This window comes from Nerophis ophidion, linkage group LG04 (assembly GCF_033978795.1).
Source record: "Nerophis ophidion isolate RoL-2023_Sa linkage group LG04, RoL_Noph_v1.0, whole genome shotgun sequence".
NCBI lineage: Eukaryota > Metazoa > Chordata > Actinopteri > Syngnathiformes > Syngnathidae > Nerophis > Nerophis ophidion.
The window spans coordinates 79,623,731-79,695,819 of record NC_084614.1 but is presented as its reverse complement, the minus strand read 5'-3'; the positions used below and the strand labels follow the sequence as shown (position 1 = coordinate 79,695,819).

At 42.3% G+C, this 72,089-nt stretch overlaps 3 protein-coding genes across 3 annotated transcripts in view; all 3 read left to right on the top strand.

Moving 5' to 3' along the window:
• The first annotated feature begins 17,164 nt into the window (after positions 1–17,164).
• Positions 17,165–23,043, top strand: mrps17 (mitochondrial ribosomal protein S17). Its single transcript, XM_061899198.1, has 3 exons — positions 17,165–17,302; positions 17,813–17,942; positions 22,669–23,043. Exons 2-3 carry the CDS (start codon positions 17,820–17,822, stop codon positions 22,957–22,959), a joined length of 414 nt encoding a protein of 137 aa, XP_061755182.1. The 5' UTR covers positions 17,165–17,302; positions 17,813–17,819; the 3' UTR covers positions 22,960–23,043.
• Positions 23,044–39,436: 16,393 nt separating this feature from the next.
• Positions 39,437–54,542, top strand: LOC133551977 (protein NipSnap homolog 2-like). Its single transcript, XM_061899193.1, has 10 exons — positions 39,437–39,593; positions 43,464–43,588; positions 43,679–43,724; positions 43,804–43,898; positions 49,503–49,573; positions 49,646–49,786; positions 53,384–53,415; positions 53,804–53,898; positions 53,974–54,057; positions 54,129–54,542. The coding sequence occupies exons 1-10, from the start codon at positions 39,502–39,504 to the stop codon at positions 54,191–54,193; spliced, it is 846 nt and encodes a 281-aa protein (XP_061755177.1). The 5' UTR covers positions 39,437–39,501; the 3' UTR covers positions 54,194–54,542.
• An 8,306-nt stretch (positions 54,543–62,848) lies between these two features.
• cct6a (chaperonin containing TCP1, subunit 6A (zeta 1)) overlaps positions 62,849–72,089 on the top strand; it is a 16,147-nt gene continuing 6,906 nt past the window's right edge. Inside the window, exons 1-10 of the mRNA XM_061899184.1 lie at positions 62,849–63,049; positions 66,623–66,686; positions 67,624–67,758; positions 70,423–70,596; positions 70,699–70,802; positions 70,868–71,138; positions 71,383–71,465; positions 71,679–71,775; positions 71,843–71,990; positions 72,071–72,089. The exon at positions 72,071–72,089 is cut by the window's right edge and continues 115 nt beyond it. Of these exons, the coding sequence (XP_061755168.1) occupies positions 62,913–63,049; positions 66,623–66,686; positions 67,624–67,758; positions 70,423–70,596; positions 70,699–70,802; positions 70,868–71,138; positions 71,383–71,465; positions 71,679–71,775; positions 71,843–71,990; positions 72,071–72,089 (1,232 nt within the window). The 5' untranslated portion in view covers positions 62,849–62,912. The remainder of the gene's footprint in view (positions 63,050–66,622; positions 66,687–67,623; positions 67,759–70,422; positions 70,597–70,698; positions 70,803–70,867; positions 71,139–71,382; positions 71,466–71,678; positions 71,776–71,842; positions 71,991–72,070) is intronic.

Genomic DNA, 72,089 nt, shown 5'->3' with positions numbered 1-72,089 from the left:
ACTGTGCAATCTACTAATACAAGTTTCAATCAATCAATCAATCAATCAATGCCTACTGAGCCTATGGTGCTGTTGAGTTATTGTGGCTCAATTTGCCTTAATTTTTTTTATTTTCATGATTTATTATTTAATATATATTATTGTTTTAGTTGCTTAAGAGATATTCCTGGCTATGAATTTGCTCATTGCTATTTTTATGTTTTTGTGCATTACTTGTTGCCGTATTAATTAAACAAACAGGTTACTCATCAGTTACTCAGTACTTGAGTAGTTTATTCACAACATACTTTTTACTTTTACTCAAGTAAGTATTTGGGTGACTACTCCCTTTACTTGAGTAATAAATCTCTAAAGTAACAGTACTCTTACTTGAGTACAATTTCTGGCTACTCTACCCACCTCTGTAGATAATGAATGGCTGGATTTTGTACAGTGTACTTCACAGTACTTGCGGAATTTTGTAGGCTTTTTTTGCGAGTGCTTTTTCGTGGAAATTTTTTCCAAAAGTTGCGATTAGAGACGTCCGATAATGGATTTTTTGCCGATATTCCGATATTGTCCGACTGTTAATTACTGATGCCGATATCAACCGATACCGATATAACACAGTCGTGGATTTTAACACATTATTATGCCTAATTTTGTTGTGATGCCCCGCTGGATGCATTAAACGATGCAACAAGGTTTTCCAAAATAAATCAACTCAAGTCATGGAAAAGTCATGCCATATTTATTATTGAAGTCACTTTTTTTTTTTATTAACATGCCTCAAAATAGCAGCTTGGAATTTGGGACATGCTCTCCCTGACAGAGGTTGCGTTGGGTTTGAGGTGGAGTGTATATTGTAGCGTCCGGGAAGAGTTAGTGCTGCAAGGGATTCTGGATATTTGTTCTGTTGTGTTACGGTGCGGATGTTCACCCGAAATGTGTTTGTCATCCTTGTTTGGTGTGGGTTCCCAGTGTGGCGCGGATTTGTAACAGTGTTAAAGTTGTTTATACGGCCACCCTCAGTGTGACCTGTATGGTTGTTGATCAAGTATGCCTTGCATTCACTCGTGTGTGTGAAAAGCTGTAGATAATATGTGACTGGGACGGCACGCAAAGGCAGTGCCTTAAAGGTTTATTGGCACTCTGTATTTCTACCTACGTCCGTGTACACAGCGGCGTTATAATAAGAGATATATTTTACGTTTTTGAAAACCAATACCGATACTTTTGAAACTGAAAATTTTCGATACTCCATTTTAAAGCATTTATCGGCCACTAATATCTGCAGGCGGGCTTCACGGTGGCAGAGGGGTTAGTGCGTCTGCCTCACAATACGAAGGTCCTGCAGTCCTGGGTTCAAATCCAGGCTCGGGATCTTTCTGTGTGGAGTTTGCATGTTCTCCCCGTGACTGCGTGGGTTCCCTCCGGGTACTCCGGCTTCCTCCCACTTCCAAAGACATGCACCTGGGGATAGGTTGATTGGCAACACTAAATTGGCCCTAGTGTGTGAATGTGAGTGTGAATGTTGTCTGTCTATCTGTGTTGGCCCTGCGATGAGGTGGCGACTTGTCCAGGGTGTACCCCGCCTTCTGCCCGATTGTAGCTGAGATAGGCGCCAGCGCCCCCCGCGACCCCGAAAGGGAATAAGCGGTAGAAAATGGATGGATGGATGGAATATCGGCAGGCCGATACTATCAGACGTCTCTAGTTGCAATGTTTTGAGGCTTAAACGTCTAAATTTGTTACCTTGATTTTTGAGTATACTTAATATAAAACTACGTTACGCCTCCTAAGAGGTGAAAAACTGTCATGTTCAAAGTGCCCTAAGTAAATAAATTAAAAAAAAAACTTTTAACGCTTTAAATTCTTCAACTGCTAGATATAAAGTTTCTTTAATATTTGTAACAAGTTTTTTTATGTTAGAAAAAAATAAATTTTGATGCCTTTTTATTTTTGAAACATTATTTTTTTCCCCAAAACCTCACGTTATCCCTTCCTAGTCAAAAAATGGAAGCGCTCAAAAAAGCGTTATAGGTAAGTCATACATTTTTTTTGTTTTACTTTCAAAACTTTACAGTTTTCAACGGCTTTGGACCCATTAATAAATATAACGTTTTTATATAGTTGTAATGTTTTTTTTGTTTTATTTTTGTTTTGGGAAAAACACAAAATAAACATCCATCTATTTCTACCGCTTATTCCCTTTTGGGGTCGCGGGGGGCGCTGGCGCCTATCTCAGCTACAATCGGGCGGAAGGCGGGGTACACCCTGGACAAGTCGCCACCTCATCGCAGGGCCAACACAGATAGACAGACAACATTCACACTCACATTCACACACTAGGGCCAATTTAGTGTTGCCAATCAACCTATCCCCAGGTGCATGTCTTTGGAAGTGGGAGGAAGCCGGAGTACCCGGAGGGAACCCACGCAGTCACGGGGAGAACATGCAAACTCCACACAGAAAGATCCCGGGCGTGGATTTGAACCCAGGACTGCAGGAACTTCGTATTGTGAGGCAGACGCACTAACCCCTCTGCCACCGTGAAGCCCAAAATAAACAATACATCAAAAATTGAAATTCAAAGTAAATTACTTTGGATTAGACCTGGGCAAATTAAGGCCCATGGTCCACATGTGGCCCTTTAAGCTTTTCAGTCTGGCCCGCCGGACTTTCCCAAATCATTTTTTTGTATCTTTAAGATCAAAACTGTAGCTGCCATTATAATGTGCAGTGATGTTTACAAATGACCGTAAGTCTTGAACTATAAAAATTATTTCATTGGTTGGAATCTGCGCTTTTGCATGATATACTCGTTACTATGGTAATCTAATTAGTTACTATGGTCATCTAATTAGTTACTATGGTAATCTAATTAGTTACTATGGTCATCCAATTAGTTACTATGGTCATCTAAATCACAGTATCTCAGACAAGGCACCAAGCAGTGTGGGTGGGTTGCGTTTCCACAGAGTGTTTCCAGAGCCACCAGCCTGAAATGTGGTTGTCAGGAACAGGCGCGGAAGGACATTTTTACAACACAGTTCTAAAGCTTAGTGATATAAACCAGATATATCAGATTGTAGGTTGGGGTTTTTTTTTACCCTTCGTGTTCATATTTCGCTGTGTTTGTTGCATTTATGTGGCGTTCTGCTTGATTGTAAAATATGTCGATTGAGAGGGCTCCCGTCCAAAGGCAAAACCCAGTAACTCAATTTTGGTCGAAACTGAGCTGATAATAATTTTGGAGTTCCTAGGTGTATGCGTTATTGTAATTTGTTCCGTAAGTAAGCTGTTACGCGCATGGCAGGACCTAGCAACTACCACATAACCGCGTGGATACAACAGAAAAACCTAGTATCTCAAGGGACCAATCGGAGCTTCTTTGTCAGTCGCCTTATTGTCTTTAACGAGACATTTGCAGGAATGGGGGCCGACGGTCAACCTGATTATGTGATATTATGGCACGAGGGGATATTTGGAAGATTGGCCCAGGACGTTGCAAGCACCTTCATTAAATGTATTGTTCTTGATTCTTCCTCCTTGCATACTCGTTTGGGCAGATAACTGTGGAGGTCAAAATAAAAACTGGACGCTGTACACGGCTCTTGCCCGATGTGCAAACGCAGAACGGGGCCCACCCGAGATTGTGATAAAATATCTGGAGAAAGGGCACACGTTCATGAGAGCAGATTCAATCGGCAAGAAAATGAAAGCTCAAGAAAACATCGATACGTGTGATGACTTTGTAGATCTTTGTAAGACAGCATCAAGATAGATTGTTTTTCTTTTGTTTTCTCAAAATCAGCTAGAAGTGAGTTACTAGGTTTTGCCTTTGGACGGGGGAGGGGGTGTGACTTTCAAATGTTGTCAATATTCAGTGTTTTATCGTTCATAGTTAATATTGTAAATCCCACATTCTTTATTTTCATGCACATTCTGGGTGTCTCATTCGGTGAAAAATTAAAAAAAAATCCATTTCGTTTTTTTAAGGCGGTCTGTCATAACGTTTTTAGCATCCAATCAGACATTATTGTAAAGTTTTGTACTATTGTTTCTAAAAATCAGACACACCGGCCCCAGACACATTTTTTTAATAGGTCAATAATTCATAATTCGGCGTGGCGCAGTGGGGAGCGTGGCCGTGCGCAACCCGAGGGTCCCTGGTTCACGTCCGTTGTGTCCTGAGCAAGACACTTCACCCTTGCTCCTGATGGGTGCTGGTTAGCGCCTTGCATGGCAGCTCCCTCCATCAGTGTGTGAATGTGTGTGTGAATGGGTAAATGTGGACGTAGTGTCAAAGCGCTTTGAGTACCTTGAAGGTAGAAAAGCGCTATACAAGTACAACCCATTTACCATTACAACACTGATATTATTTTTCGATACAATGACAATTTTTTCCAAAGACTCATGCAGTCCCCCCTTGCGGAAAAATGAACACACTCATTAAAGTATTATAAGTAAGTCTTATACGATTTTTGTTTTTACTTTAAATGCTTCAAATCATCTGCGATGAGGTGGCAACTTGTCCAGGTTGTGCCCCGCCTACCACCCGAATGTAGCTAGGATAGGCTCCAGCCACACCTCGCAACCCCGAAAGAGACAAGCGGTAGAGAATGGCCTTTTATCGTGGGCAGCCTAAGGCACATCTGTGCAATAATCATGCCGTACAGGTGTGATGGATTATCTCTGCAAAGAAGAAATGCTCACTAACACAGATTTTGACAGATTTGTGAACAATATTTGAGAGGACTAGGTCTTAGGTGTTTATATAAACAGTTTTAGATCTGAGTTCAACTCCTGAAAAATCGGAGCAAAAACAAAAGTGTTATATTTTTGTCCAGTAAACGGAGTGAAAGATGAATGACGACCTCAACATTTGATCCGCACGTAACGCTTCTGACAAACCTGCGGTGATTTATGAGGCTGCAGTTCGGCGGTGATGTCACACCTTGACGTCAGCTCACACACACACACACACACACACCTGGCATACAGGGACGACAACAACAACATATACGCACTAGCGCGCCGACCACAAAATAAACAGCTTGTAATGGTCATCATTAGCCGTGGCGACACATGTTGTTGGAGCCGCTACAACAGCTCTTTGTGTCCACCCTGGGAGGGACTCCCTGTCACGTGACACGAGGTCGCCGTGGCGGCTCGGTTCACTCGCAGTGAGACGGTCGCCAATGCCCGGGGGGTGTGATGCGGTCTGCCTGGGCGGGGAGCAACACAGCATGCATTCTATGTGTGTGTGAGGCGTGGAAGCTCTTAGCATGTTAGCATTTACAGCCACGTTAAAGGGGAACATTATCACAGTTTCAGAAGGGTTAAAACCAATAAAAATCAGTTCCCAGTGGCTTATTTTATTTTTCGAAGTTTTTTTCAAAATTTTACCTGATTTTCGCTATCTTTAAATCCATCGTCCATTTTCCGGTGACGTCATTTAGTAATGACAACATGGCGGATAGCACAGCAAGATATAGCGACATTAGCTCAGATTCAGACTCGGATTTCAGCGGCTTAAAGGGGAACATTATCACAATTTCAAAAGGGTTAAAAACAAAAAAAATCAGTTCCCAGTGGCCTGTTGTATTTTTTTAAGTTTTTTTCAAAATTTTACCGGTCCCAGAATATCCCTAAAAAAAGATATAAAGTGCTTGATTTTCGCTACTTGCGATGCGACTATCCATTTTCCTGTGACGTCACACAGTGCTGCCAATGTAAACAAACAACGGCGAATACCACGGCAAGATATAGCGACATTAGCTCGGATTCAGACTCGGATTTCAGCGACTTAAGCGATTCAACAGATTACGCATGTATTGAAACAGATGGTTGGAGTGTGAAAGTATTGAAGAAGAAACTGAAGCTATTGAGCGAATAGCTACTGACGCTATTCATAGCCATAGCATGTCCGAATAGCTGCGTTAGCATCGCCGGTAAAATGTGCGGACCAAACGATCAGGACTTTCGTATCTTGTGACACTGGAGCAACTTAAATCCTTCAAATGGTAAGTGTTTTTTTCGCATTAAATGTGGGTGGAAGTAAACGTAATATAGTTGCAAATGCATCTACAGGTTATCCATACATCTCTGTGCCATGCCTGCTTTAGCACCGCCGGTAAATAGCATGTTAGCGTCAATTAGCGTAGCATGTTAGCATTGATTAGCTGGTAGTCAATATCAACAAAACTCACCTTTGTGATTTTGTTGACTTTATAGTTGCAAATGCATCTGCAGGTTATCCATACATCTCTGTGCCATGTCTGCCTTAGCACCGCCGGTAAATAGCATGTTAGCGTCGATTAGCATAGCATGTTAGCATCGATTAGCTGGCAGTCACGCCGCAACCAAATATGTCTGATTAGCACATAAGTCAACATCAACAAAACTCACCTTTGTGATTTCGTTGACTTTATCGTTGCAAATGCATCTGCAGGTTATCCATACATCTCTGTGCCATGTCTGTCATCGCCGGTAAAATGTGCAGACACTTTGGCACATTCAATGGGGGTCTGGCGTCAGACACTTTGCAATATTCGGGCCAGTGGTGCAACTTGAATCCCTCCCTGTTAGTGTTGTTACACCCTCCGACAACACACCAACAAAGCATGATGTCTCCAAAGTTCCAAAAAATAGTCGAAAAAACGGAAAATAACCGGTGTTTGTAATGTGTTGAAAATGAAAATGACGGCTGTATTACCTCGGAGATGTCACTTTCTGACGTCATCGCAAAAAGAGCGATGAACAGAAAGGCGTTTAATTCGCCAAAATTCACCCATTTGGAGTTCGGAAATCGGTTAAAAAAATAGATGGTCTTTTTTCTGCACCATCAAGGTATATATTGACACTTACATAGGTCTGCTGATAATGTTCCCCTTTAAGCGTTTCAACAGATTACGCATGTATTGAAACGGATGGTTGGAGTGTGGAGGCAGATAGCGAAAACAAAATTGAAGAAGAAACTGAAGCTATTGAGCGAATGGCTATTAAAGCTTTTCGGCGATCGCCTTCTAACCAACAATTGCATCTTTTGACCACTGGAGCTACTTAAATCCGTCGATTGGTAAGTGTTTGTTTGGCATTAAATGTGTGTTGAGGGGAAAGGCTGGATGCAAATATAGCTACAAATGTACATACAGCTAGCCTAAATAGCATGCTAGCCTCGATTAGCTGGCAGTCATGCCGTGACCAAATATGTCTGATTAGCACATAAGTCAATAACATAAACAAAACTCACCTTTGTGATTTTGTTGACTTTATCGTTGGAAATGCATCTGCTTGGAGTGTCGCAGGACATCCACACATCTCCGTCGTAGCATCGCTATCGTCGTTAAAATGTGCAGAACAAACGGGGGAATTTCGCATCTTTTGACCACTGGTGCAACTTGAATCAGTCGATTGGTATGTGTTTGTTTGGCATTAAATGTGGGTGGAGGGAAAGGCTGGATGCAAATATAGCTACAAATGAGGCATAACGATGCAATATGTACATACAGCTAGCCTAAATAACATGTTAACATCGATGCACACTCCACGTAAGTCAACTTGAATCTGTCCCTGATCGTGTTGTTACACCCTCCGACAACACACCGACGAGGCATGATGTCTCTAAGGTTCCAAAAAATAGTCGAAAAAACGGAAAATAACAGAGCGGATTTGACTTGGCGTGTGTAATGTGTTTGAGAAAATGGCGGATTGCTCCATGTTGTGACGTCACGGGTGAAAGGTCATCGCTCCAACAGCGAACAATTGAAAGGCGTTTAGATCGCCAAATTCACCCTTTTAGAGTTGGGAAATCGGTTAAAAAATATATGGTCTTTTTTCTGCAACATCAAGGTATATATTGACGCTTACATAAGTCTGGGGATAATGTTCTCCTTTAAAACACACGGACAGGTCATCAAGTACACACCTGAAGAAAGTCATGAGTGGAAAAGACCAACTTGTCACTTTTTTTCTACTGGATATGAATGTGATTTTCCGTCCACAGTTTGTCGAGGGTACGTCACATCATCGCCACTTGCTGATGTTTGACTCCGGGGTATCAAGAAGGAGATCAAAGTGGATGCCGGAGCTTGGGTCCCTTTCGGCTCTTTGAGACTTTTGGCCGCGCTTTGATTAGGCCTGCTCTCCATCCGCTGGCAAAACAAACACGTCGGGCGGACACGTTTGTGACCCTATGACTCATACACGCCTCAGGCCACGCCCACGCCTCCTCCAAACAGGAAGCTCGAGTGAGGCGCGTTCGTCCGACTAATCTAAAATCAAACGACTCCAATTAGTAACGGTTCTGCTCATTTCTACTCTGTGAAGAATGTTAAAAGAGCAACAGTGAAACACAATTGAACCACAATTGAAATGTGGGTGGTTGATGAGCCTTTTGTGTACTTGTGGATTGCTATGTCTCTCTAAGGCCATTCAGGAATGCAGCTCTCTGTGGTTTCTTACTTTCTATATATATATATATAGGTGTGGGAAAAATCACAAGACTACTTCATCTCTACAGAACTGTTTCATGAGGGGTTCCCTCAATCATCAGGAGATTTTAATGGAAGCATTCACATACAATGGTTTATATAGAGCACAGAGTGGGTGGGTACAGGCAGGCGTAGGGGCGTGGTGATTGGCTCATGTGTTACCTAGGAGGTGTTTCCGTCTGTGGCGGCATGTTGAAATGATTTTCACTGCGCTTGTTGAGGGATGACAGATCTGGATGATGTATAATAAACAGTTTCTCTTTTAAGCATAGGTTGCATCTTTTATTATATATAATATATCTGGACATTTTCTCTTGAGATTTGAGAAACACCTTGCGGTGCAGCTTGGACACATCATCAGTAAAGAACCCAGGTTCATTGGGTGTTTCGGGTCTTTGATCTCTAGACACCGTCGTCTGGGCGACCCAACCGAGGGTGTCTAAAGATGGGATTAATATATCTGGACATTTTCTCTTGAAATTTGAGAAACACCTTGCGGTGCAGCTTGGACGCATCTTCAGTAAAGAACCGAGGTTCATTGGATGTTTCGAGTCTTAGATCTCTAGACACCCTCGGTTGTGTCGCCGAGGCGAGGGTGTCTAAAGATGGGATTAATATATCTGGACATTTTCTCTTGAGATTTGAGAAACACCTTGCAGTGCAGCTTGGACACATCTTCAGTAAAGAACCAAGGTTCATAGGGTGTTTCGGGTCTTTGATCTCTAGACACCCTCCTCTGGCCGACCCAACCGAGGGTGTCTAAAAATGGGATTAATATATCTGGACATTTTCTCTTGAGATTTGAGAAACACCTTGCGGTGCAGCTTGGACACATCTTCAGTAAAGAACCGAGGTTCATTGGGTTTTTCGGGTCTTTGATCTCTAGACACCCTCGGTTGGGCCGCCCAGGCGAGGGTGTCTAAAGTTGGAATAAATATATCTGGACATTTTCTCTTGAGATTTGAGAAACACCTTGCGGTGCAGCTTGGACACATCTTCAGTAAAGAACCAAGGTTCATTGGATGTTTCGAGTCTTTGATCTCTAGACACCCTCGGTTGTGTCGCCGAGGCGAGGGTGTCTAAAGATGGGATTAATATATCTGGACATTTTCTCTTGAGATTTGAGAAACACCTTGCGGTGCAGCTTGGACGCATCTTCAGTAAAGAACCGAGGTTCATTGGATGTTTCGAGTCTTTGATCTCTAGACACCCTCGGTTGTGTCGCCGAGGCGAGGGTGTCTAAAAATGGGATTAATATATCTGGACATTTTCTCTTGAGATTTGAGAAACACCTTGCAGTGCAGCTTGGACACATCTTCAGTAAAGAACCAAGGTTCATTGGGTGTTTCGGGTCTTTGATCTCTAAACACCCTCGGTTGGGTCGCCCAGGCGAGGGTGTCTTAAAATGGGATTAATATATCAGGACATTTTCTCTTGAGATTTGAGAAACATTTTGCGATGCAGCTTGGTTGCATCTTCAGTAAAGAACCGAGGTTCATTGGGTGTTTCGGGTCTTTGATCTCTAAACACCCTCGGTTGGGTCGCCCAGGCAAGGGTGTCTAGAGATCAAAGACCCGTAACACCCAATGAACCTCGGTTCTTCACTGAAGATGTGTCCAAGCTGCATCGCAAGGTGTTTGTCAAATCTCAAGAGAAAATGTCCAGATATATTACTCGCATCTTTTAAAGACTTTACTAAAGTCAGGGGGAGTTTTCTGCATCTGTTGGTGACTTTCGGGACACGATGACGCAGCTCATGTCTAAAACTTAAGTACTTTCGGGCTCACTTCGCCACTGCTAAAAAAAATAAACATATTTCAGCAAATCAACTGAAAGTAAAACAGTTTTCACAAAATCTAAGTTACATTCCATTTTTTGATGAACTGTTTGTTTTCCTGGGGTCGGACTATCAGCCTTTGGCCCACACATGATCTCTCGCATAACTAATTTCCCAGTGTGTCTGCGATAAGCTTCACATTCTAATCTACGGACAAATACCCCACGCGGGGAGAAAACGAGCGTCGAGGAAAAGCCCACGTGCGATACGGAGCCTGTTGTCATTGAAAACATACAACATTTGACGATTCAAGAGCGATAAGTGCCGTCGGCTCTCCCCTCCGCAAATACTTTCAGCGTTGGTCACGTATGAGATTATGCGCGGATAAACATAAATATTGTAATATGGCCCCTTAAAGCTTTGATAATGCACTGAAGACGGCAGACTATTTTTCCTAGCAAGCAACAGTGCATGACGTGTGCACATGACATGATTACATTAGGTCCAGACCTTTCTGCCGCGCAAAAAGTGAAGTCATTGGAGAAGAAGCATATCAGCACTGCGCTCGCTGCCTTAAATGGGAAACATTTGCCGGACCACAACATGGTTCTGATTAGGAACACACACACACACACACACACTACTCTGCTGGCGTCTGAGGCCGGACCAGCTCGGCCAGACAAACGCTGACAGACGTTGGCAACTGGGATGTTCTTCTCACTGCTTCCTGTCTGTCCTCTCGCTGCTTCCTGTCTTGGTGTGACCATTTGAATATCGCATTAGAACATGGCCCGCCATATTATTTTACGTGGCCCACCACATCATTTATCAATCAATCAATCAATCAATGTTTACTTATATAGCCCTAAATCACTAGTGTCTCAAAGGGCTGCACAAACCACTACGACATCCTCGGTAGGCCCACATAAGGGCAAGGAAAACTCACACCCAGTGGGACGTCGGTGACAATGATGACTATGAGAACCTTGGAGAGGAGGAAAGCACTGGATGTCGAGCGGGTCTAACATGATACTGTGAAAGTTCAATCCATAATGGATCCAACACAGTCGCGAGAGTCCAGTCCAAAGCGGGTCCAACACAGCAGCGAGAGTCCCGTTCACAGCGGAGCCAGCAGGAAACCATCCCAAGTGGAGGCGGATCAGCAGCGCAGAGATTTCCCCAGCCGATACACAGGCAAGCAGTACATGGCCACCGGATCGGACCGGACCCCCTCCACAAGGGAGAGTGGGACATAGGAGAAAAAGAAAAGAAACGGCAGATCAACTGGTCTAAAAAGGGAGTCTATTTAAAGGCTAGAGTATACAAATGAGTTTTAAGGTGAGGCTTAAATGCTTCTACTGTGGTGGCATCTCGAACTTTTACCAGGAGGGCATTCGAAATGAAAACGCTCTATAGCCCGCAGACTTTTTTTGGGCTTTGGGAATCACCAAAAAGCCGGAGTCCTTTGAACGCAGATTTCTTGCCGGGACATATGGTACAATACAATCGGCAAGATAGGATGGAGCTAGACCGTGTAGTATTTTATACGTAAGTAGTAAAACCTTAAGTGCACAGGAAGCCAGTGCAGGTGAGCCAGTACAGGCGTAATGTGATCAAACTTTCTTGTTCTTGTCAAAAGTCTAGCAGCCGCATTTTGTACCAACTGTAATCTTTTAATGCTAGACATGGGGAGACCCGAAAATAGTACGTTACAGTAATCGAGACGAGACGTAACAAACGCATGGATAATGATCTCAGCGTCTTTAGTGGACAGAATGGAGCGAATTTTAGCGATACTACGGAGATGAAAGAAGGCCGTTTTAGTAACGCTTTTAATGTGTGACTCAAAGGAGAGAGTTGGGTCGAAGATAACACCCAGATTCTTTACTGTGTCGCCTTGTTTAATTGTTTGGTTGTCAAATGTTAGAGTTGTATTATTAAATAGAGGTCGGTGTCTAGCAGGACCGATAATCAGCATTTACGTTTTTTTGGCGTTGAGTTGCAAAAAGTTAGCGGACATCCATTGTTTAATTTCATTAAGACACTTTTATTTATGTGATTCCTCGCTTTCTTTTAAAGGGTAAAATTATCACCAGACTTATGTAAGCATCAATTTATATAACAGGGGTCGGGAACCTTTTTGGCTGAGAGAGCCAAAAAGCCAAATATTTTAAAATGTATTTCCGTAAGAGCCATATAATTTTTTATAACACTGAACACAACAAAAAGCATGCATTTTTAGGTAAGATCAGCATTTCTAGAGTATAATAGGTCTCTTATTCTTTGTAATAACATTGTTATTCTGAAGCTAACTGTGGAGGGGTCGTGGCCTGCGGGCCTGCAGCGACAGGTGCGTAGACGGCCCACCTGGGCCTTGTTATCTAATCACCTGTCGCTCTCTTATAAGCAGCAGCCAGGAGGAGAGATGGGTTTGGAGCAGGAAATACAATTGCTGGAAAACAACTGAGAGACTTATTGAAAAATAAAACAATATTGTAACCCTGAAACAGGCTCTCATGTCGGTGCTTGGGGGTCTGAAAGACCCCCAGGAGGGCAAGCCCCACACTAACCAATAATAACTAAATAACTTCTTACCCTTAACGCAACTTCTTGAACGGATGGATGGGTGAAAAATGCATGACAATGTTTTATATTTTGAACATTATTTTTAACACTGTGATTACAAGTGAAATTATTCATTACTTATCGTTTTAAGCAACATCAGCTCAGATTTATCCGAAAGCCAGATGCAGTCATCTGGCTCTAGAGCCATAGGTTCCCTACCCCTGATATATACCTTGATGTTGCAGAAAAAAGACCATATATTTTTTAAACCGATTTCCGAACTCTAAATGGTGAATTTGGGCGAATTAAACGCCTTTCTATTTATCGCTCTCGGAGCGATGACGTCAGGACGTGACGTCACCTAGGTAGTCAACGCCATTTTCTCCACCACATTACTCGCAGCAAGTCAAATCAGCTCCGTTATTTTCCGTTTTTTCGACTGTTTTCCGATACCTTGGAGACATCATGCCTCGTCGGTGTGTTGTCGGAGGGTGTAACAACACAATCAGGGATGGATTCAAGTTGATTTACGTAGAATGTGCTAACATGCTATTTAGGCTAGCTGTATGTACATATTGCATCGTTATGCCTCATTTGTAGCTATATTTGCATCCAGCCTTTCCCTCCACCCACATTTAATGCCAAACAAACACATACCAATCGACGGATAGGTATGTGTCAAGAGCTGCGAAAGTCCCTCGTTTGGTTTTTACCGGCGATGCTACGACAGAGATGGCACAGAGATGGCAAGAATGTCTGGATACCCTGCGACACTCAAAGCAGATGCATTCCCAACGATAAAGTCAACGAAATCACAAAGGTGAGTTTTTTTATGTTATTGACTTATGCGCTAATCAGATATATTTGGTCGCGGCATGACTGCCAGCTAATCAATGCTAACATGCTATTTAGGATAGCTGTATGTACATTTGTAGCTGTATTTGCATCCAGCGTTTCCTTCCACCCACATTCAATGCCAAACAAACACTTACCAATCGACAGATTTAAGTTGCTCCAGTGTCAAGAGCTGCGAAAGTCCCTCGTTTGGTTTTTACCGGCGATGCTACGACAGAGATGGCACAGAGATGGCAAGAATGTCTGGATACCCTGCGACACTCAAAGCAGATGCATTCCCTACGATAAAGTCAACGAAATCACAAAGGTGAGTTTTGTTGATGTTATTGACTTATGTGCTAATCAGACATATTTGGTCGCGGCATGACTGCCAGCTAATCGATGCTAACATGCTATTTAGGATAGCTGTATGTACATTTGTAGCTGTATTTGCATCCAGCGTTTCCTTCCACCCACATTTAATGCCAAACAAACACATACCAATCGACGGATTTAAGTTGCTCCAGTGTCAAGAGCTGCGAAAGTCCCTCGTTTGGTTTTTACCGGCGATGCTACGACAGAGATGGCACAGAGATGGCAAGAATGTCTGGATACCCTGCGACACTCAAAGCAGATGCATTCCCTATGATAAAGTCAACAAAATCACAAAGGTGAGTTTTGTTGACGTTATTGACTTATGTGCTAATCACTTTACCATGAATTGATTAACGTGGACCCCGACTTAAACAAGTTGAAAAACTTATTCGGGTGTTACCATTTAGTGGTCAATTGTACGGAATATGTACTGTACTGTGCAATCTACTAATAAAAGTATCAATCAATCAATCAAAGTATCAATCAGACATATTTGGTCGCGGTATGACTGTCAGCTAATCGATGCTAACAGGCTATTTAGGATAGCTGTATGTACATTTGTAACTGTATTTGCATCCAGCGTTTCCTTCCACCCACATTCAATGCCAAACAAACACTTACCAATCGACAGATTTAAGTTGCTCCAGTGTCCCAAGATGCGAAACTTCCGATCGTTGGCCTGCACATTTTACCGGCGATGCTAAGGCAAACATGACCGAATAGCGTCAATAGCTATTCGCTCAATAGCTTCAGTTTCTTCTTCAATTTCGTTTTTGCTATCTGCCGCCATACTCCAACCATCCGTTTCAATACATGCGTAATCTGTTGAATCGCTTAAGCCGCTGAAATCCGAGTCTGAATCCGAGCTAATGTCGCTATATCTTGCTGTGCTATCCACCATTTGTTTGTATTGGCATTGCTATGTGACGTCACAGGGAAATGGACTGGGGCTTCACAGATAGGGAAAATCAGGCACTTTAAAGCTTTTTTTAGGTATATTCCGGGACGGTTAAAATTTTGAAATTTCGAAAAAAAAAATAAGCCACTGGGAACTGATTTTTATTGGTTTTAACCCTTCTGAAATGGTGATAATGTTGCCCTTTAAATACTCCATCACATAATTTGAAATGTGATTTATGTGGACCCTCACATCTTTTTATGTAGACCGCCAAATGTTTTGTTTCCTGTCACATTAATGTATGTTATTTTATGTGACCCGTGACATCATTTAAGTGGCCTGTCACAATATTTTATGCCTCCCGCCACGTCGTTTATGTGGCCTGCCATATAATTTTATGTGGACTACCACTTAATTTTCATCACATCATTTAATGAGGTCCACCATGGTATTTTAAGTGGGCCACCACGTCATTTTATGTGTCCCATGACATTATTTTATGTGGCCGCAACATCTTTTTATATTTTGTTTCCTGCCACATTGTTTTATGTGATCTATCACATTTTTTAAAGAGGCCTGCCATATGTACCCGCACATCTTTTTATGCGGACCGCCAATTATTTAGTTGTCTGCCACAATAATTTATGTGATGTATCACATCATTTAATGAGACCTGCCACAACATTTTATGTGACCCGTGACATAATTTAAGTGTGCTTTCACAATATTTTATGCCTTCCGCCACATCATTTATGTGGCCTGCCATATAATTTTATGTGGACTACCACTTTATTTCCACCACATCATTTAATGAGATCCACCATAGTATTTAACGTGGGCCACCACATCGTTTTATATGTCCCATGACATTATTTTATGTGGCCGCCACATCTTTTTATATTTTGTTTCCTGCCACATTGTTTTATGTGGGCCCGTCATATCATTTTATGCCGTCCACCACTTTTTTTTTTATTCGGTCCATCACATCATTTAATTAGGTGTTTTATGTGGCCCACCACATCATTTTATGTGGTCCATGACAGCATTTTATGTGGTCCGCCACATCCTTTTATGTGTACCACCAATAATTTTGTTTCCTATCACCTAGTTTTATGTGGTCTATCGCATCATTTAATGGGGCCTGTCACAATATTTTTGTCATTTTATGTGGCCCACCATGTTTTTTCATGGTGCCTGCCACTTCAATTTATGCGGGCCTGCTATATCATTTTATTTGGTCCACCACTTTATTTTATATAGTGCATCACATCATTTAACAAGGCCCACCATAGTATTTTATGTGGGCCTGTTGTGTTATTTTTGTGGCCCACTCAGGGGCGCCGAAAAGGGGGGGTAAAGGAGACGGATTCTAGAGGCCCATGATGGAAGGGGCCCCAGAGAGGCCCCTAATGATGACGAAATTATATGAAATTATGTGTTGGGGGCCATGTAAAGATTCTTTTCATGGGGCCCAAAATCCCTAGCGGCGCCCCTGGGCCCACTACATAATTTTTACTTTGCCCACTATATTAATCTATATTGTCTGCCACATAATTTTATGTTGCCTGCCATATTATTTTATGTTGCCTGCCACGTCATTTTATATGGTCCACTACTTTATATTATATGGTCCGCCACATCATTTAATGAGGCCCACCATGGTATTTTATGTGGCCCGCCACATCATTTTATGTGGGCCTGTGTGTTATTTCCTCCTTCATGAACATTTCCACTTGTAGTTGTAGAGCAGGTTTCACATGTGTTGGACTGTAAAATAATGGACAAAAGTGTATTTTTCCAAGATAAGAAGTCTGATGGCCTCCAACAAGTAAAGCAAGTACATTGATATACGTATTGCCGCGTCAAAAATAAATTGTGTTCAGTTTTTTTTTTTTTTTTTTTTTAAATGTTTATTTATAAATTTCAACATCAACAAACAGAAGGGAAACAATATTCAAAACAGTTCAACAACAGTGTAAAACATTACAATACATTATAAAAACAGTACAAAACAGCGCCAGGATTTTTTATTTTTTATTTTTATTTTTTTATTTATTTATTTTATTTTTTTTAACAAATGAACCTTTTAATAGGGACCCAAACAAATTTTGCATTGAATATTTAACAAGCAAGGCTTATATAACTTTATAGTAACATGCAAAATCGAATTTAAAATAATAATAATAATACAAATATATCAATGGCATATCAAAGAATATTTAAATAAAAATGTAATGCCTCTTTTCTATTTGCAGCGCCAGGATTATGTGTTCAGTTTGTCCCTCTTCTTTTGCTGTAGTGACGTCATCAAAAGAGAGCTCGCGAGAGAGGATGCTGGTGACCTTCCACTGAAATAACTCTTAAAATATATCACAGGTATTATTATATTCCACTCATTGGCATAACATAATAATGTTTACACACATTGGCGTGCTTAACAGTGTTTTGAATGTGTCGACCGGCGCCCTAAAGGCGCGACACGTCCTGCTCGCTACGAGTTAGCCGAAGCTAACGTTAGCATCACAACATGTCGATGTGATTGACTGATTGAAACTTTTATTAGTAGATTGCACAGTTCAGTACATATTCCGTACATTTGACCACTAAATGGTAACACCCGATTAAGTTTTTCAACTTGTTTAAGTCGCGGTCCACTTTAATCAATTCATGGTAATTCATGTGCCATTTATCCATCCATTTCCTACCGCTTATCCCTTTCGGGGTGGCAGGGGGGTGCATTGTCTGTCTATCTGTGTTGGTCCTGTGATGAGGTGGCGACTTGTTCAGGGTGTACTCCGCCTTTCGCCCGTTATTCATTATAATGTATTGTGTGTGTGGCTTGCTAGCCTGAATCTTAACATAACTTTTGACCTGTTGGTTTTGTAGAGCAAAGATGTCGGTAAAGCAGGCTTCCGTCCACGCCAAGTGGATCATTGGAAGGGTCATCGGGACCAAGATGCAGAAGACCGCCAAGGTGCGCGTGACACGGCTGGTGCTGGACCCTTACCTGCTCAAGGTGATAATACACTCCCAAGTACCTGCTCAAGGTGATAATACACTCCCAAGTACCTGCTCAAGGTGACAATACACTCCCAAGTACCTGCTCAAGGTGATAATACACTCCCAAGTACCTGCTCAAGGTGACAATACACTCCCAAGTACCTGCTCAAGGTGACAATACACTCCTAAGTACCTGCTCAAGGTGACAATACACTCCTAAGTACCTGCTCAAGGTAATAATACACTCCTGAGCACCTGCTGAAGGTGATAATACACTCCTAAGTACCATTCTCAAGGTAATAATACACTCCTAAGTACCTGCTCAAGGTGATAATACACTCCTAAGTACCTGCTCAAGGTGATAATACACTCCAAGTACCTGCTCAAGGTGATAATACACTCCTAAGTACCTGCTCAGGGTAATAATACACTCCTAAGTACCTGCTCAAGGTGATAATACACTCCCAAGTACCTGCTCAAGGTGATAATACACTCCAAGTACCTGCTCAAGGTGACAATACACTCCCAAGTACTGCTCAAGGTGATAATACACTCCCAAGTACCTGCTCAAGGTGACAATACACTCCCAAGTACCTGCTCAAGGTGACAATACACTCCTAAGTACCTGCTCAAGGTAATAATACACTCCTGAGCACCTGCTGAAGGTGATAATACACTCCTAAGTACCATTCTCAAGGTAATAATACACTCCTAAGTACCTGCTCAAGGTGATAATACACTCCTAAGTACCTGCTCAGGGTAATAATACACTCCTAAGTACCTGCTAAAGGTGATAATACACTCCTAAGTACCATTCTCAAGGTAATAATACACTACTAAGTACCATTCTCAAGGTAATAATACACTCCCAAGTACCTGCTTAAGGTGATAATACACTCCTAAGTACCATTCTCAAGGTAATAATACACTCCTAAGTACCTGCTTAAGGTGATAATACACTCCTAAGTACCATTCTCAAGGTAATAATACACTCCTAAGTACCTGCTCAAGGTGATAATACACTCCTAAGTACCTGCTCAAGGTGATAATACACTCCCAAGTACCTGCTCAAGGTGATAATACACTCCCAAGTACCTGCTCAAGGTGATAATACACTCCTAAGTACCTGCTCAAGGTGATAATACACTCCTAAGTACCTGCTCAAGGTGACAATACACTCCTAAGTACCTGCTCAAGGTAATAATACACTCCTGAGCACCTGTTGAAGGTGATAATACACTCCTAAGTACCATTCTCAAGGTAATAATACACTCCTAAGTACCTGCTCAAGGTGATAATACACTCCTAAGTACCTGCTCAGGGTAATAATACACTCCTAAGTACCTGCTAAAGGTGATAATACACTCCTAAGTACCATTCTCAAGGTAATAATACACTACTAAGTACCATTCTCAAGGTAATAATACACTCCCAAGTACCTGCTTAAGGTGATGATACACTCCTAAGTACCATTCTCAAGGTAATAATACACTCCTAAGTACCTGCTCAAGGTGATAATACACTCCTAAGTACCTGCTCAAGGTGATAATACACTCCTAAGTACCTGCTCAAGGTAATAATACACTCCTGAGCACCTGCTGAAGGTGATAATACACTCCTAAGTACCATTCTCAAGGTAATAATACACTCCTAAGTACCTGCTCAAGGTGATAATACACTCCTAAGTACCTGCTCAAGGTGATAATACACTCCCAAGTACCTGCTCAAGGTGATAATACACTCCTAAGTACCTGCTCAGGGTAATAATACACTCCTAAGTACCTGCTCAAGGTGATAATACACTCCCAAGTACCTGCTCAAGGTGATAATACACTCCCAAGTACCTGCTCAAGGTGACAATACACTCCCAAGTACCTGCTCAAGGTGATAATACACTCCCAAGTACCTGCTCAAGGTGACAATACACTCCCAAGTACCTGCTCAAGGTGACAATACACTCCTAAGTACCTGCTCAAGGTAATAATACACTCCTGAGCACCTGCTGAAGGTGATAATACACTCCTAAGTACCATTCTCAAGGTAATAATACACTCCTAAGTACCTGCTCAAGGTGATAATACACTCCTAAGTACCTGCTCAGGGTAATAATACACTCCTAAGTACCTGCTAAAGGTGATAATACACTCCTAAGTACCATTCTCAAGGTAATAATACACTACTAAGTACCATTCTCAAGGTAATAATACACTCCCAAGTACCTGCTTAAGGTGATAATACACTCCTAAGTACCATTCTCAAGGTAATAATACACTCCTAAGTACCTGCTTAAGGTGATAATACACTCCTAAGTACCATTCTCAAGGTAATAATACACTCCTAAGTACCTGCTCAAGGTGATAATACACTCCTAAGTACCTGCTCAAGGTGATAATACACTCCCAAGTACCTGCTCAAGGTGATAATACACTCCTAAGTACCTGCTCAAGGTGATAATACACTCCTAAGTACCTGCTCAAGGTGATAATACACTCCTAAGTACCTGCTCAAGGTGACAATACACTCCTAAGTACCTGCTCAAGGTAATAATACACTCCTGAGCACCTGTTGAAGGTGATAATACACTCCTAAGTACCATTCTCAAGGTAATAATACACTCCTAAGTACCTGCTCAAGGTGATAATACACTCCTAAGTACCTGCTCAGGGTAATAATACACTCCTAAGTACCTGCTAAAGGTGATAATACACTCCTAAGTACCATTCTCAAGGTAATAATACACTACTAAGTACCATTCTCAAGGTAATAATACACTCCCAAGTACCTGCTTAAGGTGATGATACACTCCTAAGTACCATTCTCAAGGTAATAATACACTCCTAAGTACCTGCTCAAGGTGATAATACACTCCTAAGTACCTGCTCAAGGTGATAATACACTCCTAAGTACCTGCTCAAGGTGATAATACACTCCCAAGTACCTGCTCAAGGTGATAATACACTCCTAAGTACCTGCTCAAGGTGATAATACACTCCTAAGTACCTGCTCAAGGTGATAATACACTCCTAAGTACCTGCTCAAGGTGATAATACACTCCTAAGTACCTGATCAAGGTGATAATACACTCCTAAGTACCTGATCAAGGTGATAATACACTCCTAAGTACCTGATCAAGGTGATAATACACTCCTAAGTACCTGCTCAAGGTGACAATACACTCCTAAGTACCTGCTCAAGGTGATAATACACTCCCAAGTACCTGCTCAAGGTGATAATACACTCCTAAGTACCTGCTTATGGTAATAATACACTCCCAAGTACCTTCTCAAGGTAATAATACACTCCCAAGTACCTGCTTAAGGTCATAATACACTCCCAAGTACCTTCTCAAGGTAATAATACACTCCCAAGTACCTGCTTAAGGTCATAATACACTCCTAAGTACCTTCTCAAGGTAATAATACACTCCTAAGTACCTTCTCAAGGTAATAATATACTCCTAAGTACAATTCTCAAGGTAATAATACACTCCTAAGTACCTTCTCAAGGTAATAATACACTCCTAAGTACCTTCTCAAGGTAATAATATACTCCTAAGTACAATTCTCAAGGTAATAATACACTCCTAAGTACCTTCTCAAGGTAATAATACACTCCTAAGTACCTTCTCAAGGTAATAATACACTCCTAAGTACCTTCTCAAGGTAATAATATACTCCTAAGTACAATTCTCAAGGTAATAATACACTCCTAAGTACCTTCTCAAGGTAATAATACACTCCTAAGTACCATTCTCAAGGTAATAATACACTCCTAAGTACCTTCTCAAGGTAATAATACACTCCCAAGTACCTTCTCAAGGTAATAATACACTCCTAAGTACCTTCTCAAGGTAATAATATACTCCTAAGTACAATTCTCAAGGTAATAATACACTCCTAAGTACCTTCTCAAGGTAATAATACACTCCTAAGTACCATTCTCAAGGTAATAATACACTCCTAAGTACCTTCTCAAGGTAATAATACACTCCCAAGTACCTTCTCAAGGTAATAATACACTCCCAAGTACCTTCTCAAGGTAATAATACACTCCCAAGTACCTTCTCAAGGTAATAATACACTCCTAAGTACCATTCTCAAGGTAATAATACACTCCTAAGTACCTTCTCAAGGTAATAATACACTCCCAAGTACCTTCTCAAGGTAATAATACACTCCCAAGTACCTTCTCAAGGTAATAATACACTCCCAAGTACCTTCTCAAGGTAATAATACACTCCCAATTACCTGCTCAAGGTGATAATACACTCCTAAGTACCTGCTAAAGGTGATAATACACTCCTAAGTACCTGTTCAAGGTGATAATACACTCCTAAGTACCTGCTGAAGGTAATAATACACTCCTAAGTACCATTCTCAAGGTGATAATACACTCCTAAGTACCGGCTCAAGGTGATAATACACTCCTAAGTACCGGATTGTCACTTTCACTGCAGGACAAACACAAACCAAAATGTTTGTGTTTGACTCTTACGTCAAATATAGTTGTTGTGTGTGGAAATAGTCATGAAAATAAAGAAAATGCATTGTTGTGGCCCTTACTGTATATATATATATATATATATATATGTTTTAATCGAAAATATTTTTTATTTTTAGGCACAGAAAATTATGCATCGATTTAAAACCGATGTGAAAATCGTTTTGCGCACCTCAAGTAAACAAATCCTTGTCATGCTCTAAATTGTCTGACCAGCCAAACAACTGCTTTGTCGTCCTCAGTACTACAACAGGAGGAAGACGTACTTTGCCCATGATGCTTTGCAGCAGTGCACGGTGGGCGATGTGGTGCTGCTCAAAGCTCTGCCCGAGCCTCGAGCCAAACACGTCAAACACGAACTGGCTGAGGTGGTCTACAAGGTGGGTCAGGTGGTGGACCCGCTGACGGGAAAGCGCGTGGCAGGGAGGGAGTTTGTGGAGCCTCCGACGGACCTTCTTCAGACTCCCGATCACCTGACATTGTCCCAGAAGCTGCAGGAGATGGACATCACTGAAACGCACTCATCACATTGACACTTTTAAATATTCTTGTCGTTACTTGCTTTGTTGCCATTCAGTGCAAACTCATTTGAAAATAAAACATTACACAACAAGGAATTGCTCAATACAAAACAATTGTCTTTGGTATAACTCACTGATTGTTCCATATCTAACATACTGAGTAGAAGTGTGGGGCAGTGCCTATAAATGTACTTAAATCCAATCCTCCTGTGGAAAAGAGCCATAAGAATCCTTACTAAATCCAAGATGGCGGCGCCCGGACGGGCTGCGCTCTCGAGGAGCTGCTGCTAAAGATGGAACTTTTGGCAGAAATACCGGACAATTCCACAAACTTTATGGCTGGCTCACATCGTGGTCACTCCGTGATCACGTACGACCGCCAGACACTTCTGGATGTGGACACATCGGGCCGTTTTGGACCGATAGACACTTGCGTGCTAGACTTGCTAACTAGCATGGGATTACATCGGCGGCTACATCCAGCGGCCTGTGAAGCAGGGGAGTCTAGTAGCAGTGGGGGCCGTCTACGGAGCAGACGCCAGCGGTGTGATCGGAAACGCGGATGCCGAGCGGGGCTAAAAACAAAGCAGAAGGCTAATCCCCACAGAACACCACTTTCCTCCATCCCGAAGACGGATTTAGATGGAAAATGCGCGACTACTGGTCTGGGTAAGGAGTCTGTTAAATTAGAACAAGTTGTTTCTGCTTTGAGTGTTTCAGAGTTGGACATGTGTTTTACTGAGGTGGCTAACTATGATGCGTGCAGTTTATCAAAGCAACAAACAAACAATCGGAAAATCCCCGTTACTGAGGTGGCTAACCATGATGCGTGCAGTTTATCAAAGCAACAAACAAACAATCGGAAAATCCCCGTTACTGAGGTGGCTAACCATGATGCGTGCAGTTTATCAAAGCAACAATCAAACAATCGGAAAATTCCTGTCGTATCAATTCCTAGATATGGTCGTAACTATACTAAATGCACTGGGCATAATAAACACAACATTATTAATATTGCTACTACGGATAATTTGATCAAAAACTCCCTAAAACAGCCCACTACCTATAATGTAGGTTTTTTAAACATAAGATCATTGTCTCCCAAAACGTTGTTAGTTAATGATATTATCAGAGACAACAATCTTAACGTCATCGGTCTCAGCGAAACCTGGCTTAAACCAAACGACTTTTTTGCGCTAAATGAGGCATGTCCTCCTAACTTTACACATGCGCATATTGCCCGTCCGCTCAAAAGGGGTGGGGGGGTCGCACTAATATACAACGAAAACTTTAACCTTAGTCCTAACATAAATAATAAATATAAATCGTTTGAGGTGCTTACTATGAGGTCTGTCACACCGCTGCCTCTACACCTGGCTGTTATCTACCGCCCCCCAGGGCCCTATTCGGACTTTATTAATGAATTCTCAGAGTTCGTTGCTGATCTAGTGACACACGCCGATAATATAATCATAATGGGGGACTTTAATATCCATATGAATACCCCATCGGACCCACCGTGCGTAGCGCTCCAGACTGTAATTGATAGCTGTGGTCTCACACAAATAATAAATGAACCCACGCATCGCAACGGTAATACGATAGACCTAGTGCTTGTCAGGGGCATCACCGTTTCCAAAGTTACGATACTCCCGTATACTAAAGTATTGTCCGATCATTACCTTATAAAATTCGAGGTTCAGACGCATGTTCGTCAAACTAATAATAATAATAACTGCTATAGCAGCCGCAACATTAATACAGCCACAACGACAACTCTTGCGGACCTACTGCCCTCGGTAATGGCACCATTCCCAAAGTATGTGGGCTCTATTGATAACCTCACTAACAACTTTAACGACGCCCTGCGCGAAACCATTGATAACATAGCACCGCTAAAGTTAAAAAAGGCTCCAAAAAAGCGCACCCCGTGGTTTACAGAAGAAACTAGAGCTCAGAAATTATTATGCAGAAAGCTGGAACGCAAATGGCGCACGACTAAACTTGAGGTGCACCATCAAGCATGGAGTGATGGTTTAATAACTTATAAACGCATGCTTACCTTAGCTAAAGCTAAATATTACTCAAATCTCATCCACCGTAATAAAAACGATCCTAAATTTTTGTTTAGTACGGTAGCATCGCTAACCCAACAAGGGACTCCTTCCAGTAGCTTAACCCACTCAGCTGATGACTTTATGCAATTCTTTAGTAAGAAAATTGAAGTCATTAGAAAGGAGATTAAAGACAATGCGTCCCAGCTACAACGGGGTTCTATTAACACTGACACGATTGCATATACGGCGGATACTGCCCTCCAAAATAGTTTCTCTCGTTTTGAGGAAATAACATTAGAGGAATTGTTACAACGTGTTAAGGGAATAAAACAGACAACATGTTTACTTGACCCTCTTCCTGGGAAACTGATCAAGGAACTCTTTGTATTATTAGGTCCATCAGTGCTAAATATTATAAACTTATCACTCTCCTCGGGCACTGTTCCCCTAGCATTCAAAAAAGCGGTTATTCATCCTCTTCTTAAAAGACCTAACCTCGATCCTGACCTCATGGTAAATTACCGACCGGTGTCTCACCTTCCCTTTATTTCAAAAATCCTTGAAAAAATTGTTGCGGAGCAGTTAAATGAACACTTAGCGTCTAACAATCTATGTGAAACCTTTCAATCCGGTTTCAGGGCAAATCACTCGACGGAGACAGCCCTCGCAAAAATGACTAATGATCTATTGCTAACGATGGATTCTGATGCGTCATCTATGTTGCTGCTCCTCGATCTTAGCGCTGCTTTCGATACCATCGATCATAATATTTTATTAGAACGTATCAAAACACGAATTGGTATGTCAGACTTAGCCCTGTCTTGGTTTAACTCTTATCTTACTGATAGGATGCAGTGTGTCTCCCATAACAATGTGACCTCGGACTACGTTAAGGTAACGTGTGGAGTTCCCCAGGGTTCGGTCCTTGGCCCTGCACTCTTCAGCATCTACATGCTGCCGCTAGGTGACATCATACGCAAATACGGTGTTAGCTTTCACTGTTATGCTGATGACACCCAACTCTACATGCCCCTAAAGCTGACCAACATGCCGGATTGTAGTCAGCTGGAGGCGTGTCTTAATGAAATTAAACAATGGATGTCCGCTAACTTTTTGCAACTCAACGCCAAAAAAACGGAAATGCTGATTATCGGTCCTGCTAGACACCGAACTCTATTTAATAATACAACTCTAACATTTGACAACCAAACAATTAAACAAGGCGACACGGTAAAGAATCTGGGTATTATCTTCGACCCAACTCTCTCCTTTGAGGCACACATTAAAAGCGTTACTAAAACGGCCTTCTTTCATCTCCGTAACATCGCTAAAATTCGCTCCATTCTGTCCACTAAAGACGCTGAGATCATTATCCATGCGTTTGTTACGTCTCGCCTCGACTACTGTAACGTATTATTTTCGGGTCTCCCCATGTCTAGCATTAAAAGATTACAGTTGGTACAAAATGCGGCTGCTAGACTTTTGACAAGAACAAGAAAGTTTGATCACATTACGCCTGTACTGGCTCACCTGCACTGGCTTCCTGTGCACTTAAGATGTGACTTTAAGGTTTTACTACTTACGTATAAAATACTACACGGTCTAGCTCCATCTTATCTTGCCGATTGTATTGTACCATATGTCCCGGCAAGAAATCTGCGTTCAAAGGATTCCGGCTTATTAGTGATTCCCAAAGCCCAAAAAAAGTCTGCGGGCTATAGAGCATTTTCCGTTCGGGCTCCAGTACTCTGGAATGCCCTCCCGGTAACAGTTCGCGATGCCACCTCAGTAGAAGCATTTAAGTCTCACCTTAAAACTCATTTGTATACTCTAGCCTTTAAATAGACTCCCTTTTTAGACCAGTTGATCTGCCGTTTCTTTTCTTTTTCTTCTATGTCCCACTCTCCCGTGTGGAGGGGGTCCTGTCCGATCCGGTGGCCATGTACTGCTCGCCTGTGTATCGGCTGGGGACATCTCTGCGCTGCTGGTCCGCCTACGCTTGGGATGGTTTCCTGCTGGCTCCGCTGTGAACGGGACTCTCGCTGCTGTGTCTTGGATCCTCTTTGGACTGGACTCCCGAGACTGTGTTGTATCCATTGTGGATTGAACTTTCACAGTATCATGTTAGACCCGCTCGACATCCATTGCTTTCCTCCTCTCTAAGGTTCTCATAGTCATCATTGTCACCGACGTCCCACTGGGTCATTATTGTCACCAATGTCCCACTGGGTGTGAGTTTTCCTTGCCCTTATGTGGGCCTACCGAGGATGTCGTGGTGGTTTGTGCAGCCCTTTGAGACACTAGTGATTTAGGGCTATATAAGTAAACATTGATTGATTGATACTAGAAATGCCATCCATCCATCCATCATCTTCCGCTTATCCGAGGTCGGGCCGCGGGGGCAACAGCCTAAGCAGGGAAACCCAGACTTCCCTCTCCCCAGCCACTTCGTCTAGCTCTTCCCGGGGGATCCCGAGGCGTTCCCAGGCCAGCCGGGAGACATAGTCTTCCCAACGTGTCCTGGGTCTTCCCCGTGGCCTCCTACCGGTTGGACGTGCCCTAAACACCTCCCTAGGGAGGCGTTCGGGTGGCATCCTGACCAGATGCCCGAACCACCTCATCTGGCTCCTCTCGATGTGAAGGAGCAGCGGCTTTACTTTGAGTTCCTCCCGGATGGCAGAGCTTCTCACCCTATCTCTAAGGGAGAGACCCGCCACACGGCGGAGGAAACTCATTTCGGCCGCTTGTACCCGTGATCTTATCCTTTCGGTCATGACCCAAAGCTCATGACCATAGGTGAGGATGGGAACGTAGATCGACCGGTAAATTGAGAGCTTTGCCTTCCGGCTCAGCTCCTTCTTCACCACAACGGACCGGTGCAACGTCCGCATTACTGAAGACGCCGCACCGATCCGCCTGTCGATCTCACGATCCACTCTTCCCTCACTCGTGAACAAGACTCCTAGGTACTTGAACTCCTCCACTTGGGGCAGGGTCTCCTCCCCAACCCGGAGATGGCACTCCACCCTTTTCCGGGCGAGAACCATGGACTCGGACTTAAGGTGCTGATTCTCATTCCGGTCGCTTCACACTCGGCTGCGAACCGATCCAGCGAGAGCTGAAGATCCCGGTCAGATGAAGCCATCAGGACCACATCATCATTACTAGAAATGCATAAAGATAATCCACAAACCCAACATACCAACATTTATTAAAATTTCATGAACTGGCAGAGTATAATATCCTTAAAATCATGTACAAAGCACAGATTTGTAAAAATAAAGTAATTATATTCTGAAAGGAACTGAGATCTTTGATAAATCTACATTTAGGACACTGATAATCAGAGGTGTTACTTTATGGAACAAACTCGACAGTGGAATAAAACAATGTTATTGATTGATTGATTGAGACTTTTTTTTTTTTAGTAGATTGCACATCCATCCATCCGCTTATTCCCTTTTTGGGGTCGTGGGGGGCGCTGGCGCCCATCTCAGCTACAATCGGGCGGAAGGCGGCGTACACCCTGGACAAGTCGCCACCTCATCGCAGGTAGATTGCACAGTTCAATACATATTCCGTACAATTGACCACTAAATGGTAACACCCGAATAAGTTTTTCAACTTGTTTAAGTCGGGGTCCACGTTAATCAATTCATGGTAAATCTCTATGTATTAAACACCAATATAAAAATAATGATAAAAAGATATGAATGAGTAGAATTTTTTCTTATTGGTTGTGAAATGAAAACATGGCATTAAAAGTCAATTGTATCTGTGAAAATAGGGTAGCAGATAGTTTTAAACTTATTTCTGCTCCTTTTCATTCATATATTACTTTGTTGATTGATTTGTTTGTATTTTATTCCTATGGTTTGATTTTCATGAATGTAATAACTGAACTGAATATTTACACGAATATCACTCGATTGGTGGGAAATGTTCTGAAAATTTTTTTTGTGTGTTTTTCATTGTAAACATTCCAGTGAGGTGACATTACTAGTTTTAATTTTCCCTCACCCAGGAAACGTGTGCATTTTAACAATATGGGGGGGATTACAATAAGTATGAATAAAATGCATTCATGGATATAAAAAGTATAAACACAATTTAGAAAATGATACAAATGTGAGAACAAAATTATACTACCGTCCAGACCTGGTGTTTATGCTTAATCTACTACCCTTTAGAAGAGACCTGGGCAAATTAAGGCCCGGGGGCCACATACGGCATGTTAATCTTTTTAATTTGGCCCGCCGGACATTCCCAAATAATTTTTTAGATCTTTGAGATGGAAAGTGTAGCTGTAGTCTTGAACTAAAGTATTTCAATGGTTGGAATCTGAGGGTTGCTGGTTCAATCTCCACCTTCTACCCTCTTAGTCATGTCCGTTGTGTCCTTGGGCAAGACACTTCACCCTTGCTCCTGATGGGTCCTGGTGAGCGCCTTGCATGGCAGCTCCTGCCGTCAGTGTGTGAATGGGCGAATGTGGAAATACTGTCAAAGCGCTTTGGGCTCCTTTAAAAGGGGTGGAAAAGCGCTATAAAAGTACAACCCATTTACCATTTTGCTATGGTCATCTAATTTGTGGAGGAGTTCAAGTACCTAGGAGTCTTGTTCACGAGTGAGGGAAGAGTGGATCGTGAGATCGACAGGCGGATCGGTGCGGTGTCTTCAGTAATGCGGACGTTGTACCGATCCGTTGTGGTGGAGAAGGAGCTGAGCCGGAAGGCAAAGCTCTCAATTTACCGGTCGATCTACGTTCCCGTCCTCACCTATGGTCATGAGCTTTGGGTCATGACCGAAAGGATAAGATCACGGGTACAAGCGGCCGAAATGAGTTTGGGTCTCTCCCTTAGAGATAGGGTGAGAAGCTCTGCCATCAGGGAGGAACTCAAAGTAAAGCCGCTGCTCCTCCACATGGAGAGGAGCCAGATGAGGTGGTTCGGGCATCTGGTCAGGATGCCACCCGAACGCCTCCCTAGGGAGGTGTTTAGGGCACGTCCAACCGGTAGGAGGCCACGGGGAAGACCCAGGACACGTTGGGAAGACTATGTCTCCCGGCTGGCCTGGGAACGCCTCGGGATCCCCTGGGAAGAGCTAGACGAAGTGGCTGGGGAGAGGGAAGTCTGGGCTTCCCTGCTTAGGCTGTTGCCCCCGCGACCCGACCTCGGATAAGCTCAAGAAGATGGATGGATGGATCTAATTTGTTACTATGGACATTTAAGTCACAGCAGCTCAGACCAGGCACCAAGCAGTGTGGGTGGGGAGCGTTTCCACTGAGTGTTTCCAGAACAGACGTGGAAGGAGACTTTTACAACAAAGTTCTGAAAGCTTAATAATATATCAGATAGTAGGTGGGTTTTTTTTATATTTCGCTGTGTTTGTTGCGTTTTGCTTGATTGTAAAATATTTGGATGAAGATGGGGTGTGACGGTTTTGATTGATTGATTGATACTTTTATTAGTAGATTGCACAGTTCAGTACATATTCCGTACAATTGACCACTAAATGGTAACACCCGAATAAGTTTTTCAACTTGTTTAAGTCGGGGTCCACGTTAATCAATTCATGGTACAAATATATACTATCAACATAGTACAGTCATCACACAGGTTAATCATCATAGTATATACATTGAATTATTTACATTATTTACAATCCGGGGGGTGGGATGAGGAGCTTTGGTTGATATCAGTATTTCAGTCATCAACAATTGAATCAACAGAGAAATGTGGACATTGAAACAGTGTAGGTCTTATTTAGTAGGATATGTACAGCCAGCAGAGAACATAGTGAGTTCACATAGCATAAGAACAAGTATATACATTAGAAGTACATTTGAGTTGTTTATAATCCGGGGAGATGGGATGTGAATGGAGGAGGGTATTAGTAAAGTGTTTAAGTTGCCTGGAGGTGTTGTTTTAGAGCGGTTTTGAAGGAATATAGAGATGCATTTACTTTTACACCTGTTGGGAGTGCATTCCACATTGATGTGGCATAGAAAGAGAATGAGTTAAGACCTTTGTTAGATCGGAATCTGGGTTTAACGTGGTTTGTGGAGCTCCCCCTGGTGTTGTGGTTATGGCGCTCATTTACATTAAGGAAGTGGTTTGACATGTACTTCGGTATCAGGGAGGTGTAGCGGATTTTATAGACCAGGCTCAGTGCAAGTTGTTTGACTCTGTCCTCCACCCTGAGGTGTGATTGAGGTGTGATCTGGGGTGGAGGTCTAAAAGTAACCGGACTCGCTTATTCTGGGATGTTTGGAGTCTAGATTTGAGGGTTTTGGTTGTGCTGGGGTACCAGGAGGTTCAAGCGTAATCGAAAAAGGGTTGAATGAGAGTTCCCGCTAGAATCCTCAAGGTGCTTTTGTTGACCAGAGAGGAGATTCTGTTGAGGAATCTCGTTCTTTGGTTGACCTTTTTGATCACCTTGGTTGCCATTTTATCACAGGAAAGATTAGCCTCTAGAATGGAACCTAGGTATCTGTCATATGTTGTCAATATTCAGTGTTTTATCGTTCATAGTTAAAACTATGAAACCCACATTCATTATTTTCATGTACATTCTCGGGGTCACATTCAGTAAAAAAGTTTTACGTTTTTTAAGGCGGTCTGTCATAACGTTTTTAGCATTCAATCAGACATTACAGTGAGGTTTTGTATTAGTGTTCCTAAAAATCAGATATACATCATTTATTTTTATTCCTTTCATGAAAATGCATATATACAAGCCATGGGCAGTTGACACTTTCATTGTTTTTTTGTTTCTTATACATTTCCATGATCACAAAGCAGATGGAAGAATACTATTCTCATATTTATCTGCCCCTTTTCAACACTAATTTTTTTAGATGTTCCCTCCACCAAAATCTTGTCCAATATAAATCAAAATTTAGTTTGATACAATTCCAGTTTTCTCTTTTTGTAACTCCTTTTAAATTCAAAGATATTCTTACAACTTTTTAAGTCTTTTTTTAGAGAATTCCATGCTTCCACACCAGCAACAGACAAGTACATTTGTTTCAAATTTGTTCGCACTTTTGTATGTTTAAAGTCATACGGCCTTCTGTGGTTCTCATCTTCATACGTGAACACAAATAACTTTTGTAAGTCCTTCGGAAGAACTTTATTTCTAGCCATGAACATCACTAATGCAATTTCACAATATCTTTTACAAACCCTGTTTCCATATGAGTTGGGAAATTGTGTTGGATGTAAATATAAACGGAATACAAAGACAACATATTTGATGTTCTGACTGATAAACTTTTTTGTTGTTGTTGCAAATAATCATTAACTTTGGAATTTGATGCCAGCAACACGTGACAAAGAAGTTGGGAAAGGTGGCAATAAATACTGATAAAGTTGGGGAATCCTCATCAAACACTTATTTGGAACATCCCACAGGTGTGCAGGCTAATTGGGAACAGGTGGGTGCCATGATTGGGTATAAAAACAGCTTCCCAAAAAATGCTCAGTCTTTCACAAGAAAGAATGGGGCGAGGTACACCCCTTTGTCCACAACTGCGTGAGCAAATAGTCAAACAGTTCAAGAACAACGTTTCTCAAAGTGCAATTGCAAGAAATTTAGCGATTTCAACATCTACGGCTTCAACAATTAGTTTCCTCAGTTCCCAAACGTTTATTGAGTGTTGTTTAAAGAAAAGGTGATGTAACACAGTGGTGAACATGCCCTTTCCCAACTACTTTGGCATGTGTCGCAGCCATGAAATTCTAAGTTAATTATTGTTTGCAAAAAAAATAAAGTTTATGAGTTTGAACATCAAATATCTTGTCTTTGTAGAGCATTTAATTAAATATGGGTTGAAAAGGATTTGCAAATCATTGTATTCTGTTTATATTTACATCTAACACAATTTCCCAACTCATATGGAAACGGGGTTTGGAGTTTTAATAATCCTGACCTAATGAAGAGTGGATTTGTGTGGTCTATATATCCATCCATCCATCTTCTTCCGCTTATCCGAGGTCGGGTCGCGGGGGCAACAGCCTAAGCAGGGAAACCCAGACTTCCCTCTCCCCAGCCACTTCGTCTAGCTCTTCCCGGGGGATCCCGAGGCGTTCCCAGGCCAGCCGGGAGACATAGTCTTCCCAACGTGTCCTGGGTCTTCCCCGTGGCCTCCTACCGGTTGGACGTGCCCTAAACACCTCCCTAGGGAGGCGTTTGGGTGGCATCCTGACCAGATGCCCGAACCACCTCATCTGGCTATATATCCCACTGTAAAAATGATAGGAATAGCTCTTTTTTGTGAAAAATATAAAGGCATTATGTTGCTGTGACATGTATTCCCCCATGGAATGGAATTAACGTGGACTTAAACAAGTTGAAAAACTTATTGGGGTGTTACCATTTAGTGGTCAATTGTACGGAATATGTACTGTACTGTGCAATCTACTAATAAAAGTTTCAATCAATAAAAAAAAAACATATTTCCGGCCCCCAGACACACTTATTTCTCTAAATTTGGCCCCCCGGGTGAAAATAATTGCACAGGCCTGCATTAGAATAAAGAACCCGAAAAGTAAATCCAGATAAAAAAAATAAAATAAACATGATTAATAATTAAATACTAATGTTTATATTTAATAGGGCTGCGAATCTTTGGGTGTGCCACGATTCGATTCAATATTCGGGCTCCAGTACTCTGGAATGCCCTCCCGGTAACAGTTCGAGATGCCACCTCAGTAGAAGCATTTAAGTCTCACCTTAAAACTCATTTGTATACTCTAGCCTTTAAATAGACTCCCCTTTTAGACCAGTTGATCTGCCGTTTCTTTTCTTTTTCTTCTATGTCCCACTCTCCCTTGTGGAGGGGGTCCGGTCCGATCCGGCGGCCATGTACTGCTTGCCTGTGTATCGGCTGGGGACATCTCTGCGCTGCTGATCCGCCTCCGCTTGGGATGGTTTCCTGCTGGCTCCACTGTGAACGGGACTCTCGCTGCTGTGTTGGATCCGCTTTGGACTGGACTCTCGCGACTGTGTTGGATCCATTATGGATTGAACTTTCACAGTATCATGTTAGACCCGCTCGACATCCATTGCTTTCCTCCTCTCCAAGGTTCTCACAGTCATCATTGTCACCGCCGTCCCACTGGGTGTGAGTTTTCCTTGCCCTTATGTGGGCCTACCGAGGATGTCGTAGTGGTTTGTGCAGCCCTTTGAGACACTAGTGATTTAGGGCTATATAAGTAAACATTGATTGATTGATTGAATATCGATTCTTGGGGTCGCGATTTGATTATATATCGATTTTTTTTTTCGATTCAACGCGATTTTCGATTCAAAAACGATATTTTTCCGATTCAAAGCGATTCCGTATTCATTCAATACATAGGATTTCGAGTCTGCTGACATGCTAGCAGAGTAGTAGATTTTTTTTTAAAAGCTTTTATAATTGTAAAGGACAATGTTTTATCAACTGATTGCAATAATGTAAATTTGTTTTAACTTTAAACGGACCAAAAATACGACTTATTTTATCTTTGTGAAAACATTGAACACAGTGTGTTGTCAAGCTTATGAGATGCCATGCAAGTGTAAGCCACTGTGACACTATTGTTCTTTTTTTTTATTTTAATAAATGTCTAATGATAATGTACGGGCTTCACGGTGGCAGAGGGGTTAGCGCGTCTGCCTCACAATACGAAGGTCCTGCAGTCCCGGGTTCAAATCCAGGCTCGGGATCTTTCTGTGTGGAGTTTGCATGTTCTCCCCGTGACTGCGTGGGTTCCCTCCGGGTACTCCGGCTTCCTCCCACTTCCAAAGACATGCACCTGGGGATAGGTTGATTGGCAACACTAAAATTGGCCCTAGTGTGTGAATGTGAGTGTGAATGTTGTCTGTCTATCTGTGTTGGCCCTGCGAGGAGGTGGCGACTTGTCCAGGGTGTACCCCGCCTTCCACCTGATTGTAGCTGAGATAGGCGCCAGCACCCCTCGCGACCCCAAAAGGGAATAAGCGGTAGAAAATGGATGGATGATAATGTCAATGAGGGATTTTTAATCACTGCTATGCTGAAATTATAACTAATATTGATACTGTTGTTGATAATATTCATTTTTGTTTCACTACTTTTGGTTTGTTCTGTGTCATGTTTGTGTCTCCTCTCAATTGCTCTGTTTATTGAAGTACTGGCTGTCCAGAGTCGGGACCCAGGATGGACCGCTCGCCTGGGTGTCGGTTAGGGACATCTGGTTTCCTGTTGGCTCCACTATGGACAGGATTCTCGCTCCTGGGGCGGTATAGCTCGGTTGGTAGAGCAGCCGTGCCAGCAACTTGAGGGTTGCAGGTTCGATACCCGCTTCTGCCATCCTAGTCACTGCCGTTGTGTCCTTGGGCAAGACACTTTACCCACCTGCTCCCAGTGGCACCCACACTGGTTTAAATGTTAAAATTAGATATTGGGTTTCACTATGTAAAGTGCTTTGAGTCACTTTGAGAAAAGCGCTATATAAATATAATTCACTTCACTTCACTACTGTGTTGGATCCGCTTTGGACTGGACTCTCACAGCTGTGTTGGATCCACTATGAATTGAACTTTGATAGTATTTTCTATGAATTTCATAGAACTTTCACAGTATCATGTTAGACCCACTCGACATCCATTGCTTTTGGTCCCCTAAGAGGGGGTGGGGTTGCCCACATATCTCCCATCCAAAGGCAAAACCCAGTAACCCAATTTTGGTCAAAACTGAGCTGATAATAATTTTGGAGTTCCTAGGTCAGGGGTAGGGAACCTATGGCTCTAGAGCCAGATGTGGCTCTTTTGATGACTGCATCTGGCTCTCTGATGAATCTGAGCTGACGTTGCTTACCACGATAAGTAATGAATAATTCCACTTGTAATCACAGTGTTAAAAATAATGTTCGAAATATAAATTATTCTCATGCATTTTTAATCCGTCCATCCGTTTTTCTACCGCACCTGTTCAAGAAGTTGCGTCAATGGTAAGAAGTTATTTATTTATTATTGGTTAGTGTGGGGCTTGCCCTCCTGGGGGTTCTGCAGACCACCAAGCACCGACATGAAAGCCTGTTTCAGGGTTACAATATTGTTGTATTTTTCAATAAATCTCTCAGTTGCTTTCCAGCAATTGTATTTCCAGCCCCAACCCCAACAGAGCGACAGGTGATTAGATAACAAGGTCCAGGTGGGCCATCTACGCACCTGTCGCTGCAGGCCACGCCCCCTCCACAGTTAGCTTCAGAATAACAATGTTATTACAAAGAATAAGAGACCTACTATACTCTAGAAATGTTGTTTTTACTTAAAGATGCACGCGTTTAGTTGTGTTCAGTGTTAAAAAAAATATTATATGGCTCTTACGGAAATATATTTTAAAATATTTGGCTTTTTGGCTCTCTCAGCCAAAAAGGTTCCCGACCCCTGTCCTAGGTGATATGCTTTACATTAGTGTGTGCGTTATTGTAATTTATTCCGTAAGTAAGCTGTTACGCGCATGGCAGGACCTAGCAACTACCACATAACCGCGTAGATACAACAGAAAAACCTAGTATCTCAAGGGACCAATCGGAGCTTCTTTATCAGTCGCCTTATTGTCTTTAACGAGACATTTGCAGGAATGGGGGCCGACGGTCAACCTGATTATGTGATATTATGGCACGAGGGGATATTTGGAAGATTGGCCCAGGACGTTGCAAGCACCTTCATTAAATGTATTGTTCTTGATTCTTCCCCCTTGCATACTCTTTTGGGCAGATAACTGCGGAGGTCAAAATAAAAACTGGACGCTGTACACGGCTCTTGCCCGATGTGCAAACGCAGAACGGGGCCCACCCGAGATTGTGATAAAATATCTGGAGAAAGGGCACACGTTCATGAGAGCAGATTCAATCGGCAAAAAAAATGAAAGCTCAAGAAAACATCGATACGTTTGATGACTTTGTAGATCTTTGTAAGACAGCATCAAGATGGATTGGCTTTCCTTTGTTTTCTCAATATCAGCTAGAAGTGAGTTACTAGGTTTTGCCTTTGGACGGGAGATATGCGGTCCTCTCCAAGGTTTCTCATAGTCATCATTGTCACCGACGTCCCACTGGGTGTGAGTTCTCCTTGCCCTTATGTGGGCTCTACCGAGGATGTCGTTGTGGTTTGTGCAGCCCTTTGAGACACTAGTGAATTGTGAAGTGAATTATATTTATATAGCGCTTTTCTCTAGTGACTCAAAGCGCTTTTACATAGTGAAACCCAATATCTAAGTTACATTTAAACCAGTGTGGGTGGCACTGGGAGCACGTGGGTAAAGTGTCTTGCCCAAGGACACAACGGCAGTGACTAGGATGGCGGAAGCGGGAATCGAACCTGCAACCCTCAAATTGCTGGCGCGGCCACTCTACCAACCGAGCTATACCGCCCCACTAGTGATTTAGGGCTATGTAAATAATCATTGATTGATTGATTGATTATCACAAATACAGTGTTGACCTGGTAAGTTTACCCCTCACAAAGATATATACATGCCACACATTTTATGTCAGCTTTATTTTCAACCGATACAGAATGTAAAATTAAAAAGCAGGTAAATTAGGGCTGAGCGATTCATACGATTGTCATCGTTGATCGCGATTAATTTGAGTTCGATCACAGTGATCAGTTTTTAGCATATTTCCTTGATTAAACATGCCGAAAATGTCTGTTGGAAGTTACCGCTGTAGTAAACAGGGCGCTGCTCCGTAATCCAACATACCACAGGGATTGGAGTGATTGAGTGCATATTTGTGTAAAAGTAGTCACGGGTGCGTGTTTATGTCCATAAGCCTGGAAGTCGCTGCATTCGGCATGAAGTTTGGAAATGAACACCTGACTGGCAATGCTTGGAAAAAAGGATTCCATCCATCCATCCATTTTCTACCGCTTATTTCCTTTTGAGGGCGCTGGGGCCTATCTCGGCTACAATCGGGCATAAGGCGGGGTACACCCTGGACAAGTCGCCATCTCATCGCAGATAAACAGACAACATTCACACACTAGGGCCAATTTAATGTTGCCAGTCAACCTATCCCCAGGTGCAGGTCTATGGAAGTGGGAGGAAGCCGGAGTACCCGGAGGGAACCCACGCAGTCACGGGGAGAACATGCAAACTCCACACGGAAAGATCCCGAGCCTGGGATTTAAACCCAAGACTGCAGGACCTTCGTGTTGTGGGGCAGACGCACTAACCCCTCTTCCACCGTGAAGCACTGAAAAAAAGGATTCAAGAAATCTTATTGTCCAAAATTTGGCCAAATCGGTACCACCAGATCAATCGTTCAGACCCCACCTTTTGTGGGCTCTGAACCGAGGATGTCGTTTTGGCTCGTGCAGCCCTTTGAGACACTCTGCGGGCTATAGAGCGTTTTCCGTTCGGGCTCCAGTACTCTGGAATGCCCTCCCGGTAACAGTTCGAGATGCTACCTCAGTAGAAGCATTTAAGTCTCACCTTAAAACTCATCTGTATACTCTAGCCTTTAAATAGACTTCCTTTCTAGACCAGTTGATCTGCCGCTTCTTTTCTTTCTCCTATGTCCCCCCCTCCCTTGTGGAGGGGGTCCGGTCCGATGACCATGGATGAAGTACTGGCTGTCCAGAGTCGAGACCCAGGATGGACCGCTCGTCGGGACCCAGGATGGACCGCTCGCCTGTATCGGTTGGGGACATCTCTACGCTGCTAATCCGCTTGAGATGGTTTCCTGTGGACGGGACTCTCGCTGCTGTCTTGGATCCGCTTGAACTGAACTCTCGCGGCTGTGTTGGAGCCACTATGGATTGAACTTTCACAGTATCATGTTAGACCCGCTCGACATCCATTGCTTTCGGACCCCTAGAGGGGGGAGGGGGGGGGGGTGCCCACATCTGAGGTCCTCTCCAAGGTTTCTCATAGTCAGCATTGTCACTGGCGTCCCACTGGATGTGAATTCTCCCTGCCCACTGGGTGTGAGTTTTCCTTGCCCTTTTGTGGGTTCTTCCGAGGATGTTGTAGTCGTAATGATTTGTGCAGTCCTTTGAGACATTTGTGATTTGGGGCTATATAAATAAACATTGATTGATTGATTATTGCAGTTCTGTGTGTTGCGGGGTCAGGTTTGGTTTTGGAATTGGATTGCATTGTTATGGTATTGTTGTGTATTGTTTCAAAGAATTGATGGAAAAAAAAAATTTAAATGAGAATCGCGATTCGTATTCGAATCGATTTTTCCCTACACCCCTAATATTTAAATATGTAAATGCATTTATTTTATATTATTTTTTGTAAAAAAAAACAACAACAACTTAATCCCAATCCTACATGTCTTTTAACGTTTGATTGATTTTCGAGTCCAGTTGCCAGTCGGATGGGCATTTCCCGATGTTAAATTTGCATGTGCGTAATAAACGGCTCCCAACCGGAACTCGGGTTCCCTCGTCCAATTAAAAATGACCTTTCAAAAGACTCGACTCGTTCGCGAAACGCCGATTCATTCCAGCCAACATGGCGGTGCTCGTCATGCACACGGTGCCAAAGTACCTGAGACATATCAAACATGGACTTGGGACAAGTCGTCATCTTCACCTCTCCGTCAGGTTGGTGTTCTCGGAGATAAACTTAGCGGTGGCCGAGTCGGCGAGGCCGTTCGAAAGTGTTTATTCTAATGCGGAGAGTCAACATTGTCAAGTTCCGGCATGCTAAGCTAACAAGATAGCACACTCAGTGACGCACTGTTCGCCGCCTTCTTTTTAAACTTCATAACTTCACATTTACATCATTATTTAAACTGAAGCTCGTTAAAATGATTCACACCTCCAATGGAAATTAACTTAGTTACTGTTTTAAAAATAGTACATAATTACGTCGCATGGGTAGTTTGAGTGAAGCGTATTCAAGGTCAAAATAAAGCCAACTTTTCTGTGTAAATAAACACACTAAACCTATTATGTGCACTTTGTAGACGTTTATTGTAAACTTTAACCTTGTTGGAATGAGTGGTTGCTTGTAAACAAGTTGCCGCAACATTAAATCACGGTGTAGTTTTCATGCGCTAAATAAAGCAGCATAGCTGATAGTGTGTCGTTCGCGAACGATTCGAGTGAACGTACTGAACCGAATCACTTCATGAACTGATTCGTTCCTTTCTCAGTTCAGTTGAGCTTCGCCGCGACCATGTACCGAAATCTGTTACCTATCGGAATTTGTAACTCCAGGGGGCGACGTTACCATGGCGTTTGTTTGATGGTTAAAGGTGAACATTATCACCAAACCTATGCAAGTGTCAATATATACCTTGATGTTGCAGAAAAAAAGACCATGTATTTTTTTAACCGATTTCCGAACTCTAAATGGGTGAATTTTGGCAAATTAAACTCCTTTCTGTTTATCGGTCTTTTAGCGATGACGTCAGAACGTGACGTCGCCGAGGTAACACACCCGCCATATTCATTTTCACATTACAAACACCGGCTCTCAGCTCTGTTATTTTCCGTTTTTTCGACTATTTTTTGGAACCTTGGAGACATGCCTCGTCGGTGTGTTGTCGGAGGGTGTAACAACACTAACAGGGAGGGATTCAAGTTGCACCACTGGCTAGAAATCTGCCGCCAGACCCCCATTGAATGTACCAAAGTGTCTTCACATTTGACCGGCGATACTAAGACAGACATGGCACAGAGATGTATGGATAACCTGCAGATGCATTTCCAACGATTAAGTCAACGAAGTCACAAAGGTGAGTTTTGTAGATCTCTTTGACTCATGTGCTAATCAGACATATTTGGTCACGGCATGACTGCCAGCTAATCGATGCTAACATGCTACTTACGCTAGCTGTATGTACATTTGAAACTAGATACCTACATTTAATGCGGAACAAACACTTACCAATCGACATACTTAAGTTGCACCAGTGTGACAAGATGCGAAAGTCCTGATCGTTTGCTCCGCACATTTTCCCGGCGATGCTAATAAGGCAGCCATGCTATGGGCCACTTCATTAGGTACACCCACGCTATGGCCGAATAGCGTCAATAGCTATTCGCTGAATAGCTTCAATTTCGTTTTCGCTATCTGCCTCCATACTCCGACCATCTGTTTCAATACATGCGTAATCTGTTGAATCGCTTAAGCCGCTGAAATCCAAGTCTGAATCCGAGCTAATGTCGCTATATCTTGCTGTGCTATTCGCCATTGTTTGTTTACATTGGCAGCCCTTTATGACGTCACAGGGAAATGGATAGTGGTTTCGAAGATAAAGAAAATAAGGCACTTCAAAGCTTTATTTAGGGTTATTCCGGGACAGGTAAAATTTTGAAAAAAACTTCAAAAAATACAACAAGCCACTGGGAACTGATTTTTATTGTTTTTAACCCTTTTGAAATTGTGATAATGTTCCCCTTCAAACGGCAAGGCCAAAGAGGAGGCGAAGAAGAACGCTTGCGTAAATGGCGTAAACTATCCGTAATGCTGAAACGTCACTTATCTTTGTTGGAAAATGTATGTGTGTGTGAGAGAATCAAGATCTGATACAATGGACTCATACTATAATGAAAGTAAGTCATTGATTTCAAGAATATGTGTAATTTATTCATGCTGAAATTCTGTCAACTGACGTTGCAGCATTAAGGATAGTTTACACCATTTACGCAAGCGTTCTTCTTCTCCTCTTTGGCCTTGCCATTTAACCATCAAACAAACGCCATGGGAACATCGCCCCCTGGAGTTACAAATTCCGATGGGTAACAGATTTCGGTACAACACCGGTATGAGTGGAACTGGCGCATTCTGTGACTCACTGAACCCTCGACGTCGGCGTCATCATGGGGGCGGTGGGAGGGACTGAGCGAACGATTCGTTCTCTGGATTAACGACATGAATCACTCAGTGAATGACAACCCTCTCGTGATATTTTGATATTTTCTTTGTTATATTTTTAAACATAGGCTACAGAACATTTAGTTTTTATGTTGGCATTTCTGGCTCTTAACTTATTTGTTTTATTTTGAAGGTATTTATTTTAAGTTTACATTTTCTTTGCTACAGAACATTTAGTTTTTATGTTGGCATTTGTTAAGGGTGTCTTAATTTAACATTTGTTTTTGCACTGAATAAACGAGGCCTATTTATTTAACTGTTGATTGCAAGCATTTTAGTGGGCTATTAAATTTTTTTTTATTCCCCACTTTTATTTATCCCGTCGCGGGGATATATATATATATATATATATATATATATATATATATGTATATGTATGTATGTATGTATGTATGTATGTATGTATGTATGTATGTATGTATGTATGTAGGTAGGTGTCCCTCAATCATCAGGAGATTTTAAAATCTCCTGATGATTGAGGGAACCCCTCATGAAACAGATCTGTAGAGATGAAGTAGTCTTGTGATTTTTTCCCACACCTACATATTGCGCTCTACCACGGTATCGAGCACTATTTTCCGGATAATCCAATCAAGACATATATATATATATATATATATATATATATATATATATATATATATATATATATATATATATATATATATATATATATATTTCATGCCATTGGCATCCGTTCTTCATTCATTCTAACAGTTAATGTTGACTCAAGCCACATGAAAAGAAACACACACACGCGCCCCGTCCCCATTATCTCAACACATAACATTTTTATTGCATATTTAAGTTTATATTTCCATTTTTATATTTTTAAATGTAAGCTACAGAAATTGTAGTTTTTATATTGGCATTTCTGGCACTTGGTGTAGTATTTGTTTTGTTTTATTTAAGGTAGCCTATTTATTTTCTCTTTGTTTGCACATTTAAGTTGATATTTTCTTTGTTATATTTTTAAACGTAGGCTGCAGAACATTTTGTTTTTATGTTAGCATTTCTGGCTCTTAATTTATTTGTTGTATTTTGAAGGTATTTATTTTCTTTTTGTTTGCATATTTAAGTTTACATTGTCTTTGCTACAGAACGTTTAGTTTTTATGTTGGCATTTGTTAAAGGGGAACATTATCACAATTTCAAAAGGGTTAAAAACAATAAAAGTCAGTTCCCAGTAGCTTGTTGTATTTTTTGAAGTCTTTTTCAAAATTTTTATCCCTAAAAAAAGCTTTACGGTGCTACAACAAAGATGAGTGGGAGAAGACGCTGCCGAAGGTGAGCCACGTAAATTACAAGCGACATCCTGAAGAGACTATTAGAAAGCAGCTTGAAGATTGTCTGTAAAACCATCCATGCAACATTTTGACCAAAGAACCACAATTTTCCATTTAGAAGAAAATCCATCCATTTTCTTACGCTTATTGACTCCTTTAATGTGCCTTATAATCCGGTGCACCTTATATATGAAATAAGATCCATAATAGACCATTCATCGGCAGTGTGCCTTATAATCCGGTGCGCCCTATGGTCCGGAAAATACGGTACAGTTTGTCATCTTTCCTGTTTTTTTATCCCAGGAACATGTCGGCGTTCCAGGACAGCTGGTTCAAGTCTCTCTTTGTGAGGAAGGTGGACCCCAGGAAGGACGCCCACTCGCACCTGTTGGCCAAGAAGGAGGACAACAACCTGTACAAGGTCCAGTGTAAGTGTCACCATGAATAACGACTGTGTCTCACTGAGTCGGTTAAGTTAAAAAAAAAAAAAAAGAAAGAAATATGTGTCACTTTTGTAGTTCACAACGTGAAGCCAGAGTGCCTCGACGCTTACAACGACCTCTGGTAACAAACTTGGCACTCATGTGGCTCACAGGTCCGCTCACGACTGCTTAATTGTGTCTGTGTGTGTTCGTGTTTTTAGTGAGGGTGTGCTGCCCTCCATCCACGCTGACCCCGAGTACCCCTGTGAGCTTGTAGGAACATGGAACACTTGGTATGGAGAGCAGGACCAAGCAGGTGACTCTCACTCCACTTCTTTACAGCGGAACTTCTGTTTAGGGCTGTCCAAACTTCTTCAGCAAAACAAAAACCATTATGGGCTCATCTCGGCTTGCGTGTAAAATGCGTGCTATCTCTATCTGATACATCAATCCTGCATAGTGTTAACTTCTGCAAAGTGAGCGTATGTGCATACATACATACAAACATATATGTATGTGTATATATTAGGGGTGTAACGGTACGTGTATTTGTATCGAACCGTTTCGGTACGGGGGTTTCGGTTCGGTTCGGAGGTGTACCGAACAAGTACATGCTAGCAGCTAGCAGGCTAGGACAACATGTTAAAGCCAGAGCTGGAAGACTTTCCTGCCTCGTTAATATCTCCCGTTTGGGAACACTTTGGCTGCGCGATACAACAATGGAGGACAGAGGTTTGCTAAGATTGTTCAGCAGCTGCTTCTGACAACACGTCAAAGATGTGTTGCACCCTTCCTGCTTCCGGCTCCCATAGTGTCTCCCTTGCGCGCACAACCCTTCACTCTACCCGGCAGTGGGTCTCCACAGCTCCGGACTCCAGGGTAAATGAAGAGTCCTGCTAATAGTTGCAAATCGTGGCTTTATTGAAGTCTTGCACACAGCCAATCCAACAAAACACCAGCCGCACTCGCGCTAAGGTCCCTCACCTCGCTCGCTCACACACTAACTGACGTCACATGCGTCACATAATAAAGGGCCACACAAACGCTACTCTCATAACACAGTGGTTCTCAACCTTTTTTTAGTGATGTACCCCCTGTGAACATTTTTTTAATTTAAGTACCCCCTAATCACATCAAAGCATTTTTGGTTGGAAAAAAAGATAAAGCACTATGTCATCAGTTTCTGATTTATTAAATTGTATAACAGTGCAAAATATTGCTCATTTGTAGTGGTCTTTCTTGGACTATTTGGAAAGAAAGATATACAAATAACTAAAAACTTGTTGAAAAATAAACAAGTGATTCAATTATAAATAAAGATTTCTACAAATATATGTAATCATCAACTTAAAGTGCCCTCTTTGGGGATTGTAATAGAGATCCATCTGGATTCATGAACTTAAGTCTAAACATTTCTTCACAAAAAAAGAAATCTTTAACATCAATATTTATGGAACATGTCCACAAAAAATCTAGCTGTCAACACTGAATATTGCATTGTTGCATTTCTTTTCACAGTTTATGAACTTACATTCATATTTTGTTGAAGTATTATTCACTAAATATATTTATAAAGGATTTTTGAATTGTTGCTAATCAGAGCAAAGCATTTTTGGTTGAAAAAGAGATAAAGAAGTAAAATATAGCACTATGTCATCAGTTTCTGATTTATTAAATTGTATATCAGTGCAAAATATTGCTCATTTGTAGTGGTCTTTCTTGGACTATTTGTAAAGAAAGATATACAAATAACTAAAAACTTGTTGAAAAATAAACAAGTGATTCAATTATAAATAAAGATTTCTACAAATATATGTAATCATCAACTTAAAGTGCCCTCTTTGGGGATTGTAATAGAGATCCATCTGGATTCATGAACTTAATTCTAAACATTTCTTCACAAAAAAAGAAATCTTTAACATCAATATTTATGGAACATGTCTACAAAAAACGGCAGGCGGTTTTGATGAACGTGGACCCCGACTTAAACAAGTTGAAAAACATATTGGGGTGTTAGCATTTAGTTGTCAATTGTATGGAATATGTACTGTACTGTGTAATCTACTAATAAAAGTCTCAATCAATCAATCAAAAAAAGCACTTTATATGAAGAAAAGTTTTGTTAAGAAACCGTTCTGAGCCTTAACTTATTTAGTTTTTATTTTATATGTTATATATGTATTAACCCTGGCAATGGACCCTGTGTGTATATGTATGTTATGCCATTGTTTACAAATTTGGTAAATAAATAACCCAAAAATTTACATTTTGTTGTTTTCTTACTGTACCGAAAATGAACCGAACCGTGACCTCTAAACCGAGGTACGTACCGAACCGAAATTTTTGTGTACCGTTAGACCCCTAATATATATATGTATTTAAATGTATGTATTAGGGATGTCACGGTATGAATATTTCTTATCCCGGTTATTGTGACCAAAATTATCACGGTTATTATCGCAGTATTTTTAAATGTGCTCAAAATTTAAAAAAAAAAAGTACTTATACTGAAATCTTTTAACCAAGTTTTATTTAAAAAAAACACAAACACACTGAAAATGATTTCCACTGTAAAAAGAAACATTATTCTAGATCAGTGGTTCTCAACCTTTTTTCAGTGATGTACCCCCTGTGAACATTTTTTTAATTCAAGCACCCCCTAATCAGAGCAAAGCATTTTTGGTTGAAAAAAAGAGTTAAAGAAGTAAAATTACAGCACTATGTCATCAGTTTCTGATTTATTAAATTGTATAACAGTGCAAAATATTGCTCATTTGTAGTGGTCTTTCTTGAACTACCCGTATTTCCCTGAATTGCTGCTGGGGCCCTAATTAATTTAAAACCTCTTCTCTCTCCTGCGCTCAACAAAGGCATGCGGTAAAAGTAAGCATGCGCTACTTATCTTAAAACCTCTTCTCACTCCGGCACTTACCAAAGGTATGCAGTAAAAATTTGAGTGTTATGCAAGCTTCGACCTTAAATCCTACTGAATAGCTCTTAATCTTCTTCCCTTTATGCGATTTTCAAATTACCGGTATTGAAATCAGCCTCCTCCATTTTGAAAATGGTGACAGGGGAAATGTCACTCGTGATACTAAGCATGCGCTAATTATTTTGGGAAGCGAGTTTGACCCGGCAGTAATTCAAGGCAGGCGTGTACTATATGCCCTGCGGCAATTCAAGGAAATACGGTGTTTGGAAAAAAATATATAAAAATAAATAAAAACATTTTGAAAAATAAACAGGTGATTCAATTATAAATAAAGATTTCTACACATAGAAGTAATCATCAACTTAAAGTGCCCTCTTTGGGGATTGTAATAGTGATCCATCTGGATTCCTCAACTTAATTCTAAACATTTCTTCACAAAAAAATAAATTTTTAACATTAATATTTATGGAACATGTCCACAAAAAATCTAGCTGTCAACACTGAATATTGCATTTTTGCATTTCTTCATATTTTGTTGAAGTATTATTCAATAAATATATTTATAAAGGATTTTTGAATTGTTGCTATTTTTAGAATATTTAAAAAAAATCTCACATACCCCTTGGCATACCTTCAAGTGCCCCCAGGGGTACTCGTACCCCCATTTGAGAACCACTGTTCTAGATAAATACACTCTTTCATGGACCTCAAGTAGAAATTAAATGTGCATATAAAAGCTACACAAACATTACAAACAAAGCAATATGGTAGAAAAAAATTAATTAAATGAATGTGTACATTGGGCAAGATAGCACTTAATGAACATAAGTGATAATAAAACAAAAAACAATGTAAGAATTTTTCAAGACTGCACTTGATGGGCATGAACCCTAACTGCACTTTTTGTCCATATACATAAAAAATAGTGTTCATGTATGAAATCTAGTCTTACACAGAGGGCTACACGATTATGGCCAAAATAATAATGATTAAGATTATTGTTGATCAATATTGAAATCCTGATTATTCATTGTTGGGTAAAACAGTGTTAGGGTGTGAACATAATACCATAATGTAATTTGCAATGTCGAATATAAGACGTTACCCATACATCTAAAGACAAATATTAGTTGTTTTTTTTCATTAACCGTTAAGTATGAACGTGTCATCTTTTTCTCATTACATGATGCCCTTATCTCTATTTTTACATTTGGATAGAAAGAGGTAATCTTTAAGTTATGTACATTTGCATGTAATAATGTATGTACATGTAGACGGTGTATCGGGTCAGATCCATTAAGAGTTTGAGTAGAAATATGTCGTGTAGGAATTAACTGTACACCATAAAATATTAACGACATGCTATGTCACATGTATGGTTTTTAAAATACTAACTTTATGAAATGGAATAAAAACAAGTAATGTGAAAAAAACATAGTTTTGGATGTCAAAATAAAACACAAAGCAGTTTGGTTAATGAAAATAAAGTAATAAACAGGCTTTGTTCTTCTCTAACAACAACCGTTTGGCCAACAAAAATAAACAGGAGTGATACTTCTCACATCGAATACACAATCTTCACAGCCTGTGTTAAATTTGATGAGATGTTAAAACATTTTTGCTAGTATTAAAGTTATTTGAACACTGATTAAGGTTGCAGTTAATTAAAGGACAAGTGAGGATCCTAGTAAACAAACTACACAACGTTCCCGACGGGTGTAAATCTTTGGGCACTTAACGATTTGATCAGATTCCTGGGGTGACGATTAGATTCTGAATCGATTCTCGATTTAAACAGATTTTTGCAGTGTATTTTTTGATGTAATCATTACAATTAAACGTATTCAAAACAGGTTACAGGTTACAAAATATACTTCTGGCTGCATGGAGATTGCCTAAAAATGTCTTTAAAAAAGGATTCTCATAAAATAAAAAAAATTATATTTTGTTTTTTTAAATCTGATTAATTAGATTTTCATTAGTTTAAAGCAGTGGTTCTTAACCTGGGTTCGATCGAACCCTAGGGGTTCGGTGAGTCGGCCTCAGGGGTTCGGCGGAGGTCAAAACACACCCGACTCATCGTGTAAATACAAACTTCTCCCTCCCTATCTGCGTATTACAGATACGGCAAAAGCTGACTCATTTTTGCAGGTGTGTGATTGGTTGTGGGTTCATGCACTGTGTTGGTTTTGTTGATTGAACAAGGTGATGTTCATGCACGGTTCATTTTGTGCACCAGTAAAAAAAACATGGTAACACATTAGTAATTTAATTTTCCTGAAGGAATCAATAAAGTACTATCTATCTATCTATCTATCTATCTATCTATCTATCTATCTATCTAGTATGGGGAACATATTCACCATTAATTAGTTGCTTATTAACATGCAAATTAGTAACATATTGGCTTTAACTAGTCATTATTAAGTACTTATTAATGCCTTATTCGGCATGGCCTTTTTATAACCCAAACCCTGACCCTTACCCTAACCAAATAACTCTAAATTAAGTCTTTATTACTTAGAATATGTTCCCCTAATGTCCAAATAACTCAAAATTAAGTATGTTACTTAGAATATGTTCCCCATACTAAAGTGTTACCAAAAACATATAACTTTGTCTTGAATTAAAAAAAAAAATTCACTAAGTCGGGTTCGGTGAATGCGTATACGAAACCGGTGGGGTTCGGTACCTCCAACAAGGTTAAGAACCACTGGTTTAAAGGGTTATTGATTATAAAAAACATAAAAAAGATTTGCAATTTTTTTGCGCATCTTTATCAACGAGTTATTTAGCAATTAAATCGCATTTTTGAGGGCTGTGAAATACTCAAACTTTGCAAATCTTCATTTAGTGGTGTTTGGACACTCCTGTACTATTGCGTGATCATATTTTGGCCTGTTTCATTCTGCTTCACACCTTTTTACACTAAAATATGACTGAAAGCATTGCCTGCATATTCAAAGAATGTTCCTCCCCGTGGTCTAGTTCACCTGTGGCGGTATCGAGGAGGTTACCCCGCCCTCACGGAGGTGATGAGCAAACTCAGGCAGAACAAGGTAACAATTGTTTTTGTTTACACCTGGTGCCATGGCAACAAAGACCAAGTGTCATTGTGTGTTTGTGTGCAGATGTTTTTAGAGTACAGACAAGAGAGAGGGAAGATGTTGTTGTCTCGGAGGAATCAGCTGCTGCTGGAGTTCAGCTTCTGGAATGAACCCGTTCCTCGTCCTGGACCCAACATCTACGAGCTGAGATCCTACCAGCTCAGGGTGAGGTCCCCTTTTTTTTTTTAATATATTTTTTTTACCTACAGCGCAGAGTCTTAATGTCCTAATTTCTCCTCGGGCTTGGCTGATAAAATGGTGTTGATATAGATTGTGATAGACACGTATTGATGTCATTAAAAATGTGTGTGTGTTTTCAAAAGTTATGAAGCAAGTGAGGTTGGTTGCATGAAAAACGACACACTCTGGTAACCTAACAAAACAGGAAGTGATCACTGAGCAACGGGAGGCACAAGTTAACAGCCATTCACATAAATGTATCGAGTTTGGTTGCGCCATATTGCCATCTCTCTGTCTATTCTTGGCAGGGAGTGAAAAGAGAAAGTAAAAATGAGTGCTGCAGAGAGCGGAGAAATGGTAGATAGCACCAATAATGTCACTTTGACGGTTTGGCATTTTTTTAATTTTTATTTTTTTAAACGCACTGTAGTGTTTTATTTTCAACCCTCGTCCGTTCTCTATTCAGGTGTACGGAAACCGGTAGGAACTAAAGTGCTGGACTGTATAAATTAAATAATTGACGTTGTCTACTTTAAAATGATAGGAATTTGGTCCAATAATATTTAAAGGCTGCCCTTTGTCACCGATTCTGTTCATAACTTTTATGGACAGAATTTCTAGGCGCAGCCAAGGCGTTGAGGGGTTCCGGTTTGGTGGCCACGGGATTAGGTCTCTGCTTTTTGCAGATGATGTAGTCCTGATGGCTTCATCTGACCGGGATCTTCAGCTCTCACTGGATCGGTTCGCAGCCGAGTGTGAAGCGACCGGAATGAGAATCAGCACCTCCAAGTCCGAGTCCATGGTTCTCGCCCGGAATAGGGTGGAGTGCCATCTCCGGGTTGGGGAGGAGACCCTGCCCCAAGTGGAGGAGTTCAAGTACCTAGGAGTCTTGTTCACGAGTGAGGGAAGAGTGGATCGTGAGATCGACAGGCGGATCGGTGCGGCGTCTTCAGTAATGCGGACATTGTATCGATCCGTTGTGGTGAAGAAGGAGCTGAGCCGGAAGGCAAAGCTCTCAATTTACCGGTCGATCTACGTTCGCGGGCTTCACGGTGGCAGAGGGGTTAGTGCGTCTGCCTCACAATACGAAGTTCCTGCAGTCCTGGGTTCAAATCCAGGCTCGGGATCTTCCTGTGTGGAGTTTGCATGTTCTCCCCGTGAATGCGTGGGTTCCCTCCGGGTACTCCGGCTTCCTCCCACTTCCAAAGACATGCACCTGGGGATAGGTTGATTGGCAACACTAAATTGGCCCTAGTGTGTGAATGTGAGTGTGAATGTTGTCTGTCTATCTGTGTTGGCCCTGCGATGAGGTGGCGACTTGTCCAGGGTGTACCCCGCCTTCCGCCCGATTGTAGCTGAGATAGGCGCCAGCGCCCCCCGCGACCCCAAAAGGGAATAAGCGGTAGAAAATGGATGGATGGATGGATGGATGGATCTACGTTCGCATCCTCACCTATGGTCATGAGCTTTGGGTCATGACCGAAAGGATAAGATCACGGGTACAAGCGGCCGAAATGAGTTTCCTCCGCCGGGTGGCGGGGCTCCCCTTAGAGATAGGGTGAGAAGCTCTGCCATCCGGGAGGAACTCAAAGTAAAGCCGCTGCTCCTCCACATCGAGAGGAGCCAGATGAGGTGGTTCGGGCATCTGGTCAGGATGCCACCCGAACGCCTCCCTAGGGAGGTGTTTAGGGCACGTCCAGCTGGTAGGAGGCCACAGGGAAGACCCAGGACATGTTGGGAAGACTATGTCTCCCGGCTGGCCTGGGAACGCCTCGAGATCCCCCGGGAAGAGCTAGACGAAGTGGCTGGGGAGAGGGAAGTCTGGGCTTCCGTGCTTAGGCTGCTGCCCCCGCGACCCGACCTCGGATAAGCGGAAGATGATGGATGGATATTTAAATAACGATTACTTTATAACATAAATTCTTTTCAATACTTAAATAAGACATGCACCTGGGGATAGGTTGATTGGCAACACGAAATTGGCCCTAGTGTGTGAATGTTGTCTGTCTATCTGTGTTGGCCCTGCGATGAGGTGGAGACTTTTCCAGGGTGTACACCGCCTTCCGCCCGAATGCAGCTGAGAGGCTCCAGCACCCCCCGTAACCCCAACCCCAAAAGGGACAAGCGGTAGAAAATGGATGGATGAAATAAGAATAACAGACCAAATTAGATGTAGAACTGCCATAACTTCCTGCCGTTAAGCCTGCAGAAAATAGTTAAGTTTTTCGGTTTACATTTTTGCACTTTGGCCTACTTTATTACACTTTATCATTTCTAAAATATTCCTTATTTTTGTACCAGAGGTTATTACTGTTTTTTCGGAGTATAAGTCGCTCCCGATTATAAGACGCACCTGCCGAAAATGCATAATAAAGAAGGAAAAAAACATATATAAGTCGCACTGGAGTATAAATCGAATTTTTGGGAGAAATTTATTTGATAATACCCAACACCAAGAATAGACATTTGAAAGGCAATTCAAAATAAATAAAGAATAATGAACAGGCTAAATAAGTCTACGTAATATGACGCATAAATAACCAACTGAGAAGGTGCCTGCTATGTTAACATAACATATTATGGTAAGAGTCATTCAAATAACTATAACATATAAAACATGCTATACGTTTACCAAACAATCTGTCACTCCTAATCGATAAATCCCATGAAATCTTATACATCTCGACTCTTACGTGAATGAGCTAAATAATATTATTTGATATTTTACGGTAATGTGTTAATAATTTCACACATAAGTCGCTCCCGAGTATAAGTCGCACCCCCGGCCAAACTATGAAAAAAAACTGCGTATTATAGTCCGAAAAATACAGTAAGTGATTTCACAATGTTTCTTGTTTCCTAGTCTTGTGTTAACATTTCCTTTCTTTTTTGCTTTGATAGCTGAGGAGGGTTACATTTTAAACAAAAATGTGTACCTTTTCTGTTATTCTCCTCGTCCCTATTTTCAATAGAGAATGAAAAATAATTATCAATATCGACAGATGGGCTTCACGGTGGCAGAGGGGTTAGTGCGTCTGCCTCACAATAAGAAGTTCCTGCAGTCCTGGGTTCAAATCCAGGCTCGGGATCTTTCTGTGTGGAGTTTGCATGTTCTCCCCGTGAATGCGTGGGTTCCCTACGGGTACTCCGGCTTCCTCCCACTTCCAAAGACATGCACCTGGGGATAGGTTGATTGGCAACACTAAATTGGCCCTAGTGTGTGAATGTGAGTGTGAATGTTGTCTGTCTATCTGTGTTGGCCCTGCGATGAGGTGGCGACTTGTCCAGGGTGTACCCCGCCTTCCGCCCGATTGTAGCTGAGATAGGCGCCAGCGCCCCCCGCGACCCCGAAAGGGAATAAGCGGTAGAAAATGGATGGATGGAATATCGACAGATATAAAACACTGATAGTTTTCAGCCATTTTGCTCATCCCCTAATGTCACTTGACGTGTGTGTGTGTGTGTGTGTGTGTGTGTGTGTGTGTGTGTGTGTGTGTGTGTGTGTGTGTGTGTGTGTGTGTGTGTGTGTGTGTGTGTGTGTGTGTGTGTGTGTGTGTGTGTGTGTGTGTTGTTTTTTTGCAGCCAGGCACCATGATCGAGTGGGGCAACTACTGGTAAGTCCTTCCAACTCGTCTATCTCCTCCTCCATCCATACTGTCTGCTCTTTGGACACCTCGGCGTCTCAGCAGCCATTGTTGTCGTCTTCGCGTCCCTCATCAACGATATTTCATTGCTTTTGCAGATTGTAGCAGACAAATGAGTCTACGGTATTTTTATGCTCTCTGCATGACGTCAAACACAAGGCATGCGCGACATAATTGTCATGTGATCCGTGACTGACCTATTAATTTGGACGCACACACGTTTGTGATTGACTGGGATGCAATCAAACCAATACATCAGCAGGATGCTCAGAGCTGATGGGGACATAAAGTGAATGTTGCACTAATTAAAGGAACAATCCATGTGACCGGTCACCTGACGCGTGTGCGCCGTCCGCAGGGCGCGCGCCATCGAGATCCGCCAGCAGAACCAGGAGGCGGTGGGCGGCTTTTTCTCCCAGATCGGAAGCTTGTACCAGGTTCACCACCTGTGGGGTGAGACCACGCTTCTATCCACGCTAACCTTCCTATGAGCGTGATGTTAATTGAATTTTGCCGTCGTCCCTTCAGCCTACAAAGATCTTCAGTCGAGGGAACAGATCAGGAACGCGGCGTGGCACCGAGAAGGCTGGGACGAGGTGGTTTACTACACAGGTGAGTCGGGCCGGGCGCCGCATGGCCGCGCCCCAAACGCAACCTTAACGTGTGTCTCGCTCTCTCTGCAGTGCCCCTCATTCAGCACATGGAGTCTCGAGTCATGATTCCCATGAAGAGCTCGCCCCTGAAGTAAGCCCCGCCCCCATCTTGACTGTCAGAGGCGCTTTTGCCACCTGGACTCTCCATCATCCTCCTGTGACAACAACACGCCAGAATAAACGCCAACTTACCGATCGATTGATTGCCCTAAAAATGTCGAGCTCCATGGCGATGTTGAGCGTCACGTGAAGCTTTTTGGGTTGAAAAAGTAGATGCTAGTAAAAAAGGATCGCAGCAGGTCTTCACAGAGTGCTAGTTACTTTGTTTGGTCACAAGGTATGTAGTGAGGGTAGGTATTCGCACTCCCTACATGGATGAGAGATTACTGTGCTGGAATAATAAGTTGTACATACTGAAATTAAACTCATTAAAATGGGGGAAAAGTCTCGTCATATTTGTTATAATTGCGGCATAGATCAATCAAAAAAAAAGGTTGTTTTATCACCGCTGGTGACAAACTGGAGACGTCTGGCTCATGGAGATGTGGCGTTCGCCAACAAATCCAACCCTGTGAACGGCTCTTTAAGGCAACGATGAGAACATTTTCCCACATAGAATCGGCTCCTCAAGCTCCGGTTCCCTTGAAAGAGCCATAAATCCCATCTTTACTGGCTGATTTAGATTTGAGCGTGATAAAATGTGGTCATCAAATGATGTCAGAATTTTTATAAACGTTCCCAGAGCCTAATAAATAAATGAAACGCAGACAAAACCTTTTAAAGAAAGAGTCAATGGTGTTGAGTCAAATAAATCTGCTCCCACTGGACTGAGCAAAAAGGCACACGTGTGACAGTGTGATATAAACATATCAATGAAATAGAAACGTTTTGAATTTGTATTTACTCATCGGTTAAGTTGATTCTTTCTTTCTTTCATGTACATGATGTTCATGATGTACATGAACAATAGCGCTTTGAGTACCTTGAAGGTAGAAAAGCGCAAAGTACAACCCATTTATTTATATTATTTATAACATACTTGCAACTAATACATCAGACAATTTCATATCATTACATATCACGTCACGTCCGAAAAGGAGTAGGAAGAAGCAAAGCTTATTTAATCCTACCCCTTTCCCACCTCAGAGCGTTTACAAAATATACATTCATTTACTGACATTTTTTATAGTAAAATAGTAAAATGACATCCGTGAATGAGTGATATAAAAGTTTTGTAATATGTAATTAATTAATTCAGTCTATTAACATACTGAGATGAAAAATATCTTATTTTCAATAAAGTTGAAAGTGTTTCTAATAATTCTTCTTTGTACTTTGTAAGCACTAATAATTTGAACAGCCTCTTATAGTGGATCATATCAGTACAAGGTTTAACTTCTTTACTTAATCCATTCCATAATTGAATTCCACATACTGGTGTGCTAAATGTTTTAAGTGTTGTACGTGCATACGAATGTTTTAAATTTGATTTTCCTTTAAGGTTATATTTCTCCTCTTTAGTTGAGAAGAATTGTTGTACATATTTGGTAGCAGGTTATAATTTGCTTTGTACATCATTTTAGCTGTCTGCAATTTGACCAAATCCATCCATCCATCCATCTGCTTCCGCTTATCTGAGGTCGGGTCGCGGGGGCAGCAGCCTAAGCAGGGAAGCCCAGACTTCCCTCTCCCCAGCTACTTCGTCTAGCTCTTCCAAGGGGATCCCGAGGAGTTCCCAGGCCAGCCGGGAGACATAGTCTTCCCAACGTGTCCTGGGTCTTCCCCGTGGCCTCTTACCGGTTGGACGTGCCCTAAACACCTCCCTAGGGAGGCTTTCGGGTGGCATCCTGACCAGATGCCCGAACCACCTCATCTGGCTCCTCTCCATGTGGAGGCCATTTTACCAAATCATCGAGTTTTAATATTTTATTTTTTTATTTAATAGTTTAATTGATATAACAGTGATTCTATAGTCAAAGATGCTTTTGTAGACTATTGTAAAGACTGTATTGTTTAAATAATGAGTGTTTTTCAACCACTGTGCCGTGAGATACAGTCTGGTGTGCCGTGGGAGATTATGTAATTTCACCTAATTGGGTTGCACACCAGTAATTATGGTTCAGAATTCATGTGCCGTTGTTGAGTGTTTGTACAGCGCAGGTAGCTAATTGCTTTGTAGATTTCGGGAACAGGTCGTTTTGAGACGACGATGGTTTGTCGTGATAAAAACACGCAGACGACAGCGGGAGGCAGTGTGCAGGTAAAAAGGTATCTAATGCTTAAACCAAAAATAAACAAAAGGCGAGTGCCGCTAAGAAAAGGCATTGACGCATAGGCAAGATTATGCATAACCAAATTAAAACTGAACTGGCTACAAAGTAAACAAAAAGAACTGAATGCTGGACTACAGCAAAGACTTACTGTGTGTGGAGCAGCAGATGGCATCCATAAAGTACATCCGTACATGACATGACAATCAATGTCCCCACAAAGAAGGATAGATAAAGAAGTGTCCCTACAACTTAGATAGTCTCAATTGCAAAAACAAAGCAGGGCGGGGGAATAGCGCTCAAGGAAAACATGAAACCGTTACAGGAAAATACCAACAAAACAGGAAAAAAACAAAATAGGAGCGCAAGACAAGGACTAAGACAGCAAAAAAGTGCAAATAGGTCAAGGTGTGATGTGTGTACATTGAGACAAGAGCTATAGTGATGCATGCTTGCTCATGTTCAACAAAGGTAATCAAAAAGGTCAACCAAAGAACGAGATTCCTCTACAGAATCTACTCTCTGGTCAACAAAAGCACCTTGAAGATTCTAGCAGGAACTCTCATTCAACCCTTCTTCGATTACGCTTGCACCTCCTGGTACCCCAGCATCTCCAAAACCCTCAAATCTAGACTCCAAACATCCCAGAACAAGCTAGTCCGGTTACTTTTAGACCTCCACCCCAGATCACACCTCACTCCAACCCACTTCTCCAAAGTGGGCTGGCTCAGGGTGGAGGACAGAGTCAAACAACTTGCACTGAGCCTGGTCTATAAAATCCGCTACACCTCCTTGATACCGAAGTACATGTCTAACTACTTCCTTAACGTAAATGACCGCCATAACCACAACACCAGGGGGAGCTCCACAAACCAGGTTAAACCCAGGTTCCGATCTAACAAAGGTCTTAACTCATTCTCTTTCTATGCCACATCAATGTGGAATGCACTCCCAACAGGTATAAAAGTAAGTGCATCTCTATATTCCTTCAAAACCGCTCTAAAACAACTCCTCCAGGCAACTTCAACACTTTACTAATACCCTCCTCCATTCACATCCCATCTCCCCGGATTATAAATAACCTAATGTAAATAATCAAATGTACTTCTAATGTATTTACTTGTTCTTATGCTATCTGAACTCACTATGTTCTCTGCTCTCTCTACATATCCGACTAAGTAAGACCTACACCAGGGCTCACCAACCTTTTTGAAACCAAAAGCTACTTCTTGAGTACTGATTAATGCGACGGGCTACCAGTTTGATACACACTTAAATAAATTGCCAGAAATAGCCAATTTGCTCAATTTACCTTTAATAAATAAATCTACATATAAAAAAATGGGTATTTCTGTCTGTCATTCTGTCATACATTTTTTTTCCTTTTACCGAAAGTTTTTTGTATGGAATAAATGATAAAAAAAAAAAACACTTACCGGTAATTGAACGGTTTAAAAGAGGAGAAAACAGGAAAAAAAAATGAAAATTAAATGTTGAAACATAGTTCATGTTCAATTTCCACTCTTTATATAGCTCGGTTGGTAGAGTGGCCGTGCCAGCAACTTGAGGGTTGCAGGTTCGATTCCCGCTTCCGTCATCCTAGTCACTGCCGTTGTGTCCTTGGGCAAGACACTTTACCCACCTGCTCCCAGTGCCACCCACACTGGTTTAAATGTAACTTAGATATTGGGTTTCACTATGTAAAGCGCTTTGAGTCACTTGAGAAAAGCGCTATATAAATATAATTCACTTCACTTCACAAAATTCAACCGAAAAAAATGAAGAAAAAAAACTAGCTAATTCGAATCTTTTTGAAAAAATTCAAAAAAGAATTTATGGAACATCATTAGTAATTTTTCCTGATTAAGATTAATTTTAGAATGTTGATGACATGTTTTAAATAGGTTAAAATCCAATCCGCACTTTGTTAGAATATATAACAAATTGGACCAGGCTATATTTCTAACAAAGACAAATCATTATTTCTTCTAGATTTTCCAGAACAAAAATTTTAAAAGAAAGTCAAAATACTTTCAAATAAGATTTAAATTTGATTCTAGAGATTTTCTAGATTTGCCAGGATATTTTTTTGAAATTGTAATCATAATAAGTTTGAATAAATATTTCACAAATATTCCTCGTCGAAAAAACAGACGCTAAAATGAATCAAATTAAAATGTATTTATTATTCTTTACAATAAAAAAATTAAATATTTGAACATTGTTTTAAATTGTCAGGAAAGTAGAGGAAGGAATTTAAAAGGTAAAAAGGTATCCATCCATCCATCCATCATCTTCCGCTTATCCGAGGTCGGGTCGCGGGGGCAGCAGCCTAAGCAGGGAAGCCCAGACTTCCCTATCCCCAGCCACTTTGTCTAGCTCTTCCCGGGGGATCCCGAGGCGTTCCCAGGCCAGCCGGGTGACATAGTCTTCCCAACGTGTCCTGGGTCTTCCCCGTGGCCTCCTACCGGTTGGACGTGCCCTAAACACCTCCCTAGGGAGGCGTTCGGGTGGCATCCTGACCAGATGCCCGAACCACCTCATCTGGCTCCTCTCCATGTGGAGGAGCAGTGGCTTTATTTTGAGTTCCTCCCGGATGGCAGAGCTTCTCACCCTATCTCTAAGGGAGAGACCCAAACTCATTTCGGCCGCTTGTACCCGTGATCTTATCCTTTCGGTCATGACCCAAAGCTCATGGCCATAGGTGAGGATGGGAACGTAGATCGACCGGTAAATTGAGAGCTTTGCCTTCCGGCTCAGCTCCTTCTTCACCACAACGGATCGATACAACGTCCGCATTACTGAAGACGCCGCACCGATCCGCCTGTCGATCTCACGATCCACTCTTCCCCCACTCGTGAACAAGACTCCTAGGTACTTGAACTCCTCCACTTGGGGCAGGGTCTCCTCCCCAACCCGGAGATGGCACTCCACCCTTTTCCGGGTGAGAACCATGGACTCGGACTTGGAGGTGCTGATTCTCATTCCAGTCGCTTCACACTCGGCTGCGAACCGATCCAGTGAGAGCTGAAGATCCCGGCCAGATGAAGCCATCAGGACTACATCATCTGCAAAAAGCAGAGACCTAATCCCGTGGCCACCAAACCGGAACCCCTCAACGCCTTGACTGCGCCTAGAAATTCTGTCCATAAAAGTTATGAACAGAATCGGTGACAAAGGACAGCCTTGGCGGAGTCCAACCCTCACTGGAAATGTGTCCGACTTACTGCCAGCAATGCGGACCAAGCTCTGGCACTGATCATACAGGGAGCGGACCGCCACAATCAGACAGTCCGATACCCCATACTCTCTGAGCACTCCCCACAGGACTTCCCGAGGGACACGGTCGAATGCCTTCTCCAAGTCCACAAAGCACATGTAGACTGGTTGGGCAAACTCCCATGCACCCTCAAGAACCCTGCCGAGAGTATAGAGCTGGTCCACAGTTCCACGACCAGGACGAAAACCACACTGTTCCTCCTGAATCCGAGGTTCGACTATCCGGCGTAGCCTCCTCTCCAGTACACCTGAATAAACCTTACCGGGAAGGCTGAGGAGTGTGATCCCACGATAGTTGGAACACACCCTCCGGTCCCCCTTCTTAAAGAGAGGGACCACCACCCCGGTCTGCCAATCCAGAGGTACCGCCCCCGATGTCCACGCGATGCTGCAGAGTCTTGTCAACCAAGACAGCCCCACAGCATCCAGAGCCTTAAGGAACTCCGGGCGGATCTCATCCACCCCCGGGGCCTTGCCGCCGAGGAGCTTTTTAACTACCTCAGCGACCTCAGCCCCAGAAATAGGAGAGTCCACTACAGATTCCCCAGGCACCGCTTCCTCAAAGAAAGACGTGTTGGTGGGATTGAGGAGGTCTTCGAAGTATTCCCTCCACCGATCCACAACATCCGCAGTCGAAGTCAGCAGAACACCATCCGCACCATACACGGTGTTGATAGTGCACTGCTTCCCCTTCCTGAGGCGCCGTATGGTGGTCCAGAATCGCTTCGAAGCCGTCCGGAAGTCGTTTTCCATGGCTTCCCCGAACTCTTCCCATGTCCGAGTTTTTGCCTCCGCGACCGCTAAAGCTGCACACCGCTTGGCCCGTCGGTACCCGTCCACTGCCTCCGGAGTCCTATGAGCCAAAAGAACCCGATAGGACTCCTTCTTCAGCTTGACGGCATCCCTCACTGCTGGTGTCCACCAACGGGTTCTGGGATTACCGCCACGACAGGCACCAACAACCTTGCGGCCACAGCTCCAATCAGCCGCCTCGACAATAGAGGTTCGGAACATGGTCCACTCGGACTCAATGTCCCGCACCTCCCTCGTGACATGTTCAAAGTTCTCCCGGAGGTGTGAATTGAAACTCTCTCTGACAGGAGACTCTGCCAGACGTTCCCAGCAGACCCTCACAATGCGCTTGGGCCTGCCAGGTCTGTCCGGCATCCTCCCCCACCATCGCAGCCAACTCACCACCAGGTGGTGATCGGTAGAAAGCTCCGCCCCTCTCTTCACCCGAGTGTCCAAAACATAAGGCCGCAAATCCGATGACACAACTACAAAGTCGATCATGGAACTGCGGCCTAGGGTGTCCTGGTGCCAAGTGCACATATGGACACCCTTATGTTTGAACATGGTGTTTGTTATCGACAAACTGTGACGAGCACAAAAGTCCAATAACAAAACACCACTCGGGTTTAGATCCGGGCGACCATTCTTCCCAATCACGCCTCTCCAGGTTTCACTGTCGTTGCCAACATGAGCGTTGAAGTCTCCCAGTAGGACAAGGGAATCACCCGGAGGAGCACTTTCCAGTACTCCCTCGAGTGTACCCAAAAAGGGTGGGTATTCTGAACTGCTGTTTGGTGCGTAAGCACAAACAACAGTCAGGACCCGTCCCCCCACCCGAAGGCGAAGGGAAGCTACCCTCTCGTCCACTGGGTTGAACTCAAACGTACAGGCTTTGAGCCGGGGGGCAACCAGAATTGCCACCCCAGCCCGTCGCCTCTCACTGCCGGCAACGCCAGAGTGGAAGAGGGTCCAGTCCCTCTCGAGAGAACTGGTTCCAGAGCCCTTGCTGTGCGTCGAGGTGAGTCCGACTATATCCAGCCGGAACTTCTCTACCTCGCGCACTAGCTCAGGCTCCTTCCCCCCCAGTGAGGTGACGTTCCACGTCCCAAGAGCTAGCTTCTGTAGCCGAGGATCGGACCGCCAAGTGCCCTGCCTTCGGCTGCCGCCCAGCTCACAATGCACCCGACCTCTATGGCCCCTCCTATGAGTGGTGAGCCCATTGGAGGGATGACCCACGTTGCCTCTTCGGGCTGTGCCCGGCCGGGCCCCATGGGAACAGGCCCGACCACCAGGCGCTCGCCATCGTGCCCCAACTCCGGGCCTGGCTCCAGAGCGGGGCCCCGGTGACCCACGTCCGGGCGAGGGAAATCTGGGTTCATTTCGTTGTAATTCCATAGAAGTCTTTGAGCTGCTCTTTGTCTGATCACTCACCTAGGACCTGTTTGTCTTGGGAGACCCTACCAGGGGGCATGAAAACCCCCAGACAACATAGCTCCTAGGATCATTGGGACACGCAAACTCCTCTACCACGGTAAGGTAGCAGCTCAGAGAGGAGGTAAAAAGGTATATGTGTTTAAAAATCCTAAAATCATTTTTAAGGTTGTATTTTCTCTCTAAAATCGTCTTTCTGAAAGTTATAAGAAGCAAAGTAAAAAATAAATGAATTTATTTAAACAAGTGAAGACCAAGTCTTTAAAATATTTTCTTGGATTTTCAAATTCTATTTGAGTTTTGTCTCTCTTAGAATTAAAAATGTCGAGCAAAGCCAGACCAGCTTGCTAGTAAATAAATACAATTTAAAGAATAGAGGAAGCTCACTGGTAAGTGCTGCTATTTGAGCTATTTTTAGAACAGGCCAGCGGGCGACTCATCTGGTCCTTACGGGCTAGATGACCCCTGACCTACACTGTTTCAATGTCCATTTCTCTGTTGATGACCAAAGCTCCTCATCCCTACCCCCGGAGTGTAAATAATGTAAATAATTAAATGTATATACTATGATGATTAACCTGTGTGATGACTGTATTAGGCTGATAGTATATATTTGTACCATGAATTGATTAACGCGGACCCCGACTTAAACAAGTTGAAAAACTTATTCAGGTGTTACCATTTAGTGGTCAATTGTACGGAATATGTACTGAACTGTGCAATCTACTAATAAAAGTATCCATCAATCAATGCTAGAACAACTTTTTTTCGTCAATATCGGCTGCTGAGTTTCGGTTTTTAATTATTTCTGCAGGTGGTGTGCCTTGGGATTTTTTTCAATGAAAACAACGTGCCTTGGCTCAAAAAAGGTTGAAAAACACCGGTTTTTAAATTAAACACAAAAGAAAGCCGAACGTCCGAGCCCAGCTGGGTTCCCTGAACGTCTCAGCGAGCCCACGTGCAGCCTTCTGGAAGCTTCCTTCCTTCCTTTCAATCCACTGAGCTGCACTTCGAGCGGCGCGTCTCCACTCTTAAGCTCGCCATGTCCGCCGTGAAAGCGCTCAACCCGAAAGCGGAGGTGGCCAGGGCCCAGGCGGCCTTGGCGGTCAACATCAGCGCGGCCCGGGGACTCCAGGATGTGCTGAAGAGCAACTTGGGGCCAAAGGGGACCATGAAGATGTGAGTGCCGCAGAGTAGCCTTTGTGAGGGCGGGCTAGGCTAGGCTAGGCTAGGCTAAGCTAAGCTATGCTAAGCTATGCTAAGCTAACAATGCAGTGCCGGGTAGTAGCCTTTGTGAGGGCGGGCTAGGCTAGGCTAGGCTAAGCTAGGCTAAGCTAACCACGCAGTCTGTTTTATTATGCTATGCTAAGCTAAGCTATGCTAAGCTAACCACGCAGTCTGTTTTATGTGTAAAAGTGTCGTTTTTGTTTACGTGCGACATTACATAGCTCGCCCCCCGTGTAGTGCCTTTGAAGTCGTTTCAAGATAGACAGAGTTACTCTTCATTTGAGGCCGCGCTGAGCTCACAAGAGTGCCGGCGCACGTTGCGCTGCCCAGTCATGATGCGCCTTCAACCGCTAACGTTAGCATGCCAGCAGCTGTCGTTGAGGCGTCACCTCCTTACAAATATATATTTAGAGGCCTACTGAAATGAGATTTTATTATTTAAACGGGGATAGCAGGTGCATTCTATGTGTCATACGTGATAATTTTGCGATATTGCCATATTTTTGCTGAAAGGACTCAGTAGAGAACATCCACGATAAAGTTCGCAACTTTTGGTGCTGATAAAAAAGCCTTGCCTGTACCGGAAGTAGCAGACGATGTGCGCGTGACGTCACGGGTTGTGGAGCTCCTCACATCCTCGTTGTTTACAATCATGGCCACCAGCAGCGAAAGCGATTCGGACCGAGAAAGCGACGATTTCTCCATTAATTTGAGCGAGGATGAAAGATTTGTGGATCAATCAATCAATCAATGTTTACTTATATAGCCCTAAATCACTAGTGTCTCAAAGGGCTGCACAAACCACTACGACATCCTCGGTAGGCCCACATAAGGGCAAGGAAAACTCACCCAGTGGGACATCGGTGACAATAATGACCCAGTGGGATGTCGGTGACAATGATGACTATGAGAACCTTGGAGAGGAGGAAAGCAATGGATGTCGAGCGGGTCTAACATGATACTGTGAAAGTTCAATCTATAATGGATCCAACACAGTCGCGAGAGTCCAGTCCAAAGCGGATCCAACACAGCAGCGAGAGTCCCGTTCACAGCGGAGCCAGCAGGAAACCATCCCAAGCGGAGGCGGATCAGCAGCGCAGAGATGTCCCCAGCCGATACACAGGCAAGCAGTACATGGCCACCGGATCGGACCGGACCCCTTCCACAAGGGAGAGTGGGACATAGAAAAAAAAGAAAAGAAACGGCAGATCAACTGGTCTAAAAAGTGGATGAGGATAGTGAGAGTGAAGGACTAGAAAAAAATAAGGCGAGGACAGTGAGAGCGATTCAGATGTTATTAAACACAATTACTAGGATAATTCTGGAAAAACCCTTATCTGCTTATTGTGTTACTAGTGTCTTAGTGAGATTATATGGTACCTGAAAGTTGGAGGGGTGTGGCCAAGGGTTTGGTGACCGCCAGTGTCTCCGGTGGGAGGAGGTAATAGTCCGCAGCTGCACGAAGACGCAAGTTCCGCTCATAACTACGGTAAGAGCCGACTTATTGCCTAAATTTTCTCACTGAAACCTGCCGGTTGACATGTGGTCGGGATCCATGTTGGCTTGACCGCTCTGTTCCATAGTAAAGCTTCACCTTCGGGAATTTTAAACAAGGAAACACCGGCTAAAAGCTTCCCACCTCCATCTTTCTACTTTGACTTCTCCATTATTAATTGAACAAATTGCAAAAGATTCAGCAACACAGATGTCCAGAATATTGTGTAATTATGCGAATAAAGCAGACTACTTATAGCTTTGATCGGGCTGGAAAATAATATCCGCTACAACCCGAGACGTCAACCGCACGCGTCATCATACCGCGACGTTTTCAACACGACACTTCGCCGGAAATTTAAAATTGCAATTTAGTAAACTAAAAATGCCGTATTGGCATGTGTTGCAATGTTAATATTTCATCATTGATATATAAACTATCAGACTGTGTGGTGGGTAGTAGTGGCTTTCAGTAGGCCTTTAAATAAATTGTCAGAAATAGCCAATTTTCCTTTAACTCTGTTATTATTATTAATTAATGATATTTATCTTTGTGGAAACACTGATCATCTTAATGATTTCTCACAATAAATATATATAGAAACAGATAAATATTTGAAAAAAATGGGTATTTCTGTCATTCCTTCGTCCATTTTTTTCCTTCTACGGAAATTTTTTTGTCGTGAATAAATGATGGAAAAAACACTTAATTGAACGGTTTAAAAGAGGAGGAAACAAGAAAAAAAAAGAAAATTAAATTTTGAAACGGTTAATCTTCAATTTCGACTCTTTAAAATTCAAAATTCAGCCAAAAAACAGAAGAGGAAACCTAGCTAATTCGAACCTTTTTGAAAAAATTAAAAAAATAATTTATGGAACATCATTAGTAATTTTTCCTGATTAAGATTAATTTTAGAATTTTGATGACATGTTTTAAATAGGTTCAAATCCAATCTGCACTTTGTTAGTATAACAAATTGGACCAAGCTATATTTCTAACAGACAAATCATTATTTCTCCTAGATTTTCCAGAAATTTTTTTTTAAAAGAAATTCAAAATACTTTGATATAAGACTTAAATTTGATTTTACAGATTTTCTAGATTTGCCAGAATACATTTTTTAAATTTTAATCACAGTTTAAAGAAATATTTCACAAATATTCTTTGTCGAAAAAAATGAATTTTAAATGAAGAATTAATTTAAAATGTATTTATTATTCTTTACAAAAGAAAAAATAAATTTACTTGAACATTGATTTAAATTGTCAGGAAAAAAGAGGAAGGAATTTAAAAGGTAAAAAGGTATGTGTTTAAAAATCGTAAAATAATTTTTAAAGTTGTAATTTTTCTCTAAAGTTGTCTTTCTGAAAGTTATAAGAAGCAAAGTAAAAAAATAAATGAATTTATTTAAACAAGTAATCACCAAGTCTTTAAAATATTTTCTTGGATTTTCATCAAATTCTATTTGAGTTTTGTCTCTCTTAGAATTAAAAATGTCGAGCAAAGCGAGACCAGCTTGCTAGTAAATAAATACAATTAAAAGAATAGAGGCAGCTCACTGGTAAGTGCTGCTATTTGAGCTATTTTTAGAACAGGCCAGCCGGCGACTCATCTGGTCCTTACGGGCTACCTGGTGCCCGCGAGTGACCCCTGGTTTATTTAATCTTTCCCCTTTCCTTCTACATAACATTTGCTAAAACTTTTGTTCTCTTCCTGTTCTCAGTTCATTCACGATATACTCCATAAGTAATCACAATAAAGAAAAAAATTGGTGAAGTAAGTTTTGAGAATGAAAGAATGGATGGATGAAATGAATTCAGATTGTTTATCATGGTTCTTCTTTGTACTTTGTAAACACTTTTAAGTTTGAAGAGTGTCTTGAAGTGGATCATATTAGTACATTGATTGTTTTGCTCAATCCATTCCATAATTTAATTCCACAACAGATATACTGAAGGTCTTAAGGATTTTAGTTCATCACTTTCATGCTTTTGTACACTTTTCAAAATAAAAACATGATTCTTGTGCAGGCTGGTGTCCGGAGCAGGAGACATCAAGTTGACCAAAGATGGCAACGTTCTGTTACATGAGATGGTAAGATACTGTTTTCTCTCTAATAATCCCTGTTTTTGGTTATACTGTGCAGTATTAAGCATGGGCCCTTGACAAATTTTGCTGGACGATATATTGAGCTACAAATTATGGCTAACCAATGTCATTATTGTCAACATTATTTTAAGACCAAACTAACCAGTGATGAAATGATATGTAATGCAAGTACCGTTTTTTTCTGGATCACAGGGCACATGGGATTATAGCGTATGTACAACTTTTTTATTTTTTATTTAACAAAACTGAATAGAAACGATATGCTTTCTTGGCAGAGCAAACATCAAAATATTGTTCTGGCTTTATAAGAACCAAAAATTCTAATTTGTTGTATATGTGTATCTTCCATCTAAGTTTGTCAATGTTTTAAAATGTTTTTTTTTATTTAACAAATGCAAATTTACGTGACATCATGCAGTTTACTTCCTGTTGAACGGACATTTGTCGAGTATACATTGATAACTTTGTACAAAGACAAACTTCATGTTCAATGTGAATACTGTATTGTAGTTGTTTGGACTGGATATGATGTTTTTAATGGGGAAATATGTTAATGCCTCTTGTTTTCATGTTAATTTTTAGGATGATTAGCAAGCCATCACTAGTCAATCCATAAATGCATCAAAGTGCGTTGTTTTGATAATTTTAATTCAACGCAGTAATGTTTACAATTGCTAATCCGTTTTACAATCGTTTTATTCTTACCGTTGATATGCATGTAGTACAAACACCCGCAGCTGCTGAGACCAATGCACAAGAGAGACTTATCAAGGCTGACAAAGCTTTCGACTTCATTTTAACTTTGTTTACATAGTGATACATGATATCACTATGTACAGTATAATCTGTTTGTGCACCTTGTCCCCAGTTGTACACGGTATAGAGAGCACGATGTTAAAAGGTCTTTTTTGATGTTTTACAGCAAATTCAGCATCCGACGGCTTCGCTCATCGCCAAAGTTGCAACCGCCCAGGATGACATCACCGGGGACGGGACCACCTCCAACGTCCTCATCATTGGGGAGCTGCTGAAACAGGCCGACTTATACGTGTCAGAGGTCAGACGAATGAGGGTTTAGTTACAACAAAAGTTTTATATATAATTCAACATTTGAGCTGGATACCTCACGATATCATTAATTTCAATATGGCGATGCTACAATGGGTTGGAACAAAACACGGATAAAGAAAAAACTCATTTTGCAGCATAATTTACCCACATTGCAACATAACTAAGCATGTGTAGTTGTCTTTGACAGTGACACTATTTTACACTAACTTTGAAAATGCATCATCTAGATCAAATATATTTAATATATTTATCAAATATCTGTTGTTCATTTGTTACTGCTATTGTTCAATGTACTTAATTGAGATTTGTTCAAATTTCTAGAGACTTCTCCAACCCTTAAAACAAAACAAAAATCAATATTTTTTTCTGATATTAATGGAGCCTACTCTTGTTAAAGATCCTTTACTTCTGTCTCTCCATGTTCATGACGAACGAGATCTGCAGCAAGCCTGACGTCACACTTGCTTCGCTCTGCTGTTCCATCCAGTCTTTCTCTTTATTTTTTGCATATTGTTTATTTTGTAGAACGCTCTCCGCGGGTATATCTCGGATATATAAGACTTGACGTCTCCGCTCCAGAAAATTCTGTGCGTATTTGTTATGTCTTCACAACATCCCGTTTCGGCAATGCTGTGTCTGTGATCAGTCTTTTTTTCGGTGCGTCAATAGTGCACCGATAGGCTATATATATCCATTTATACTGTAACAGCCTTCTGGTGTTAATGTTTATGTGCTTGGGTTACGAATGTTCAGAGTTCCCATGATCGTGAACACACTGTGCCTGGAAGGGGATTGGTGGAGAATAAGGAAGTGTGTTGTGTCTGGGAGTGAAGCACAGAGATGAACTTGTGTACACGGAAGGGAGTACGTGGTGGAACTGAGCCCGTTGTTAGCATAAAATTAGCAAAAGTTCAAAATAGTGCCAGACTTTCTGACTTGACTTCTTCTGGAGGTTTCAATGCTTGATTGATTTTATTTTGTGTTAATGTAAAAAGACAAACACATTTTTAAGGTGTGGTGTTTTTTATTTTGCAATGGCGGGCCAGCACAATCAAGTGCATGTCTGGGAAACTCTGGGAATACATTATAATTTAGTATAGGGATACATTATACTTTAGTATAGGGATACAATATAATTTTATATCGAGATACAATATAATTTATTTTTAGAAATACATTATATGTTAGTATAGGGATACATTATGTAAGTATAGAAATATGATATACAGTAGGGACACATACTTTCGGGATGTATTAAACCTAATAAGGATAAATTATACTTTATTTCAGGGATACCTTATACTCAAGTATGGAAAGATAATATTATTATAGGGATACATCATGCTTTAGCGATACAATATAGAATAGAATAGAGTTTTATTGTCATTATTGCAATGAACAGGTTCAAAGAACAACGAAATTGGAGCAGCTCCTCCTAAGGTGCATATACAATATGGTAGTATAAATAGTAAAAAAAAAAAAAAGATAGAGATGACGGATGTATCTATGTATATGTATCCACACAGATGCATATCTGCATGCATATGAATACATATACACACATACATAAAACATTATTGCACATTGTAGTCCGAAAAAATAGAAAAACGTTTAAACATTACACATGAGGACATGATGGACATATTGTGCTCACTCAGTGCCTGTTTAGTGCTACTATGGCTCTTGGGTAAAAGCTATTTTTTAGTCTATTGGTGCTCGCTTTTAGCACCCTGTAGCGTCTGCCTGAGGGTAGCAGTTCCAGGTGGCTGTTCCCGGGGTGGAATGGGTCTTTCAGGATGCTCTGTGCTTTCCTGAGACAGCGGGAGCTGTACAGGTCAGCCAGGGGGGGGAGGGGGCATCCGATTAACTTCTGGGCGGACTTTATGACTCTCTGGAGCGCCGTTCTCTCTGCGGCCGTGCAGCTGCTGAACCACACGCAGATGCAGTAGGTCAGGATGGAGCACCGGTAGAAGGACACCAGCAGTTCCTGTGAGAGGTGGTTGTTCCTGAGTATTCTCAGGAAGTGCAGTCTCTGGTGTGCCTTCTTGATGGTAGCCGTGGTGTTGGTGCTCCAGGATAGGTTGTCGGCCAGGTGGACTCCCAGGGAGCGGAAGTCGGAGACCCTCTCCACACAGTCACCACTGATGATCAGGGGCAGGATGTCCGTTTTTTTCCTCCTGAAGTCTATGACCAGCTCCTTGGTCTTGGAGGTGTTCAGGGCCAGGTTGTTGACTTTGCACCAATCCGACAGCTTCTCCACCTCATCCCGATATGCAGCCTCGTCTCCCTCCGAGATGAGCCCCACTACGGTGGTGTCATCCGCAAATATGATGATGGAGTTGCTGGAGTGGGCAGGTGTGCAGTCGTATGTGTAGATGGAGTAGAGAAGGGGGCTCAGCACGCAGCCTTGTGGAGAGCCGGTACTGAGGTGCAGGCTTGATGACATGTGGCGACCCAACTGCACCCTCTGGTGCAATATACTTTTGTTTAAGGATACATTATACTTTAGTATAAGGTTATACTTTAGTTCAGGGATACATTTTATTTTAGTATAGAAAGATAATATAATTATAGGGATAGATTATACTTTAGGAATATATTTAAAGTCACTTTCTATGGTTTAAAGTTGAGTTTTGTTTTTGTGCATCAGGGTCTTCATCCAAGAATCATCGCTGAGGGCTTTGATGCCGCCAAGGAGAAAGCTCTGGCCGTGCTGGAGGAGGTGAAGGTGACGCGTGAAATGGACAGAGAGACCCTCATCAACGTAGCACGCACCTCCCTCAGGACCAAAGTCCACACCGAGCTTGCCGACCTCCTCACTGAGGTCAGATTGCATGTTGTTACTTCCACCAAGGAAGCCACAGTCCTGTAGAAGATGCTAGCTGACAAAAGTTTGGAAGCCTTGTTGATGATTTTGTCTCTCCAGGCTGTGGTGGACGCAGTGTTGACCATCGCTAAACCCAACGAGCCCATCGACTTGTACATGGTGGAGATCATGGAGATGAAACACAAGACCGACTGTGACTCTCAGTGAGTCATCTTTTCTGCTGACCTCTCACCTTGGACTGCTGTTGATGCGTGTGTTCGTGTTCAAGGCTGATCAAAGGCCTAGTGTTGGACCATGGGGCGAGACACCCTGACATGAAGAAGCGTGTGGAGGACGCCTACGTGCTGACATGCAACGTGTCCCTGGAGTACGAGAAGACGGAGGTCAACTCTGGCTTCTTCTACAAGAGCGCCGGGGAGAGAGAGAAGTTTGTGGCGGCAGAGAGGAAGTTCATCACAGAGCGCGTGCACAAGATCATCGACTTCAAGAACAAAGTGTGTCCTGACGGAGACAAAGGCTTCGTCGTCATCAACCAGAAGGTAAACTAATCAAGTGACGACGTGCGAGTGTCAGTCGGGTGGGATGTTTGTATCCTAAAAAAGCACAGTGAACACCCAGGAGTTGCCAGCGTGGCTCCCCCTGGTCACATGACTGTGCCAGAGTGAGTGTGATCTGTAACTCTGCGTGAGGGGACCCCTGCCCCCCCCCATCACGTATTCAACAGATCACAACAAAAGTAAAGTTAATTCTGCTTGTGTGCTGATGTTGCTGCTGCTCTCCTAGGGAGTGGATCCTTACTCTCTGGATGCTCTGGCCAAGGAGGGCATCATCGCTCTGCGCCGAGCCAAGAGGAGGAACATGGAGAGGTGAGGTTCTCCCATTCTCATCTCATGACTTGATAGCACAGCGAACACGCGAGGACGCCATCATTGGCGTTCCCGTCTCTCATGCGTGTGCGACAACAACTTAGGTCTTACCCTCTGCACTTGAGCACTTCTATGTGTGAGTGTATTCGTAAGACCGAAACATAAAGCACATGAGAATTATTAGAAGGCTAAAAGACGTTTGCTTCCTGGCAGACTGACGCTGGCATGCGGCGGCATCGCCATGAACTCCGTGGACGACCTCACGCCAGACTGTTTGGGCCACGCCGGACTGGTGTACGAGCACACGCTGGTGAGTTGCCATCCCCACAGTCGCGTCCACCCAATTGTGCCGTCGGTGACGTCTCGTCGTGTTTCAGGGCGAGGAGAAGTACACGTTTATCGAGAAGTGCGAGAACCCTCGCTCGGTCACGCTGCTCGTCAAAGGTCCCAACAAACACACACTCACACAGATCAAGGACGCCGTCAGGGATGGCCTGCGTGCCGTTAAGAACGCCATCGAAGACGGTGGGACCAAGAATTATGTGCAGAGCACATGACCATATTCGTTGCTGTGTGGTGACCTCTGACCCCGGGTGTCTTTTCAGGCTGCGTGGTGTCCGGCGG

Excerpts from the sequence above, each read along its gene's own strand:
- mrps17 (XM_061899198.1), top strand. The coding sequence starts at position 17,820 with ATGTCGGTAAAGCAGGCTTCCGTCCACGCCAAGTGGATCATTGGAAGG. Across the intron at positions 17,943-22,668 it reads TGGACCCTTACCTGCTCAAG|TACTACAACAGGAGGAAGAC; the intron begins GTGATAATACAC and ends TGTCGTCCTCAG.
- LOC133551977 (XM_061899193.1), top strand. The coding sequence starts at position 39,502 with ATGGCGGTGCTCGTCATGCACACGGTGCCAAAGTACCTGAGACATATC. Across the intron at positions 53,416-53,803 it reads ATCGAGTGGGGCAACTACTG|GGCGCGCGCCATCGAGATCC; the intron begins GTAAGTCCTTCC and ends CGCCGTCCGCAG. Across the intron at positions 53,899-53,973 it reads CCAGGTTCACCACCTGTGGG|CCTACAAAGATCTTCAGTCG; the intron begins GTGAGACCACGC and ends TCGTCCCTTCAG.